General features: G+C 45.4%; 1 protein-coding gene across 6 annotated transcripts; it reads left to right on the forward strand.

The window, feature by feature from the left end:
- The first annotated feature begins 13821 nt into the window (after positions 1-13821).
- On the forward strand, positions 13822-48317 carry LOC123419616 (ankyrin-1-like). 6 transcript variants are annotated; one of them, XM_045107244.1, is made up of 11 exons: positions 13822-14064; positions 14258-14365; positions 14467-14505; positions 16486-16847; positions 25691-25910; positions 27568-28064; positions 28362-28700; positions 29206-29523; positions 30426-30693; positions 46739-47301; positions 47548-48317. In XM_045107244.1, exons 4-11 carry the CDS (start codon positions 16527-16529, stop codon positions 48127-48129), a joined length of 3108 nt encoding a protein of 1035 aa, XP_044963179.1. In that variant the 5' UTR covers positions 13822-14064; positions 14258-14365; positions 14467-14505; positions 16486-16526; the 3' UTR covers positions 48130-48317. The 6 variants fall into 6 exon arrangements, with proteins under 6 accessions (XP_044963179.1, XP_044963202.1, XP_044963167.1 ...); XM_045107267.1 differs by having other exon boundaries at positions 13822-14051; XM_045107232.1 differs by having other exon boundaries at positions 13822-14365.
- The last annotated feature ends 23772 nt before the right edge of the window (positions 48318-72089 follow it).

Genomic DNA, 72089 nt, shown 5'->3' on the forward strand with positions numbered 1-72089 from the left:
TAGCATGTGATTAAAAATCTTCATCGGTTTTAGCATTTTCAAGTTCTCTATCTTTAGCAAGATGAGCATCAAGTAATTCATTTAGTGGGACAGATTCAGTTTCATCAAATATAGCAGTAGTATCATCATTAATTTCAGAAGTAGCATCATAAAGTTTATGTGACATATTAGGACGGGCAACACGTGGTGGTGTTAAAAGTTGATTCAAAATAGTAAGTGGATCAAAAGCAGAGCTAGATGGTAGTTCCTTACCTCCTCTCGTGCGAGAGGGGATGATCTTAGTTTGACTATCTTTCATGATTCATAGTAGCAGTTGGATATCCACAAGTTAAACAATAAATATAGCTATGCTCCCCTACAACGGCGCCACAAAAAGGTCTTGATAACTCACAACTATAGGGGATCATGACAGTCTTCACGGGTAGTATTTCACCCTAATTTTTTAATTTGACATAAGGGGAGCCCAAGAGTATTTATAGGCCTTGACAGTTGAGTTGTCAATTCAATCACATCTGGGATATCTCTCTGCAACAAAGGATTTAGTAGCATGGAAAATGATAGTATTAGCAATAACGGTGATAGCAGCAAATTTGGTAAGAGCACTAACAGTATCAATTGAGTAGGAGGTGTGAGAGTAACATCACAAGTAGTAACTTAGCAAGATTGAGTATTTGTAAAGCATAGCAAATGGATAAGCGATGGAAAGATATGGATGACATCAATCATGTAACATTTACACAATAGAGTGACACAGAACTACCTCCAATTCATCAATATAATGTGGGCATGTATTCCGTATATAGTCATACTTGCTTGTGATAAGGACTTGCATGAAATATTTTGTCCTACTAATGACCCACAAGTATAGGGGATCAATCGTAGTTCTTTCGATAAGTAAGAGTGTTGAATCCAACGAGAAGCAGAAGGAAATGACAAACGGTTTTCATCAAGGTAATTTCTGCAAGCACTAAAATAGCGGTAACAAGTTGTTTGATAGCAAGATAATTGTAACAAGTCACGAGTAGAAATAGTAACAATAGGTGCAGCAAGGTAGCCCAATCCTTTTGTGTCCAGGGACAAGACGAAACAGTTTCTTATAATAGGCAAAGTGTTCTTGAGGGCACACGGGAATTTCATCTAGTCACTTTCGTCATGTCGAGTTAATTTGCGTCCGGTACTTTGATAATTTGATATGTGGGTGGACCAGTGCTCGGGTGTTGTTCTTACTTGAACAAGCCTCCCACTTATGTTTAACCACCCTGCAAGCATCCGCAACTATGATAAAAGTATTAAGAATAAATTCTAACCATAATATTAAACATAGGGATCCAAATTAACCCCTTACGGAATAGCGCATAAACTAGGGTTTAAGTTTCTGTCACTCTCGCAACCCACCATCTAATTACTACTCCACAATGCATTCCCTTAGGCCCAAAGACGGTGAAGTATTATGTAGTCGACGTTCACATAACACCACTAAGGGAATCACAACATTCACATCATCGAAATATTGAATGAGTATCAACTTCACATGACTACTTGCAACATGATTGCTCTCGTGGCCTCAAGAACAAAAGTAACTACTCACAAGTGATAAACATGCTCATGATCAAAGAGGTATTAAATAGCATATTGGATCTGAACATATGATCTTAATAAACCATGAAGCATCAACTACAAGATGTAATCAACACATCACACCCCAGGTACCAACCTAAGGTTCCGATACAAGATTGAGCACAAGAGATGAACTAGGGTTTTGAGAGGAGATGGTGCTGATGAAGATGTTGATGAATATTGGCCTCCCCAAGATGAGAGGTTTTTTGGTGATGACAATGGCTTCGATTTCCCCCTCTGGGTGGTAAGCTCTTCCAGCGGAATCGCTCCGCCGAAGGGCAAAAGTGCTCCTACATGGGAATTTACAACATGGTTGGAGCTCTCTCCACAACTCAATTGGAGGCTCCCAACAAAACCACGGAGCTTCACCACAATGGAATGTGGCTCCAAGGTGATCTCTTCCGTCTAGGGTGCTCAAACACTCAAGAGTAATAAAATCCACACAAGAACTTGGGGGAATCAATTTTTCCTTTGGTGGAAGTGTAGATCTAGGTCTGTCCTTCAATCCCTAGGAAGACAACAAGTTTGGGTGGCTAGGGACAGAGATCGGGAAGAAAGATTGAGTGCATCAATGGTGGAGAGAGAGAGGTAAGAGATAAGAGGGAGGAGGAAGAAACCCCTCCTTATATAGGCCCTCAATTTCTAACCGTTACAACCACTTTTTACACTGTGCGGTAGAACCGGTTGCGAGGGCGGTACAACCGGTCTTCCTAAACTAGCGGAACAACCGGCCAGCCACCGCCCGACAACCGGGCCAAAGTAGAGACTTGGCCTTAAGGTTCCACCAGCCACGGCCGTTGGGCATGGCTAAGTCCCAAGCGGTACAATCGCTTGGAACACCGGTAGTACCGGCTATATTTAATATAGCGGTACAACCGTGCCACCACCGCCCAACAACAGTAGTGAAACAAAGCCATGATCGGTTGTGGACCGGTGTCGGGACGGTACAACCGCCAGGTGTTGAGAGGTACAACTGCCCATGGCAGCGGTACAACTGGTCGGTTAGAAAACAAGGGCCTCTCTCTCAATGATGCGATGGAACGAGATGGGTGCAGAAGTGTGTGAGAAGAATTGATTCACCCACATAGACTTCCAATGTGGATTCCTAGTACGGGATCCCTACGACCAAAGAGAATAAACACGTAGGGAACACGTCTTTGATCTTTTCTACTTGGAGGGAATACCTAACCGTCTTGTGTTTTGCATATGATACTTGCATACTTGACATCCGGTTAGATAACATAGTGAGTTGTCATCATCACCAAAACACTTAAGCTGGAGAATGCCCTTACACCTACCGTCCCGTGGCAGGGGTCCTTTTGAAAACATAGGGATGTTAATGCCTATTTTAAATAGAGAACTAGAACAAAGTATTAACACATAGTGAATACATGAACTCCTCAAACTACGTCAATCACCCAAAAGAATCCCAATTATTGTCACCTTGGGTTATGCGAATCAAGACACGTAATAGGTGACTACAACTTGCAAGACATGATCCAAATCACTCTTATATTCATGAAAACATAATAGCTTCAAATCTGAAATCATGGCACTCTGGCCCTAGTGACAAGCATTAATCATAGAAAAGTCATAGCAACATCAATCTCAGAACATAGTGGATACTAGGGATCAAGGCCTATCAAAGTTAACTCAATTGCATGATCAATCTCATCCAAACCTCATCATCATCCAGCGAGCCTACTAAGGAATTACTCACATCGGGTGGTGAGCATCATGGAATTGTTGACGGATGAGGGTTGATGATGACGACGACGAATCCCCCTCTCTAGAGCCCCAAACAGACTCTGGATCAACCCTCCCAAGGAAGAACAAGAGGTGGAAGCAGCCCCATCTCGTAAAACATGATGAAATCTTCTCTATATTTTTTTCTCCAGAGATATGAATTTATAGGGCTCGAATTAGGATTGGAGGAGCCACATGGGCCCCACAAGCCATCAGGGAGCGCCCAAGGGGTTGAGCACGCCCTATTGGCTTGTGGCCCACAAGCAGCCCCGTCCGGTGATTCTTCGCTCAAAAATTCATTATATATTCCAGAAATAATTCATAATTTTTTTCATCCAATTCCGAGAACTTCTATTTATGCACAAAAATAACACCAAGGTAGTTCCGCTGAAAATAGCATTAGTCCATGTTAGTTCCATTCAAATCATGTAAATTAGAGTCCAACACCAGAGCAAAAGTGTTTGGAAAAGTAGATACGTTCAAGACGTATCATCAAGAAATCCAACAAGTTCTACAAGAGTAGAGGTAAAGAGAGAAGCTCCAGCTCAAGATATGAAGAGAAACACTCATCTAGTCATGACCGGAATTGTTACAATTGTGGAAGGCCCGGACACTACTTCAATGAGTGCACGACCCCCACAAAAGAAGAGAAGAGTCACCGAGAAGATGAAGCTGAAGAGATGAGTCACCTCGAAGAGAGAGGAGTAGATAAGATTGTTATGAAGACCCTCCCAGAGAAGCAAGGACTCGGAGAAGAAGGGACAAGTACACCAAGATCCATTCAAGAAGAAGACATCAAGCTCATGGTGGGAATGGGTATTCGGCCCCGAATCCGATAACCAATTCGAGAGAAGCTACCACTCCAACTCCGACTATAGTCAAGATGAAGGTGTTGCTGGGCTAGCACTCATGTCCCCCAACTCCTATAACATATTTGATTCACCAAATGAAGGATTTGGAAATTGCTTCATGGCTAAAGGCCCCAAGGTATCACACCCCGAATACGTTGACTTTAATAGTGGTGAGGAGGACTTACTTGGAGATGATGACTTGCTCTTTGATAAAACTAGTGATGTCAATGAAAATGAACTTGATGATAATCATGCTAGTCAAGATAAGTAGTGTGATGATTATAAGAATGAGACTGAGCGTCTAACTAAAGAATTAAACACTCTTAAGTTAGCCCATGAATATACACTAGAAGATCATAGAGAGCTTGTAAGAACTCATGAGAAGCTATGCTTCGAGAAGCTAAATTTAGATCAAGAGCATGAGTTTCTTAAAGCTATCGATGACAATCTTATAAACAAGATTTCTTCTTATCTAGCCAAACTATTACTCTTGTCTAGTTTTGTTCCACAAGTTAAATCTAAGCAAACTAGTAAAAAAGGTAAGAAAGGTTCTTCATCTAGTAACAAAAACACTAATGCTAAATCAAATGATGTTGTTTCTAGTAGCTCTATTGATTCCACTAATGATTCTCTTAGCCAAGCTACACTTGAGCAAGAAAACAATTTATTGAAGAGAATTATAGTGAAAGGTGTCTACAAGAGTCTTGCCGGAAGTAAGCAATTTTAGGAGATTATACGCAAGCAAGGAGGACAACGGAAGAAACAAGGCATTGGCTACTTTAATGCCAATGGAGTTGAATGGGAAGAAGGTCAATACCCCACCCAAAGTTTGTTCCCCAAAAGGAGAAGTATGCTCCTACTCTCCCCAAGGGAGAAAATGCTCATGAGGACCTTCCACTACAAGATGACAAACTCTAGGGCAAGGAGAATCTTCAAGCGAAGATTGACACATTCGAAGAAGAATCCCAAGCCATGGTCAAGTGGGTTCCCAAGGCCACCACTAGCTCTACTTCATCAAGTGCCAACTCAACTCCAAGGATCCTCATCAAGTTGATGTGGGTCCCCAAGAAGAAGAACTAGATAAGTTCTTGAGGGGTGACCCCCTTCAACAAAATTCACACTCATTCATTTTGGCAAGAACTATTTGCAATCAACTCCAACGTTGTCCATTAGTTCAAGGAGTCACATATTCCCTCAAAGGTAAGAAAGGGACAAGGTAATTAATGTATCAATGGACATCATCTCATATGTACTTCACTCCATGTACATAGATATCCTTGTAATTGTTCCTTGTGTGGGACTAACCCATGTAGGTGAGAAGAGTATGGAACAACAAGGATAACTCCCAACTCAAGATGACCTTCATCAACAATGAGCATCCACCACTACTACACCTACATGAAGTCTTCTACGACAAAGCCGAAGGTTAGTTTGTCCCTCTAGGGGGATGTTACATCAAGGGGTAGCTTTACTCTAAGACTTGATTCATAGCATCTCACAAGATGTGAAACACATTAAAAGCTTTCTGTAAAAGTGTTAACACCACTTGTGCTTAAACAATGAGTATGACCTATGATCGAGTATTCTTACTTGGTTCCTAAGTCAATACACTCATATATATATGACTTTGTCATCACTAAAGTGCTTGGTAGATACTAGAGTGGTTGTTCATGTTTGCCATGTTTTTTATCCAACATCTTATTGTGTGAGCATGTTGGTATGCATATTTTTATACATTCAAGGACATCCAGTTTTTGTTATTTGGCTTTCATTTTTTTTGGCCAATTGGATGTACAAGAATGCCTAAGTACCCCTCTCTAGCTATATATGCTTTCTCGTCCCGAATTCTATTCATACTTCATCACAAAATTTGAGCAAGCACTTTTCGGACCCTTTGTGTGAGGAGCACTCAGAGTTCTGCATCGACAAGGGCTGACTTCCAAAACTTCCCATGTGCAACTCAGTGTCACCAACTTCACAAACTCAGTTTCTCAAAAGCATTAGGGTTGATCTAGTTTTTCCCCTCGGTACCACCGATTTCAAAATCTCGGCTTCATCGAGTTTAACTGTCCTTTCACAGTTAGGAAACTCGGTGGCACCGATATGGTGAACTCGATCGATGATACGGACAGTACAAGGGTATATATACCCGTGGACCTGAGATTGAAAAATACTTCAAACCCTCGGCTTCACGCAACCCTCTACTGTCGCTGCTCGTGTCTACGGACATCTTCCTCGTCTCCAGCGCGCTCTCTCCGCTAGAGTCCACCGCCTTCAACAACAATCTGCCCCGCCGTCGCCACCGTAGCGAGTTTTTTTGCCAAGTTAGGGTAATAACTCAACCCCTTTTGTGCTCCCCACTCTAATTCTTGCACAATAGGATTTGTTCATCTTCATGCCATGGTTTGCAAAGCTTCTATCCACAAGAAAGATCCAATAGATTAGGAGAATGAAAAATTTTAGGTTTAGGGTTCTATTATTTGCGTTTTGGTAGAACCGAGTGCAAACGAATCAGTACCACCGTTTCTAGTTTTAGGGCTCTGAGAACTATCTCGATGAGACCGAGTCATAATTTTTGGTGACTCTGAAAATGATGGCCAAGTCTGTGATAAAGAGAAAGTCAGTCTTGATGGCTTCGAAAATCAAATCTCGGTGGAACCAAAACCCACATAGCTGAATTATAAGACTAAAGAGTTCAAATTTTGCAAAATCAACTGTGTTTTGTGATGCTCATCTTTTCCACTCTTCTATATTTATTCACACGATTAGCTTGTCAGTATGTCAGGTTCTAAGGATAGCCAGAATGCATACAAAGAGCAGAGTGTTGAGCTTGATTAACTCACTAGCCCTAAGAGAAGTTAGTCAGACCCAAGCACCCCGAGCTCCCATGATCTTCCCAAGGCAGCCACTAGGGAAAGGAAGAAGATCAACTCAAATGAGGAAGATGCAGATTTTATCCCTCATGAGAGCACTTCCGAAAAGCAAAAGAGAGGACAACTACCAGAAACATTCCTGAATCTATTGCAGCCAAGAGAGGGTAGTCTCTATCTTCACAACAACCCAGTGGAACCGGAAGGACAAAAGTCTTGGCCAAGAAGTCAGGACAGAAGAGGCAAATGACTAGGTTTGTCAAAGTTGTTGTGCAACCATCAACACCTGAGTATCCAGATAGTGAGGAGAAAGAGGAGGAACTGGCTAACCCACCTCCTTCCAAGCAGAGGAAATTAATGGAATGTGTTATACCAAGCAAGCCAACATCCAAGGCCAAGCCATTTGTTCCCAAGGCCAAGAAGCTTGTATCCTCTAAGACAAATAGGACTACTAGAGATATACCTGCACCTGAGAAGAACAAGGGTTCTGCTTCAAGAGATGTTGATGCAAAGGAAGAAGAAAAAATTGTTGTGCTGAGGAAGCTGAGACCACATTTGCCAGAGCATAACAATGAACACCCTATAGCTTAAAATATGAAGGAGAGGAAAGATCAAGGGCTCAGGAAGTGGAGAGCAGCTGATCCATATGCTATCAGGAGGAGAACTGTAATTGATGCACACTTCCACAGAAAAGAGCAACAAGATTTCTATGAGACTGTCTTATTAGACAAGAGTCCCGCTGTCAGTGACATGAGGTATGTAGATTGGAACTACATCAAGGAGCATGAAGACTACTTCCCTCATGTGCAAGAAAATTTCAGGGCCATTGACATTGATAACTTTGTTGGCAGCGAAATGACAACATGGAACGATGAGATGATCATGCAATTCTACTATACAACTCACTTCTATCTCGATGGTAGAATTGTATGGATGACAGAAGGCACTAGGTATCAATCTATAGTTGATGAGTGGGCTACCATCTTAGGATCCCCAGGGGTGCAAGATGGAGATCTGGACGTTTATACTGAGGCCAAGATGAACCACAACTACATGGCCAACAGAATTATGAGGTACACCTTGATGCCCAAATCAGACGATGACAAGATGATCAGGGGGTACTCCATTACCATGCTGCATCATGTAGATACTCACACCAGGATTAGGGTGATGGACTTGATTGTTGATACAATTAAAAGGACAACTACTGACCACAAGAAGTCTTGTGGATACGCTCCCTATATTCAGATGTTGATCAATTGCAAGATTGGAAAGAGCACGCATCTACTTGTCCGTCAACACCTGCCACTCAAGCCAGAGTACAAAGACAATGTTGTGGTGATGGATCTAAGTCACCCCACTTCACCTATTGCACATGCCGAGTTAGAGATCGAGGCCTAGACAGAGGCAGCCAGAGCCACTAGTGCTCCAGTGTTAAGGTCCAAAGGTGATCAAATGGCATTTCTTATCAGCACCGTCCAAGGGATGGATAAGAACATCAAAGACATTCTACTGAATCAGAAGAGCCTTGAGAGGATTGTGGAAATGAAGTTTCATGACCTGGACATCAAGGTGACTGAGCTGACTACTACAGTCAACGAGTTGAAGCATGAGGTAGATGTAATGCCCACTCCAAGCTCCAATGATGATGATGACAGTACTTCTCTCTAGACTTCCACTCAGTTCATAACTCAAGCTAGATCTGTTGTCGTGCCAGTTCCAGAGATGAGACCATCTTCATCAGCTCCATCAGCTCCTACACCTCAAGTGTCTACACCACCACCTCACAGGACATCAGTTGAAGCCTTTGTCGATGCTCTCTTGTCAACTCCTCCAACAGCTACCGGAGGAGACTGTGCCCAGAGCGATGCTTAGCTCTATTCCCATGTACTTTTTGGTAACTTGTTGCCAAAAGGAGAGAAGTGTATAGATCATAAGGCTTCTAGAGATAGAGTGTGACTTTTTGTTGCTCTTCTCGTTTTGAAAACAATTGGTTTATCTTTTGGATGTCTTAAACCTAGTTGTGATTGTTCATACACTCTATGTTTGGTGCTACTATTTCCTATCTTTGAGATATCTATGTGATGATCATTCACTCATTACTAGTGTTATATGTGCTCTGCAATTCATTCATATCATTTATGCGCACCACCAAGATGTATGTGACATGGAAGAGTGACCCATGACCCTAATTGATTGTGCATTTGCATTCAAACACAAATTTAAAATAATGCACTAATTTAGGGGGATCTATTGTTTATCATATACTTCTCAAAGCGACGATGCTATTCATTAATTATATTTTATATCAAAGCTTTGATCTATATGTTGTCATCAATAACCAAAAAAGGGGGAGATTGAAAGCACAACTTCCCCCTAGGAGGTTTTGGTAATTAATAACAACATGTATATCTTTGGACTAATGGTTCTATCTAGTATATTTCATGAAAAGTTCAATGATGGATTGGCTAAGGATTGTGAGGAGATCCCCTAGACGCAAGGAACATCTATTGGCAACAAGCTTCAAGACTCTACATTTTACATTTTGTGAGAAATCACATTTGAGTCCTTAGGAAAGTCAATACTATTAAAAGGGGATGAGGTGTCTATGATGATCTAGTTGCTGAAGTGCTTAGAGATTGATGTCTACTACGCAACCTTCTCCTTGTAGACGTTGTTGGGCCTCCAAGTGAAGAGGTTTGTAGGACAGTAGCAATTTTCCCTCAAGTGGGTGACCTAAGGTTTATCAATCCGCGGGAGGCGTAGGATGAAGATGGTCTCTCTCAAGCAACCCTGCAACCAAATAACAAAGAGTCTCTTGTGTCCCCAACACATCCAATACAATGGTAAGTTGTATAGGTGCACTAGTTCGGCGAAGAGATGGTGATACAAGTGCAATATGGATGGTAGATATAGGTTTTTGTAATCTGAAATTACAAAAACAGCAAGGTAACAAATGGTAAAAGTGAGCACGAACGGTATTGCAAAGCGTGGAAACAAGGCCTAGGGTTCATACTTTCACTAGTGAAGTTCTCTCAACAATGATAACATAATTGGATCATATAACTAGCCCTCTACATGCAACAAAGAGTCACTCCAAAGTTACTAATAGCGGGGAACAAACGAAGAGATTATTGTCGGGTACGAAACCACCACAAAGTTATTCTTTCTGATCGATCTATCATAGAGTTCGTACTAGAATAACACCTTAAGATACATATCAACCAAGACCCTAATGTCACCTAGATACTCCATTGTCACCTCAAGTATCCGTGGGTATGATTATACGATATGCATCACACAATCTCAGAATCATCTATTCAACCAACACATAGAACTTCAAAGAGTGCCCCAAAGTTTCTACCAGAGAGTCAAAACGTGTGCCAACCCCTGTGCATAGGTTCCCAATGTCACGAACCCACAAGTTGATCACCAAAACATACATCAAGTACTCACATGAATCCACGTGTGCCAACCCATATGCATAGGTTCCCAATTGTCACAAACCCACAAGTTGATCACAGCAGATAGACACGTGCAAGACATACATCAAGTGTTCTCAAAGACTCAATCCGATAAGATAACTCCAAAGGGGAAACTCAATTCATTACAAGAAGGAGAGGGGGAAGAACATCATAAGATCCAACTATAGTAGCAAAGCCCATGGTACATCGAGATCAAGACATCTCAAGAACACGAGAGAGAGAGATCAAACACATAGCTACTGGTACATACCCTCAGCCCCGAGGGAGAACTACTCCCTCCTCGTCATGGAGATCGCCGGGATGATGAAGATGGCCATCGGAGATGGATTCCCCCTCCGGCAGGGTGCCAGAACGGGCTCCAGATTGGTTTTTGGTGGCTACAGAGGCTTGCGGCGGCGGAACTCCCGATCTAGGTTTCTTTCTGGGGGTTTCTGAATTTATAGGAATTTATGGCGGTGGAATTGCGACAGTTGGGCCCACGAGGAGGTCACAAGCCTTCTCGCCACCACCGGGGGGGGGGGTGGTGGCGGCGTGAGGGCTTGTGACTCCCTCGTGGCCCATCTGGCCTTCTTCCAAAGCTTCGGGGGTCTCTTTTGGTCCAAAAAAATCATCGTAAAGTTTCATTCCATTTGGACTCCGTCTGAAAATGGGCCAAAAACATGGAAAAAACAGAAACTGGCACTTGGCACTGAGTTAATAGGTTAGTCCCAAAAAAGATATAAAGTAGCATATTCATGCATATAAAACATCCAAAGTTGACAAGATAATAGCATGGAACCATCAAAGATTATAGATACGTTGGAGACGTATCAGAGATTAACCACCAAAAATACTCATGAAATTCTCCCACAAATATTCTGTCCAAACCCCAAAGTCAAATTTGGTGCCAGCAATATTTCCAAATCATCCCTACTAAGTTTTACCCTAGAAGAACCTATGCCAAACCCTAAAATCTTGATACCACCAAGTTTGGTTTCGGTCTGACCGAAAACACAATGACCAACTCCCTGGATAGCCATTTGCTAAAATCAGAATCTCTGAGTTTTGCAAATCGGTGTTACCGAGTTTGGTAAGTGCCCAGGCCAGCCAAAATCGGACCCTCCGAGATTTCTATATCGGTCTCACCGAAAAGGCTAAAGTTGCCACATTTTGCACTAGTCGATGCAACCGAGTTTTTACTTTGGTTTCACCGTGTTGGACAGTAATGTTGTAACAGTTGGATTTTTGGAGATGCCTATATATACGCCTCCACCTACCTTTCATTCGGAGAGGAAACACTCAAAACGAACCAACACTTGCCCCATCCATTTTCTGAGAGAGAGCCACCTACTCATGTGTTGAGATCAAGATATTCCAATCCTACCATATGAATCTTGATTTCCAGCCTCTCCAAGTTGCTTTCCACCCAATCAATCTCTTCAACCCAAGCCAAATCTGTGAGAGAGTGATTGGGTGTTGAAGAGACTATCTTTTGAAGCACAAGAGCAAGGAGTTCATCATACTACCACATCTGCTACGTTTTGGAGAGTGGTGTCTCCTAGATTGGTTAGGTGTTGCTTGGGAGCCTCTGACTTCATGTGGAGTTGAACCAAGAAGTTTGTAAGGGCAATGAGATCGACTAATTCATGAAGATCTACCTCGGATGAGGCTAGTCCTTTGTAGATGTAAGTCATGGTGGAATAGTCAAGGTTGCTTCGTCGTGGACCCTTCGTGGGTTGAGCCCTCCGTGGACTCTCGCGACTGTTACCCTCCGTGGGTTGAAGTCTCCATCAACATAGACGTACAATAGCACCACCTGTCGGAACCACACCAAAAATCTCCGTGTCAACCTTTGCGTTTGATCTTCCCATCTCTGCCCTTTATTTACATGTGCATGTCTTTACTTTCCGCTGCTATACTCTTAGACTTGCATGTGTAGGGTGCTCTTGACTTGATATAATTGCTAGAACTTGTCCACAACTAAATTTGGGAAAATGATAAGTTTTATTTGGTCAAGTAGTCTAATCACTCCTCTCTATACATACTTCGGATCCTACATTTTCTCAGATACTCTGCTCCAAACACCTCAACCATACACATGGAGAAACTTGAGAGTAGTCTTCAGGCATGTGCTCTCCCCCATCCTAACCATCTCACCAACAGCATATGCTGCAGTACCAAGTACAAGCATTCTCACACTAGTCGTACACTTCTGTTTGGCATAGGAAGAGAGTTGACCGCAACAATCCCTTGTGAGTTTGAAGCAGTCGTCGTGTGCCTCCACTCCGTTCACAATGCACAAAAGCAATGATTTTCGCATGCAAAAATGGCAATGAAACCATGGATCATCCGGGAAAGTTGGGTTCAGAGCAAAGTAGTCCTTCTGCAGTAGATTTTCTTCGAATACCCTATCCCGATTGATCACTCTTCTCCCTTTGATTGAGCTCTTGAAATTGAGAATATGCTCCAATTGCCGGTCCATTTCCTCTTGCATGGTCATAAGCATTATCATGTCCACTTCTTCGCCCAAATCCAAGTAATCAAAGAGCTCATCTTGAATCATTTGATCAAGCTCCATCCATTTATACTCCTCTCCGAACGAAACATCCGAATCCATCGTTTTCCCTAAAAAAATGACAAAAAATCTGGTCATACATTGTGTCGAACACATCCAACGCAAGTCGGAGACACAGAGTTGCTGGATGTACCGTGGTGTCTTTTGGGACGGCGATGACGCCCACCGCGGCAAGGACATGACAAAAAGACTGCCCTGGGGCAGAGGCTAGGAACGACGTCGGAGCCGCGAGACGGACGACGCGAAGGAGGAAGAAGGGAGCAAAGAGCAAATGGATCCGACGGTTCTGTCGGGTTGATTTAGTGTAATTTACGGTGTGATCATGCTCTCGGGTCCGATGTGGCCGGCGTGCTTGGGCGCGCCCGGGCGCGTGTGTATCCGCTCTATATTTGTGCTGGATATGAGGGTACCGGTTAGTCCGGACGTTTGAGGCGCTCGGTTGGGTCGAAATTTTGTGACCTTTCAGTGACCGGACGGCCTGCATGGACATTTGGGACGGGTATGAGAAATCCTGCTATAGATGCTCTTAGGTTGAGGTCAGATTCTTAACATTTCGGAAAGAAAAGTATAGAAAAAAAGTAAAAGGAAAAAAATTAAACAGCGTTGTAGGGCCCGGCCCAGGGGCGCTGCAGGCGGGCGAGGGCTTCCGAGTTCCGACACTCATGGCCGCGCGTATCATCCACGGTCCACCCCGCCGCTTCGCTGTCTCTCGCTCAGAGTACTCGCTCTCGAGCACACCACAAAAAAAAAAAGAGTTCAGAATGGCGAAGGGACAGGAAAACCCTAGCGCTGGCCGCCGGCGTCTCCACCCCGCTGCAGGTAATGTGGAGGGACGCGTGAGACGACGGTGGCCGGCGGCTCCGTCACCTTGCGCTCTTCATCGATCCACGCACCATGTGAGAAATCTCATGACAGACATCAGGCACAGGTGTAGTAATTTGGTCAGTAACTCGAACCAGAACATGAATAGATTGCAGCTATTTACCTCTTGGTATTTGCCAAACATAGAGTTTCAACCTTATATATTCCTCTGTTCCTAAATACTTGTTGTTGGGGAGAACTAGACTAGTTCTCTCCAACAACAAATATTATGGTACAGAGGGAGTACATGCTTATCTCCTTCTCCATTGCCAGGGAGATGTCAAAATAGACACCTCACAGCTTATATGTGGGTGAGTTCAGACTGAATATATAGGGAATGGATGAACACATGATTCAGTTGTTGCGTCGGCGTAAATACCTGTATGCTCTCTGAACACATGATTCCCCGTCAGAATTGAAGAGATTTTGGGCAGAGTTGCAGCGAAATTATATCTGACACTGTTTGTCCCGCTTCTTTTCAGGTTATATCTGTCTGCTTCTAAGAAGACATGGGTAGGCCGGTAAGCTAAAAAGCCATTAGCAGCAGGCTTCGTTTTGTTCAATATGGTCCAAAAAACATATACTCCGTATTTATTACTCATTTGCTTAGGTTTGGTTATCTTTGTCTCAAGTGAGACAGGAACATTGATATATTAGCTTCTGTCGTTTCTTGAGGTTATATAACAATGTAGATCGCAGTGTCCATGGTTCTCAACCTTGTTGCTCATGTGTATACCCGTGCTCACGGTTCACAAATTTATAACCCTGTGTTGATAGCTGCCCATTGAGCATAGATACACTGGCGTGTGCAGGCTTAATTATTTTCATAGCTCCACCAATAGGCATTCAATTTTCAAATACAAAAAGGATGTTTTGTTTGTGTGCTGAGTTTGGGATTTCTTTGTCCCCTTTTATAAATAGTTTAAATACTTATAAATATTTCAATACCTGCTTGCGAGCTACCCAAGTAGTCAAGTGCAGTAACTTTAAGATGCCACAGTTGGGCAGTGTTATCATATTAAGACCAACACAATAGTGATGGATCATGAGTTTAATTCCTGGAAATAACTAATAATAATCGCAAAAGCGCGAGTCCTGGTTGGTGGGAATCAAACCTGGTCATCGACCGAGAGAGACCCACGGCTAGGCCATACTACCATTGGCGAGTGCATTTTGTTTCATAGTGTTTAAGAAATATGCTTTGGTGAATGGTGATCGGTAATGAAGGACCACGGGCCTGGAGGTATACCCTTATTTCATAAACAAAACGAAAAGGCATGAGCCTATAGTAGAACATCAAAAACTTTAGGTCATCTAAACAGAACAAAAAATATTAGTCTTAAAAATGTACAAGCATCAGTCTACAAAAAAGTAAAAGCGTCAGCCCATTTAATAAGAAGTATACTAAAGCACTACCAGGGCTAGCACACAAGTAAAGCATAAGCATCAACTTGCTCTCAACACAAGAAAGGAATAGATCATAAGGGCTCTGCTACATATTTATGCACACGTACTGCTTTTGTTCTTCATGTCCATCATGAATAAAAGCCTGTTTCCACCACCACCTACTTATGTTCCTTCCAAGCTTGTTAATTATCTGATACAAGGTTGAATTAAGCAGCCACGCTTTATTGTGTCAATGGAAGGTTGGTGTGCTTCTGTGTCCTTTCCTCTTTTTTGTCTTTAATGTTACCAGTAGCTTCTACCTTTTTTTTGTACCATACTGGGAGCATATATAATTTGTTACAATTTTATTCGTTTCATGTTAGGTTTGGAATCATTTGCATAAGTTACATGGGTAGTCGGATCAGGAACTTTGACTTAATCATACTGGGTTCAGGACATATTAATGCATAGGGTGCCAGTGCCATACCAATTTTCATCACAGTCGATGATATTTGCCATTTTTTGACCTCACTGCCTTGATAATAGTGGTTGGTCCTTTTCATTAGCTACATCATTTGAGTTACATTTCTGAGGCCGTTTACATCTACAGAGGTAACAAATGGAAATTTGTAGCCAACACGTACATGCCTTGGTAGATAATAAGATATGCTGTTTTAGTCTTAGCCGTTGTTCTGATTTGCAGATATCTGGTGCTTTGGTTTTGTTTAGACAATTCCTTGCCAAGCAACATTATTGACTGCTGACCGTTATTTTGTGGTGGATATTTTGATCTTACTGACGTCTTTTTACGAGATAATTACTTAACTATATTAATAGTACCAATGAGCGGCTACTTCCTATCCGACAGGGAACCTATCCTTGATATTTTTGTAGTTGGTCATGATCCAGTTAAGTTGCTAGGTTTAAGTTAGATGGTGGTTCTGACTTTTGAGGCATGTTCTTGCTCTTGGTTTATCATTTTTGGTAAGATGGATCTGCTAGAGTGTCTTTTTTTTTTCTGTTAATACAAAAATGGAGCAGGATTTCACTAAGTACAGAAGAAAGAAAAGAAGAAGGAACGAGTAATTTGATTCTGATCGTCTTCTCCAATGCAGTTTTCATTCGTCAGGTGCTGAACACAGGAGCAGACAATCTCATGGATCCGGCGTTTAGGGAAGTGACGGAAAAAGGAAATATAATTAGCCTACAAGAGCTCGTCGCTGCCCAACCCAACATAATTTACTCGACGACAAAGGCTGAGAAAAATACAGCACTTCACATCGCGGCGTCAGAAGGACACACTTTGTTTGTCCACCATTTGCTCCTCCATGCAGGCATGAATATGGAGCTCATGATCAGTCAAAACAATGATGGCGATACGCCACTGCAGCTGGCGGTGAGAGCTGGCCATCTAGAAGTGGTCAAGCACCTGATACAATACTCAGGGTGGGCAAGGAAAATCAATGCCAACTTAAAGGTGCTCAACTCACTAGCAATATGCATTCTATTTGAGTTAAGTACATTTTATTTTGCAAACCAGAGGGACAGTTTGCCTCATTCTGTTAATTAAGCTGAAAAAAGTGCACAACTAGTTTGAGAACATTTATGCAAAAATCAAGATTAGAAAATACACCCACAATCTAGCTATGCTAGGCCTAGGCTCCTCACCAGCAGACATATCTACGAGAGTACAAGAAAAAAAAGCACTGCTGAGAACTTTGGAAAAAAGAAACCACGCACAAACGTCATCATCATCACCATGCAACTTGGTAACTGACTTCTTGCTGAAACCACCGATGCACTGATGAACACAACCATTGCACCACACATGCCAGTGTTTTTGGCAAACAACACATGCTAGTTTTAGACATCGTACCGGCCATCGAAAGCACCGAGCAACCCTAGTTGGGATGGAGAGTTCGCCGCAGCAACAACGGCTGCTCTTGCTAGAGGTAGAAGACGCAAGCATCCAGTCAATACTAACCTGCCTTCCTTTTGGCATGGCAGCCGGGCGGAATAACATGAGGCGACATTGAGGGCCAGGATGGTCAGCAGACGCTAGAGCTCCGGATGGCTGCCTTTCAACCAGAAGAACCATCAACAGCACAACGGAGGCTGAATCAACCATCAAGACCAAGACCTCTCTGAAGAGAGGCTAGCATCGGAGGCGACGCTGATGGTGAGCTTGGAGATGAGCAGTTGTACGCGCCCCGTAGCCCTTGCCGGAAGCTCGGATATGAGGAGGAAGGACACCATCCTAACAAGCCCAGACGAGATCTAACTTCGTTACCCCCTCCGCGATCTCGATGACAGGGAAGGAGTGCGTAGATCGCCGCCTCCACACTCCTTGGTGCCACCACGAGCTTAGTTAAGGTGTTTTCACCAGATGCATTACCCCCCCTTTGCCTCCATCATGGAGGATGAGCGGAGGATAACACCGACGACCATCAAGCACTGCTTGCAAATGTAGTGGATAGCAACCAATGACATAACGCTAGTCACAGCCAAGGTAGCCACAACACAAACCCTACTATATGCGGGCGATGGCCGAGCTCCTTCCTCCCCTAATCTGAGTGGCGGAGTCGCTAGAGGAGGAAGAGAGGGGAGTCGTGTAGCCCTTACTGACACCATGGGAGAAGAAGAGAGAAAGAAGGGGGCAACAATCAGAAGTAATGCCATCCCTCTACCGTGTTCGTGTGATGTAGCTTTGACTTCACCATGCAAAGTTCATCACCACAACCACTGCCATTGCCCTCGCGTTGGCCTCTCATGACCCTGCCACGCCCTTATATATCCTTCCCACCTAATCCTATAGGCCATTGCTCTCTGTGCCCCTTGCCCTCATATCCCCTGACCACATAGTCGGAGTGCATGCATGTAGGGCCACATCGCCAGCCAAAATACAGGGGCAACACCCCATTGTTACCATCGCCCGAACGAACATCGCCGGAAGGCCTGAAATAAATCCAGTAAAATGCGACGACCAGTCCGAACATCGTCGGAAGGCGTGAAATAAATTCAGTAAAATGCGATCACCAGTCCCAAGTCTAGGACTTGAACCCTGTTCCACCACAAGGAACCTAACCATCTGAGCTACGCTCAGTCTGCAAACAGGTTGATTACTTGTAGACATAGTACATTTATTCAAACTTTGTACCAAAACATAAAGCATTCTGGATATAGACACGGAGTTCATTGACACACCACCATTTAATCTACTACTGAACCAAGCTTAATCATGTGTTCAGTACAATTTGTCCTTTGAATTTAAGTGTTTCCATCGTATACAGATGTGATGGAAGCATATACACAATTAATCAACATATTCAAATCACTATTGAATGAAGCATAATCTTTCAATTGGAATATTTCTGATAGGAGCAACTTGTATCCCGACGGGGCCATAGGCTAGTATATATACATGTACATGTGCAGGAAATATGCAGAAAGCCCCTTATACAGTGGGGTAAATATATAGTACTCTAACACGCCCCCTCAAACTCAGGGTGGATGAACAACACCGAGTTTGAAGAGATAGAAGCCATGTCGTGCTCTAGTCTGGGCCTTCGTAAAGAAATACGCCAACTGTAACTCGGAAGACACATACTGAAGAGCAATAACCTGATCCTGCACACAAGCACGCACATAGAAAGCATCAACACCAATATACTTGGTAAGCTCATGCTTCACAGGGTCGCGCGCAATGCTAATAGCACCTGTACTATCAGACAAGAGCATGGTACGGGTAGTTACAGAAACACCAAAGTCCTGAAGCAACCACCGTAACCAAGTCACCTCCGCTGTCAAAAGAGCCATAGCTCGCAACTCAGCCTCCGCACTCGAACGTGAAACTGCAATTTGCTTCTTCGTCTTCCAAGCAATGAGAGAACCACCAAGAAAAACACAATAAGCAGATAGTGAACGATGATCTGAGGGATCACTAGCCCACGTAGCATCCGAATAGGCCTGAAGTTGTAAGGAACCGGAGCGAGGAAAAAACAGGCGGTGAGAGATCGTGCCCCGAAGATATCGAAGAACACGAAGGAGGTGACTATAGTGAACCGAAGTGGGAGCGAAGACAAACTGACTCAGAATATGAACCGGATAGGAGATATCCGGGCGAGTGACAGCTAGATAGACAAGACTGCCAACAAGATGACGATAACACGTCGGATCAGGCAAGGGTTCACCATCGGTATCACGGAGGTGAACATTGAGCTCCATGGGAGTCCCAACAGTGCGCTCATCAGTAAGAGCTGCACGAGCAAGAAGATCTTGGATATACTTTTCCTGGGAAATAGAAAAGCCATCGGTGGTAGAAGAGACCTCAATCCCAAGAAAGTAGCGAAGAGGGCCGAGATCAGACATAAGAAACTGTTCATTAAGACGAGCCTTCACAAAGGCAATATACTCGGGGTCGTCGCTAGTGATAATCATGTCATCAACGTATAGAAGAAGAAGAGTTCGACCACGAGCAGAAAAGTGGACAAATAGCGCTGGATCGTGAGCACTCGTTGTAAAACCAGCGACAGTCACCACAGAGGAAAAACGCTCAAACCAGGCACGAGGGGCTTGCTTAAGGCCATATAGAGAGCGACGAAGACGACATACCATGCCACCTGGAACAGAATACCCAGGTGGGGGCTGCATGTAGACCTCCTCACGCAACTCACCATTAAGAAAGGCATTCTTAACATCAAGCTGAGACACAGACCAGTGGCGAACAAAGGCCACAACAAGAAGGGTACGACTAATGGTCATATGGGCGACAGGAGCAAAAGTCTCATCGTAATCACGACCATGCTCCTCCTGAAAACCACAAGCCACAAGATGAGCCTTATAACGCTCAAGAGAACCATCAGAGCGAGTCTTAATCTTGTAGACCCACTTATAAGTGATGGGACGAACACGTGGAGGAAGAGAAACAGGATCCCATGTACCGGTGCGCTCAAGAGCAGCAAGCTCCTCTGCCATCGCAAACTGCCATTTGGGATGAACAACAGCTTGACGATAAGAAGTTGGCTCAAGAACAGCAGCACCGGCTGTTGGAAAACCAAGGCGATCAACAGGTGGAAGCGGACGAGGACGCAAGCCATAAGTAGGCTGAGATGAGGAGGACGACACATCAGTAGACACGTGCACATTACATAGACGACGAGTATAATACCGAGGAAAAGATGGAAGAATACGAGGAGGAATCTCTGAGGTAGACTCGGGGAGGGAGATGAAGATGTCATTGGAGATGAAGGTGCAGAATCCGAGGACACGCGGGGTGAGGAAACGTGGGAGATAGTGATGGCGGATCGGTGGGAGAAGTAGACATAGCAGGACGGATAGACAAGGGCTCAACTAGAGTGATAGGTCTGTCGGGAAAAGTGAGGAAATAGATATCCTCCACTAAAAAAGTCGAGGAAGATGGATGCGGGTAGAATGGACGAGACTCACCAAAAGTCAATCCCAAGAAATACGCATCCGACCACCGATAGGATCCCAACAATGATAGCCCTTATGCTCGTCACTATAGCCTAAGAAAACACACTCAACGGACTGAGTAGTTAGTTTGGTGCGTTCACGAGGGGCAAGAAGAACATAGCAAACACAACCAAACAAGCGAAGCGCTGAATAATCAGGAAAACGATCAAAGAGACGCTCGAAAGGAACACCACCCTGGAGAGCAGCTGATGTCTGAAGGTTGATGAGATAGGTGGAGGTGAAGATAGCCTCGGCCCAAATATGAGGTGGAAGAGAGGCGACAATCATCAACGCACGAGCCGTCTCAAGAAGGTGTCGATGCTTTCACTTAGCAACGCCATTCTGAGCATGAGCACCAGGACAAGAGAACCGAGGAAGAGTCCCCTGCTCAGCAAGAACACCACGCAACATCTTGGAAATATACTTGCGAGCGGAGTCAGGATGGAACACACGAATAGGCGAAGAGAACTGAGTGTGAACCATGGCAACAAAATGCTTATAGATGGAAAGAACCTCACTGCGAGAAGTCATAAAATAAAGCCAAGTGTAACGAGAAAAATCATCTATGAAAATAATGTAGTATCGATGGCCCCCTTTCGAAGCGAAGGAGCCGAACCCCATACATCAGAATGGACTAAATCAAAAGGACGGTGAGACACTGACTCACTAGTAGGATAAGGTAACTGAATCTGTTTTCCAAGTCTACAACCCTGACACTCTAAAGAGATATCTCCTGAGACAGACCCCAGAAGACCTCGACGAACTAATGACGACAAACGAGACCCACAAAGATGACCAAGTCGATGATGCCACTGCTGGAAGGAGCCGGTAGCTGAAGCAACAAAAGTAGATGGATTGGCGATAGTGGTGGCAGCGGAAGGAACATGAAGCCAGTCTAACTCCCAAAGACCCTGAGAGTCATGACGGCGAGGGCCAGCCCCAACCAAAGTGTGCGTGCGACGATCCTGAACAGAACAAGAGTCAACATCAAGTATGACGCGGCAACCAGAATCAGTAAGTCGACCAACAGAAAACAGATTCATGGCAAGTCGAGGAACATGAGCGACATCAGGAATAGAATAAGGAGCGGTAAGATTGCCTCGACTAGCAACAGAAAGAGGAGTACCATCAGAAGTGAGGACATGAGCAGGAAAATCAAGCGATCTGAGAGAGGACAAACTAGAAGAATGTGAAGACATATGAAAATAAGCTCCGGAGTCCAGAACCCATGGGGATGTACATGACTGTGTAGAGGGTGGTTGCTCAGTGCCGGAAGCATCAGTCACAGAACCTGCAGTACCCAGCGAGGAAGAACCTGAAGCAGCAAGCAGACGCTTAAGTCTCAGAATATCCTGCTTAGTCAAGGCGGTGGCTGAAGATGTCGAAGTCGAAGTCCCTGAAGATGTGGTCCGCGCCTTACGCATGTGTCGCTTCTTGTGGTAGCACCGAGACTCGACATGACCATCCTGGTTGCAGTAGCCACAATGAGGACGAGAGCGGCCCTGCCCACTAGGTGGAGTGGGCAAGAGCGGCGGAGCACTGGAGCGAGAAGGAGTCGGTGCAACAGATGGCATAGCAGGAACTCAAGCAACAAGCACAGAGGGAACCTCAAGTAAACTAGCACCACACAAGCGAGTCTCCTCAACACGAATCTCAGATAACGCCTCCATGAAAGAAATACAACCACGAGCAAACAACTGAGCGCGTCGGGGCTCAAACTCCTTACGGAGCCGAGACAAGAACTCGTAGACACGATGAAACTCCAAGTCAGCCCACACAGCCTGGCAACACTGACAAGTACGACAACCAGCAGTGCGAAGAGAATCAAGCTGGCGTCAGATAGCAGAACTCTGTGCGTAGAAATCATCAACAGTGGAGTCATCCTGCTGAAGAGCATGCTCCTGACGGACCACAGACAGATATAAGGCATCACCAGAGGGCTGATAGCATTGACGAAGACGAGTCCACATCTCAAATACAGTAGGCAGGCCTAGGAACTCAGAGGCAAATTGTGGTAGAACACTAGCAGTAAGAACGGCTGCGGAACGAGCATCATCGTCAAGCAACTGAGTGTAGGCAGACAAAGCATCATAATAAGTGGGAATAGCCTCCTCATAAGTCAAAACAATTAGGAAGTATTAGTATTGGTCTTGGAGTCCTATTAGTCTATGTTTACTTTCCTTTGCACCTAAAGTCTTGTGTAATATGTATATGCCCCTTGGGCCTTCAATAAAGACAAGTTGCTTTCCTAACATGGTATCAGAGTTTAGGTTATATTTTTTGGGCGCCGCAACTCGCCCTCCCGATCCAATCTCGCGCGTCGCCGATGCTTTTCTTGCTGGCTGCCGCTGTCTTTCTCCCTCCTCTGTGCGCTGCCAACTCCCAGCCGCGTTGACTGGTGAACACCATATCCAGGCGCTCGTATCTCTTCAGATCGGGCCTTGCAGCCACCACCGGCTCACATCCAATCCATATGGATGGGGCCTCTGTTGTCCTTTGGTTCAGATCAGGCCGCGTCCTCGTCTCCAGATCATCCTCCAGAGATCGGACCGACTTGGTCAATACCGTCGCGCCGGATCCCATCGTCCTCCGTCCAGACGAGCGCCTCTTCAAATCGCGCCGCACACATCCGTCGGCGCCTAGTGCTTGTGCCCACCGCTGTTTCGGCCCAGCGTCTCTCTGGCTGCTGCCCACATGCGATTCTTGCTGCACCTACTGCTCGTTGTTGTTCTAGCTGGGCCTAATTACGTGGTGCCGCTAGCTATGCTTCCTCCTTTTACGTGGTGTTGTTTCCTGCTGCTACTCCACGACACCACCACCCTCGCGATCCGCCTCGCGCGTGGGCGCGTGACTGCTCGCCCATCTGCTTCGGCTTGGTCAGCCGTTCTTGCTGCTACGTGGTGCTGCTCCTGCTGCTACATAGTGCTCCTATTGACCACTGCTGCCTCTGCTCCACATGTGCTGCTTGCTGCTGCATGCTACCTTGTCGTGGCGTGTACTGCTTAGCTCCCGATTGCATGCTCTGCTCGCGCACGTCCATCTGGCGTGCTACTGCTATTCCCGTCGCCATGATATTATTTTTTCTCTTCCGCTTCCATCATCCCTAATCTAGTGTGTTTTCTAGTTTTCTTTGTTTCCCGATGCGTCCATCAAATCCGTTGATATTGTGTTTCTCACGTCATGCGAGTCCACCATACCTTTGTCCGTCGGCCTTTCTCTGGTCCTGATCCTTTCTATACAACTTTTGTGGCCTACTTGCCCTTGTTGTTTTCTATAGGATTCTCTGGACTCTTTTTGCATTGTCGATCTAAGTCCATCGTGCCTTAACTCCGAACTTCTTTCGCTGTCGGTTGTCGTGGACTATGATTTTCTACGCGATGCTTTATTCTCTTGATGTGCCATCTTCTTTTGACAACCTATCTTCTCTTGATACTTATGTTTTATCTTCAAGTGATGTGGTGTCTTCCTTTGATGTGCCATCTCTTTGTTATCCCTTTGGATTGACTCAGACAAGTTTTGAAGACTCTTCATGCTACGACGACACTCTCAAGACACGGATTTGGATCATCATTTTTTTAGTATTACACTTCTTCAAATGCAATGGTACTGCATACGCTTTGCATTTGAGGGGGGGGGGGGGGGGGGGTGTTAGGAAGTATTAGTATTGGTCTAGGAGTCCTATTAGTCTATGTTTACTTCCCTTGTACCTCAAGTCTTGTGTAATATATATATTCCCCTTGGGCCTCCAATAAAGATAAGTTGCTTTCCTAACAAAAACCTGCTCTTCATAAGCATGAACGGCAGCGTCATCAGGAAGCTTAGCCGCATCCTTTGCAGCCTGATTAGCATCTGCAGCAAGAACCAATGGCGTCGGCGGTATAGGTGTCGCAAGAGGAACCGGACGCGGCGGACAGGGTACCTCTCCAGAAAGAACACCCCAAAGACGAATGCCACGCATATGAATGCACATAAATCCAACAAACTCGGTGTAGTTAGTACCATCAAAGATCACCGGACAACGAGGAACTGCAACATAGCCGGACGCTGTAGACATAGTGACCTTTTTCTTTGGTCAACAGAAAGCAGACAAAACACCGAACTGCTAACGCACAGGCTGACGCGTCCAGCAGAAGCAGTCCAACAGCACGGGCAGCACCAGGTGGATCGAGCGCACCAGCGGCTAGCAGAAGCAGTCAAAATACTAGGAAACTACCACTAGCGGGCGGATCGGGGGTCGGGCAGCAGAAGCAGATCGAGCTTGGCGGCCGGCTGCTCGATCAGGAGACCCACGCGGGCACAACTATCCAGAGGAGGCCAGATCGATCCGAAGTAGAGCAGCAATTCCAGACGGGAGATTTCTAGCAACGCGGGCGCAGATGGACGGGAGATTTCTGGCGACGCGGGTGCAGACGGACGGGAGCGACGCCAGGCGGTGCAGACGACTTAGAGCAGTCCAGGCGATGCGGACGGACAACCCGCGACAGATGTTGGTGAGGCGCGGGGTAGACAGAGACGGCTGGATCAAGGACCAGCAGGAGATCAAGACGGTGAGGTGGGGGCGCCCGAGAGCAGCGCCGTCGAAAAGAAAAAGCAGCGGCTGCGGTGGAGGGAAGATTGGATCGAGGGCACGAGTTGCATGTGTGAAAAAAAACCCTAGGGCTCTAATACCATGATAGGAATATTCAACTTGTATTCCCATGGGGCCATAGGCCAATATATATACATGTACATGTGCAGGAAATATGCAGAAAGCCCCTTATACAATGGCGTAAATATATAGTACTCTAACACTTTCCTTTTGGATTAATTTTTCTTGATATAAGTAGGTAATGTACTACGTGTGTGCAGGAGCCTGCCATAATGGTAAACACAAAAGGGAATACACCATTGCATGATGCACTGTTTCACCGTCAGTTCAAAATTGCAATAAAACTTTTGGAGGGCAACCCAAGATGCGCACAAGCATTGAACACGGAGATCACGAACCAGGTGTTGACAGGCTCTGTCTCAACAATTCGCACCTGTATGATTGCTCTGGTGCACCGGATTGTGTTGGATGATAACATAGGTAAGCATATTTGTAAATATGCATCTGTTCCCAGTTAATATTGTTTGTTTTACCCAGAAATTAAAAATTAAACCCCAATTCATATAAAATTGCCATATTTCGCACTTGCCACTTGAGCATGGATGACAAAATCATAGAGATTCTCAAATAGACAAATACCAACAAGTTGGCTTTCGTTTTCGTCATTAATTCACATAGTATGTGTTTCTATGTCTCTTACCGTTAAAACCATCCCTGTCCGGTCTTTCTTCCTACGATGTCCATAAAGCTTATCAAATAATAACTACAATAGCTTTACATGATGAAAAAGTTATAGATGGTACATAAAAACAAAACTACACAAGAGCAAGTATAATAACGTGACATAAGCGGGCTATAAGTATTGCACATGAAATTATGATGAGGTGGAGGAGAGAGAAGATGAGAGAGAAGAGGAGTGGGTTATAGATTTGTAGCCAGCCGCAGCACGGGCTCCAACAAACTTTGTGAGAATGAGGTGGGCTAGGCATTAATGACACAGTATTTATCTATGGATAACAATTAAGGGTGGGCTATCAGATTGACTATCGATGATGTGGCAATGAGATAGACCCAGCAGCTAGCTCTATTATTAACCATGATCTAAAAGAGTCGAAAAGCGGATGGGGGCACGATCCCCATATGGTGGTTCCTTCCCCAAGACCTTAGCTTCCTTGTTGGTGATGGCCGCAGTGGTGGACAATGGCCTCAATATTTCAAGGTCCAAGCTGCACTTCTTTTTGGTTTCTTTTGTTTGTTTTCTGTAAGCACTTTGTATCATCCGTTTCTGGCTATTAATTTAAAGCCGGGCCTAATGCTTTTGATCTAAGAAAACAAAACTGCATACACTTCTTGTTCAAAAGTATCGTTGAAACCAATACTTTTTTGCATCTTTTCATTACATAATTTTATAATCTTGCTTAGATGCATGTCAAATGTTGATGTGAAAATTTCCAGACTGTTTTCTGCGGCCATCCAACGATTAATCTTTCTGGGAAATAAAGTTGGACACTCTTAAGGTTTCCTGTTATCACCAAGTAACCAATTTTTTTGAAGTTTATTTTGGATATGGTTTTTCTGGTGTCCATTGTTTAGTGAAAATTCAGATATTTTTTTTGATACCACGCCATGAGGCGTGCTTCCTTTACCACCAGGGCAAGAATGTATCTGTGATGTGGTAGCACTTTTGAATTACTTTATTCTTACATTTGAAATCTTATTTATGCAATCTGGCTAGGTTCAGCAATAATCCCTTAACCGGGATCACCGAATTGCTGTTACTAGCAGTTTGTCTGATTATTGTTTTTTTTTTGGTTTTCATTTCTGTTCCCATAGAAGCTCTTTCTTTTGAATGAATGTGTTACTATCTGATGTTCTCCTACAACTTTTTCTAATCAAAGATGATGGAATGCTAGACAAATTAATGAGTGAGTATAATTTATTGAAGAAATAATTGTTCTCCTGTAGACTTCCAAATTTAATAATAGAAGTTTGTGCATCCACGTACCACATTTTACCTATTTCTTGTAGCTTTGGTACAAAAATTACTAGTTAATTCACTACCATTAACTGTTATATATAGTGGTAATCTGCGCCCATCATATACTATCTACTTAATTCAGGACATATTTCTAATCAGGGACTTTGGAGATCTTACTGAACAATATTTTGGGGCTTGTGGAGTTAACAGACTCATCAGGGAACAATGCCCTGCACTATGCCACGTCGAACAACAGGGTTAGCATGGTATCCATGTTGCTCAACAAGAACCCCGCTCTGGCATGCAAGAAGAACACTAAGGAGCATACCCCTCTCCACATTGTTGCCAAGTATGGCTTCACAGAGTCTGCCAATGAGCTCTTGAAGCAGTGTCCTGATGCCATTAAGGTGGTGGATTTAGATGGGAGAAACGCTTTGCACATCGCAATCGTCAACAAAAAGCTGAGCATACTCAAGTTTCTTCTCAAGTATAAGCTGCCAAAGGAGATCTTGAACAAACAGGATAATGATGGCAACACACTGCTGCATCATGCTGCTAGGCTTCAACAGGGGCCGTCAATACTGTGGTTACTCAATGATCCGAGAATCAACTCATTCATGATTAACAAAGAAGGACATACTGCATGGGCCTACCAGGTGAATTGAATAACCCCGCTCTGTAATTCCTACAAAAGAATTTGTACTCCTAGGGACTGGTTGTCCTATAGTGATGCCATGCAAAATCATTTAACTATCTATTGTATAAAATTATTTATGGAGGTCTCAGTGTCTCATGCCTTCTTACAGTTATGGTTCCTTTCATCCTGATTCAGTATCCTAAAGGTTTCTGCCCCTTCACCAAGTTTTATTACCATTCGTTGTTCTCACATTCTGGTCTGTATCTATCACTTATTGAAATGAATTATCGGATTAAAATCATCTTCTCCATTGCAGATCCCAATAGAAATCATGGACCAAGCATTGAGTAATGCAATAGACAGAGAGGACATGCCAGGGCTGCTAATTTTTCTTGCTGAATGTCCTGAAGGGGTTTATTCAGTGACACCCATAAGACACACGACCCTCCACCTCGCAGCATCAAAAGGAAATGATTGGTTTGTTCATCATGTGCTTCTCTATACGAACCGGAATGTGGGGTTCATCATCAGTAAGAATATTAATGGGGATACACCATTGCACCTGGCGGTGAGAGCAGGCCATGTGAAAGTGGTAGATCATTTGATACGCTACCTGGCATGGGCCAGGGAAATCGAGCCCAACTTAAAGTTAAAGGTTTTTATCATACCAACATGCATCCTATTATAATTTCAGTGGTACAACTTATAGTTGCTAATATTTCCACTTGTGTACACAATAATGTTTGTTGTTAGTAGATTATTAAGCAGTGGTAGGGCTGGCAATGCCAATGGCAACTTAGTCATTTTTTACCTGAATGGCGACGTAGTGAGTGAGTGTGAGCGTGAAATAGTGGCGGATCGGGAGTTGGGACAAGTGAGTGTGTGCACGTGCACAGGCTGGGTATTGGATGGGTTGCTTTCCATTTATCGTGTTGGATTGGCAGCACAATGTTGCGCCAGCGGTTTGTATTCGTCCACAATTAGAGGCAGCATATCAAAAGCACAAATTATTTGAGATGCTAGAAACCAAAAGAAATACAACTCAACTCTTTGCTAGCACCTTTTCAAAAAAGTCTTTGCTAGCCAGATACATTGCTGACAAATGGCAATCAGATTTTAGTTACTGGGAATCAGTACTTGTATTCCACTTCTATTTGCAGGAGCCTCTGATAATGCAGGGCAGGGAAGGGAACACGCTGCTGCATGAGGCAGTGATACATGGTTGGCATGATCTGGTGGTCAGCCTGCTAGATCATGGCAAGGAGGTTACATGGACGGCTACTGAAGAATTCATCAAGGAGTACCACGAGTATGCTGGGGATGTTGTCAGTACACATGATGTACTCCTTGTCATTAGTAATGATGACGGGGACACACCGTTGCACCTTGCAGTTAAGTCTGGCAATTCCGTCCTTGTCAATATGCTTATCGGACGTACTAAAGTGATGAACCTGGAACTTACGCCACAATATGCAAAGGTACTTACTCTGATATTTGGTGAGATTTTATACACCATGTAAATAATTTTTTCTAGAACCTTACTACCTTCGACCATGGCTGCGTGACTGCGTCCCAAAAACAACCTCAAACTATGAAACACTTCAATTCACAACCTAAAGTAAAAAAAAGAAGACTACAACCATTCCATTTTGGACCGATGATGCTATCACAACAGCTAGCATGTCATCACAAACTAAAATATCATTGTGTTAAGTATTTTCTTTTGGGTTTAACAATTGTTCATGTGAGTGGGTCCTACATCACTGGAGAGGAGTCTTTCTATCCCTCAGTTTTGTCAGAAACTAGTGGGGAATGAGGTAGTATCTAGTGCCTACCGATACAAGATTGGACCACTACAAAGTCATAAAGTTTACATAATAAAGTGACAATATCAGAAATTCGAAATGAAATCCGAAACCCTGTCGCATGCAACCTGCAGAGTTCAGCACACTGTGATGGATCGAGCAAACCAACAACCAGATCGAGCAAACCAACAACCAGATCGAGCCTGATTTGAGGAAGGAAGCAAAATCTTCACCAGTTTTTGGGGATAAGTTTGGAGCTATTTCTTACCATGGAGATGGATAATAGTGAGTTCGGAAAGAAATTTGGGGCCATGGAGGAAAAGACCTTAGAAAAAAAGAAAGGAGGGAGAGAGAGGACCCAATAAAGTTAGTGGCTTCAGTACATGCATGGAACAGGAGATGGCTTAGACGAGTGGCCTCAATTATTTTTCATCGGTGGCTACACAGGGCTAACGCGTGGTGATGCTTAACATTCTATCATTATCTTTTTCAATATGGCAAACAGTATACAAATTGTATTTCACGTTCATCAATGAATCAAATTTGTTGTAGTGAGTCTTGGTTCTTGTCTGCAGGGTCCTATAATAATGGCAAATAAATTAGGTAACACCCCATTGCACAACGCAGTGTTGCAGCGAAAGTCGGATATTGCACTAAAGCTGCTGGAGGCCAACCCAGGATGCGCGCACATGTCGAACGCAGCAAGGCAGTCACCATTCTACATTGCTGTCAGGGATGGCCTTACATATGTTGTCAAGAAGATTGCTGACCAGAAGATGGTTGTGGCCTTTATGTCCACTCAGGCCAATCCTCTGCACGAATCCGTGTTGGGGGATAACATCCGTAAGCAAGTTTACCGACTTCCATAGTTCCATTCAATCTCATTTATTTTCCGTCCAAAATTAACATCACTTGCTCGTGAAAAATTGTCGTATACAACACACATGGCACATAAATATGCAGCAGAAAGCCATGGGGGTGATCACAATGTTATCTCCATTTTTTTATTAAGCTACTCACACTCCACCTATTTGTGTATTGTGTCTTGCACATAGACAAAGGTAATATTGTAAGTCAATATATTAACCCTAATTATTGTTTCTAAAGTACTATATATGTTCAATGCATGCTCGTAGAGAACATACAGAAAGCTAGATATTCAATAGGGTCATAAAGGGAGTAACACCCTTAATTTTGCTTGGGTTTATGAAATACACTATATTATTTCATGGAGAGGGTAATATTTTAGTATTATGATGAGCACCTTTATTTGTTACCTTTTCTTATTATATATTAATAACAACTATCAAAACAATTTAAGGATATCGAACTATTTGTTTATAGACAACGGGCCTCCCCTATCGATTCCCATTAAAGAAACCGCTAAGTTTTACAAAGTTAAGATAATAAAAGCCGAATAACAAAAACATAAAAGCTACCATTACCAGCCAAGCTTAGGGGCTTTGCCACAGCAGCCCCCATGGCACCACAACCTAGTAAAACATCACATTACGCCTCCTGCTTGCCTCAGGAAAACTAACAGGAAGGAAGCCCCTGCAAAGCAATTATCCTGCTCCAAACGAAGGCTCAAGCTGTCAAGCACAATATTACAGGAACCAACAAAAGCACCATCATCATCCTCCAATTCTTCTTGATAAAGGCGTTCATCCAAACTTTCTTGCATATGCTTCCTGAACCACTATCTTGATCACCTGAGCCTCTTCTTCAAAGCCTTTTTGACCTTGCCCCTTCTGTAGACATGCCCAGGAGTTAATGAAATTACACAGGTGATACACCACACCAACAGACTCATCAGGGAACTTATCTCTAAAGCATGCATTATTTCTAGTCTTCCAGATGGTCCAGCACACAGCTGCAGCCCCACTGAGCATCAAGCTTCTTTGTTTGTAAGGGAAGAGAGCCAGCCATCCTCCAAACGGATGAGATGTTCAATGGAGCTCTGCTCAGCTTCAATGCGCAACAGACCACCTGCCAAACAAATCTATCAAGTGAACATGAAAACAGAAGACAATCCAGTCCCCTTGTCAGATCAAAAGTGGCATTGCTCATTTCCTGTCCAACCACTCTTGATCAAATTGTCTTTAGCCAGCATGCTGTTCTTCAAAAGAAGCCACAGAAAAATCATGATCTTTAATGGAACTTTGGTTTCCACAAATGCTTGTACTTTACCACTCCAGTTGCTCTTGTTAGGAATAAGCAACTTGTATTACCATGAGGCCATAGGCCGATATATATACATGTACAGGTGATGGACTATATGCAGGAAAGCCCCTTATATATTGGGATAAATACAAAAGGGTACATGACTTGTATTATAACTCTAACACCCCCCCTCAAACTCATGGTGGATGAACAACACTGAGTTTGGAGAGATAAAAACCATGTTGTGCTCTAGTCTGGGCCTTCGTCAGGAAATCCGCCAACTGTAACTCGGAAGGCACATACTGAAGAGCAACAACCTGATCCTGCACAGCAGCGCGCACATAGAAAGCATCAACACCAATATGCTTGGTGAGCTCATGCTTCACAGGATCGCGCGCAATGCTAATAGCACCTGTACTATCAGATAAGAGCAGAGTCGTGTAGTGACAGAAACACCAAAATCCTGAAGTAACCACCGTAACCAAGTCACCTCTGTCGTCAAAAGAGCCATCGCTCGCAACTCAGCCTCTGCACTCGAACGGGAAACTGCAATCTGTTTCTTCGTCTTCCAGGCAATGAGAGAACCACCAAGAAAAACACAGTAAGCAGAAAGTGAACGGCGATCTGAAGGATCACTAGCCCACGTAGCATCCGAATAGGCCTGTAGCTGTAAAGAACCGGAGCGAGGAAAGAGTAAACGGTGAGAGATTGTGCCCCGAAGATATCGGAGAACACGGAGGAGATGACTATAGTGAACCGATGTGGGAGTAGAGACAAACTGACTCAGAATATGAACCGGATAAGAAATATCCGGACGAGTGACAGCTAGATAAACAAGACTGCCAACAAGATGACGATAGCGCGTCGGGTCAGGCAGGGGATCACCATCAGTAGCAGAGAGATGAACATTGAGCTCCATAGGAGTCTCAACAATGCGCTCATCAGTAAGAGCAGCATGAGCAAGAAGATCCTGGATATACTTTTCCTGGGATATAAAAAAGCCATCAGAGGTAGAAGAGACTTCAATCCCAAGAAAATAGCGAAGAGGTCCAAGATCAGACATAAGGAACTGCTCACTAAGACGAGCCTTGACAAAGGCAATATACTCAGGGTCATCCCCAGTGATGACCATGTCATCAACATAAAGAAGAAGAAGAGTCCGACCACGAGGAGAAAGGTGAATAAACAATGCTGGATCATGAACACTGGGCGAAAAACCAGCGGCAGTCACCACAGATGCAAAACGCTCAAACCAGGCTCGGGGGGCTTGCTTAAGGCCATAGAGAGAGCGACGAAGACGGCATACCATGCCATCAGGAACAGAATACCCAGGTGGAGGCTGCATGTACACCTCCTCACGCAGCTCACCATTAAGAAAAGCATTCTTAACATCAAGCTGAGAGATAGACCAGAGGGCGTGTAGAGGCCACGGCGAGAAGTGTACGTACAGTGGTCATATGAGCCACAGGAGCAAAAGTCTCGTCATAATCACGACCATGCTCCTGCTGAAAACCACGAGCCACAAGACGAGCTTTGTGACGCTCAAGAGAACCATCGGAGCGAGTCTTTACCTTGTAGACCCACTTACAAGTGATGGGACGGACTCCAGGAGGAAGGGAAACAAGATCCCACGTACCTGTGCATTCAAGAGCAGCAATCTCCTCAGCCATCGCAAACTGCCATTCAGGATGAACAACAGCCTGATGATAAGTAGTCGGCTCAAGAACAGCAGCTCCAGCGGTGGAAAATCCTAAGCGATCAACAGACGGATGAGGACGAGAACGCAAGCCATAAGTAGGCTGAGACGAGGATGACGACACATCCAGAGAGGCATCCACAGAACGTGAACGTCGAGTGTAACACTGAGGAAAAGATGGAACAATGGAAGGAGGAATCGCTAAAGTAGAATCGGAGGGTGGCGACGAAGAAGTCACCGGAGATGAAGGTGTAGAATCCGGTGACATGCTAGACAAGGAGACCGTGGAAGATGGTGGCGACAAATCACTGGAGGTGGAGAAGCAGAGGGAGCGGAATGAGTAGGCAAAGGCTCGACGAGTGTGATAGGCGTGTCAGGAAAAGTGAGAAAAGAGATATCCTCCACTGAAAAAGTCGAGGAAGATGGGCGTGGGTAGAAGGGACGAGACTCATCAAAAGTCACATCCCGAGAGATACGTATCCGACGACCGATAGGATCCCAACAACGATAGCCCTTATGCTCATCACTATAGCCTAAGAAGACACACTCAACAGACTGAGCGGTCAGTTTGGTGCGTTCGCGGGGGGCAAGAAGAACATAGCAAACACAACCAAACAAGCGAAGCGTCGAATAATCGGGAGACCGATCAAAAAGACGCTCGAAAGGAACACCACCCTGTAGAGCAGCGGAAGGCTGGAAATTGATGAGATAGGTGGAGGTGGAGACGGCCTCAGCCCAAAAATGAGGCGGGAGAGAGGCAGCAATCATCAATGCACGAGCCGTCTCAAGAAGATGACGATGCTTGCGCTCAGCCACGCCATTCTGAGCATGAGCACCAGGACAAGAGAATTGAGAGAGAGTCCCTTGCTCAGCAAGAACACCACGCAACATCTTAGAGATATACTCGCCAGCGGAGTCAGCACGAAACACACGAATGGGAGAAGAGAACTGAGTATGAACCATGGCAGCAAAACGCTTATAAATGGACAACACCTCACTACGAGAAGTCATGAAATAAAGCCATGTGTAACTAGAGAAGTCATCGATGAAAATAATATAGTATTTATGACCCCCTTTCGAAGCGAAGGGAGCCGGACCCCATACATCGGAATGGACTAAATCAAAAGGACGCTTAGACACTGACTCACTATGTGGATATGGTAACTGAATCTGCTTGCCAAGACGACAACCCTGACACTCTAAGGAGGCATCTCCTGAGACAGACCCCAGAAGACCTCGACGAACTAACGATGACAAACGAGAACCACACAGATGACCAAGTCGATGATGCCACTGCTGGAAAGAACCAGTAGCCGAGGCGACCAAAGCGGAAGAACTGGCGAGAGAATGGGCAGCGGAAGGAACATGAAGCCAGTCCAAATCCCAAAGACCCTCAGAATCACGGCGGCGAGGACCAGCCCCAACCAGAGTGTGCGTGCGACGGTCCTGGACAGAACAAGAGTCAAGATCAAGGATGACACGACAACCAGAATCAACAAGTTGACCAGCGGAAAACAAATTCATGGTAAGTCGAGGAACATGAGCAACATCAGGAACATAATAAGAAGGAGTGGTAAGAGTGCCTCTACTAACGACAGGAATGGGAGTACCATCAGCGGTGAGGACATGAACAGGAGAATCAAGCGAACGAAGAGAGGACAGAGTGGAAGAATTAGAAGTCATATGAAAGGAAGCTCCAGAGTCCAGAACCCATGAGGATGTACCTGACTGTGTAGAAGGTGGTTGCTCAGTGCGGGAAGCCTCAGTCACAGAACCAGCAGTACCCGTTGAGGAAGAACCTGAAGCAGCGAGCAGACGCTTAAGTCTCAGAATATCCTGCTCAGTCAAAGCGATGGCTGAAGCTGTCGAGGTAGATGACGAAGTCGCTGTAGATGATGACCGCGCCTTGCGCAAGTGTTTCTTCTTCGTGTAGAAGTGGGGCTCAATATGACCATCATTGTTGCAGTAGTTACAATGTGGACGGGGGCGACCTGAGCCGCCAGAAGGAGTGGGCAAGAGCGGCGGAGCACTCGAGCGAGAAGGGGTCGGTGCAGCAGGTGGCGTAGAAAAAGTCCGAGCAGCGAGCACCGAGGGAACCTCCAGCAAACCAGCACCACGTAAGCGAGTCTCCTCAGCACGAATCTCAGAAAGCGCCTCCATGAGAGAAATACGGCCACGAGCAAACAACTGAGCACGCCGGGGCTCAAACTCCTTACGGAGCCGAGACAGGAACTCGTAGACGCGATGAAACTCCAAGTCGGCCTGGACAGCCTGGCAACAGGGGCAAGTACGACAACCAGCACTGCGGAGAGAATCAAGCTGGCGCCAGATAGCAGAACTCTGTGCATAGAAGTCATCAACAGTAGAGTCACCCTGCTGAAGAGCATGCTCCTGACGGACCACAGAGAGGTATAAGGCATCACCAGAGGGCTCATAGCGCTGACGAAGACGGGTCCACATCTCAAATACAATAGGAAGGCCCATAAACTCAGAAGCAAACTGAGGCAGAACACTAGCAGTGAGAACAGCGGCAGCACGAGCATCATCATCAAGCCACTGGGTGTAAACGGACAGAGCATCATGATACACCTGAAGAGCCTCCTCATAAGCCAAGACCTTCTCATCATAAGCACTCACAGCGGCCTCATCAGCAAGCTTAGTCGCATCCTTTGCGGCCTGAGAAGCATCCGCAGGGAGAGCCGGTGGGATCGGCGGAGTGGGAGCCACGGGAGGAACCGGACATGGCGGACAACAGACCTCGCCGGAAAGAAAACCCCATAGGAGGATGCCACGCATGTGAATGCGCATGAAGCCAATGAACTTGGTGTAGTTAGTGCCATCAAAGATCACTGGACAACGAGGAACATCAACGTAGCCGGATGCAACAGACAATTTTTTTTTTTACTCAGTCAACGAACCGCGTCAGACAGCAGGACCCGATCTGGCGATGGGGGAGCCGCCTCGATCTGGGAGAGCCTCAGATGCGATCTGGTGCGGATGGAGTCGAGGGCCAGGGGCGGCGCGATCTGAGGAGCCGCGTCCGCTGGTGGGAACCGCCTGGGCTGAGGCGGGCGCCTCTGCTGATGGAAACAGCGTCCGCGGGCTCGAGGGAACCGCCTCTGCTGATGGGACGCGATCTGATGGAGCCGCGTCCGCTGGTGGGAACCGCCTGGGCTGGTGGAAACCGCTTCTGCCGCTGGTGGAAAAGATGGGAACGCTGCGCGGGAGGGCCTCGATCTGACGGGAACCAGCAGCCTACAGATGACGGGGACGGAACCAGCAGCCTCCAGATGACGGGGACGGAACCAGCAGCCTCCAGATGACGGGAACCAGCAGCCTCCAGATGACGGGGACGGAACCAGCAGCCTCCAGATGACGGGACCAGCAGGCGCTTTGATCGCGATGGGACCAGGAGCCCGGCGTTGACTTGAGCGACGGGAACCAGGAGCCTCCAGATGCGCACGAGACGGAAGGCGACTGCGGGGAGACGAGATTGGATCGGAGCACGAGTTGCGCGTGCGAGAAAAAAATACCTAAGGCTCTAATACCATGTTAGGAATAAGCAACTTGTATTACCATGAGGCTATAGGCCGATATATATACATGTACAGGTGATGGACTATATGCAGGAAAACCCCTTATATATTGGGATAAATACAAAAGGGTACATGACTTGTATTATAACTCTAACAGCTCTGAGTTGATATTTTGCAATGTTCTCCAAGCTCTCCTATCAAAGTTCTTCTAAGCTGGACATTTTCCAGAGCCATTTTCAAAGCAAGCTCTGATTCATAGTTTGAAGATCCAAAATGCCCAAGCCTCCACATTTTCAAAGCATTGTAGATTTCTTTTATCCCACCTCTTAACAACTCCTTTTGGAACTTCCCAAAAAGACAACATAAAAAGTGGAATGGTGCTCAAACAAGCATTGAATAGTCTAGCTCTGTCTCCAATAGACAAATACCACCCTTCCAGCCATGCTTTTTTTTTTCTTTTTTTTCATCCACTGGGCTCCATTGAGAGTTACTTAACCTCTTACTGTCAATGGGCATGCCCAGAAATTGGAAAGGAAGTTTCCCCACATTACACGTGAAGATCTCACTACAAGCCTTCTTTTTATCCTCGGCCTCTCCAGGGCAATAAATCTCACTCTCATTAAAGTTTATTTTCAGCCATGATACTTGCTCAAAAGTGCAAAGTACAAATTTCAGATTTTTTGCACTCTCAGAATCATCCTCAATCAGCAAGATAGTTTTTTTTCGAGAAAGCGCAAATGACATTTGCGTTTTTATCATTGAAAAGGCAGAGTTTGGGTTACATGTCCTCCTAGGAGGTTCAAATTACAAAGTAAAACGAGAGAAATTAGTGGACATCCCAGGTCTGTGGTAGCACTACTCTAAGGCCGCGAGCGCCGACTTTGACCTAGGCAGTGGCCTCCTCCTTGATGTTGTTGAGCAGCTGGAGCGAAGAAGGCCGGGCCCCTTCAAAGGCGCAAGCATTGCGGTGCTTCCAAATCATCCATGGCACGAGGAGGGTGGCGGACGCGAGGCCCTTGTGCAGCGGCTTTGGCGTGTTCTGCCTGGCCTGCAGCCACCAGTCCATTAGTGAGGCCTCATGGTCCGATGGGGTGGCTGTCATCCTGAGCCAGGCGAGGATCTCATGCCAAGTTTGGTGGGCAAAGGGACATTCAAGCCTTAGGTGGCGCATCGTTTCTGGGGCTTGATCGCAGAGCAGGCATCGGGGGTGGTGCTGCATTCCGTGGCGCGCGAGACGCTCAGCAGTCCAGCATCGGTCCTGGCAGGCAAGCCAATGGAAGAATTTGACCTTTGGGGGAGCCCCATTCTTCCATATGAGCTTTCATGAGAAGCACGTCGTGGAGCCCTGGAATGTTGCTAGGTAGGCAGATTGTGCGGTGTAGACGCCGCTCGTCGTCCACCTCCAAGTTAACTTGTCCGACTCGGTTGAGAGCATGACTTGCTGGGCAAGCTGCCATAGCTGCAAGTATTGGCCTATCTCGTGGACGCCTAGAACTCCAAGAATGTCTCTGGCCCAAGAGTTGCCAAGGAGGCCCTCAGCCACTGTCCTGATCTTGCGCCGTCTTTTGGGTATGCATGCGTACAACTGGGGCATGAGTTCACAGACGGACTTGCCATTTAGCCACCGGTCCTCCCAGAAGCGGGCAGAGTTGCCATTGCCGACGGTCATGAAGGTGGAGACAAAGAAGAGCGCGCGTTCCTCAGAGGAGGACTGCAAGTCCAGGCCATGCCAGGCACGCTCCGGATCTGTGCGGGAGAATCAAAGCCATCGAAGGCGAAGGGCAAGCTCGACGCGTTCTAGGTCCTGTACCCCAAGACCACCGTGCTGTATGGGCCGGCAGACGCGGCGCCAGTTAACATGGCATTGGCCGCCATTGGCCGCACGCCGACCAGCCCACAGGAAGCCGCGCTCGATTTTTTCAATCTGACGAAGCGTCTTTCTCGGCGGCGCGTACGCTAGGAGCTGGTGCACGGGGATGGCTCCCAGGACGGCTTTGACCAGAGCAAGACGCCCCGGCTTGTTCATCGGCCCTGCCTTCCAAGTTGGCAGGCGACCGGCGATCCTATCCACAAGGGGTTGAAGCTGGGCGGCCGTGGGGTGCCTAATTGCGAGGGGGATCCCGAGGTAGGTGATCGGAAGCTGGGTGATGGGGCATCCCAGGTTGGCAATGGCGACGGTAGCTGTGTCGTAGTCGCAGTGCAACAGCGTTGCCGTGCTTTTGGTGTAATTCACCATCAAACCAGAGGCCGTGCCGAACAGCTTCAGGATCTCCCGCACGGCCATGGTGTCGCTTGTCGAACAATGGCAGAAGAGCACTACGTCGTCAGCGTATAGCGACACCGTGGAGATTGAGCTCGCAGGGTGCAGCCTTGCCAGAACACCAACTTCAATTGCCCTCCGAATTAGCCGTGCAAGTGTGTCGACGGCGAGCACGAATAACTGCGGTGAGAGGGGATCCCCTTGACGGAGTCCTCGACGGTGCCATATAGGGCGTCCGGGCTCGCCGTTCATCAGGACTCGCGTGCTCGCTGATGAAAGGAGGATAGCTATCCACTCCAAGAATCTGCTGCCAAATCCATATCCCCGCAGGACCTCGAACAAAAAAGGCCAGGACAGAGAATCGAATGCGCGTGCCAGGTCCAACTTGAGCAGGATCCTCGGGGCACCGGGCTGGTGTAACAGCCTCGCAGAATGCTTGACAAGGACGAAATTGTCGTGGAGGCTTCGACCAGTGATAAAAGCATTCTGACTCTTACTGACCAGTCCATCAAGTTTAGGAGCGAGGCGTAGCGAGAGGACCTTGGCGAAGATTTTGGCCACAAGATGAATCAGGCTAATAGGCCGATAATCATTGAGTGCACTGGCATCAGCTCGCTTGGGCAACAGGGAGAGCAGCGCTTGGTTCAGGCTAGCAAAGCCCCTGCCTCGCATCTCAAATAACTGTTGGAATACGTCGACGAGGTCTTGCCGAACCGTGCTCCAACAGGCCCGCAGAAACTCTGCGGTGAAGCTATCCGGCCCCGGCGCCTTACGCGCAGGCAGGCGCTTAATCGCTGCCCAGATCTCGTCGATGCTGAAAGGCAAGTCTAGGTCATCCAGGTCCGTGGGCACGATCAGCTCCGACAGCTCAAGAGTGTGCTCGCGGTCGATGGCGGTGCCCAGGAGGGCGAGTGCTCGTAAGCTGCCCAGGAGGGCGGTCGATGGCGGTGCCCAGGAGGGCGAGTGCTCGTAAGTCTAGGTCATCGTAGTGCTCGTAAGCTGCCTGGGCGAGTCCTCCTTGCTCGGTGACCAATTGGCCCTCCACGGCGAGCCCGAAGATCCTAGTCTTCTGCCGGCGATAAGAGCACTGTCGATGGAAGAAGGCGGTATTGGCATCGCCGTCTTTCAGGTAGGCCAAACGAGCACGCTGGCGGGCCAGCGTGCGCTCCATTGAAGCGAGCCCCAGATATGAGACTTTGAGCTGCTTACGGAGCCACTCCTCATGGGGTGACAATAGCCTGTCCTCTTGCGCCTTGTCGAATCGTGAGATAAGCTCACGAGAGATGGCGAGCTTGCTTCTAATGTTCCCGACAGATCAGGAGCTCCAACTGGTCAGCATCCGCGCCGTGGCCTGGAGCCGAAGCATCAAACGACGGAATGGGTCAGCATGGGTGACCGAATTCCAGGCTAAGGCGACCGTCTCGTGGAAACCGTCGAGCCGCAACCAAAGATCCTCGAAGCGGAAGCGGTGTTGGGCGGCAGGTACAGGGGAACAGTCCAGCAGCAGCGGGCTATGATCAGAAACGACCGAAGCCAGGCAACGAAGGTGGCAGGCAGCATGCGCTTCCTCCCAGTCCGAGGTGCATAAGACTCTGTCGAGGTGCACGAGGGTAGGGGAGACTGCTCGTTTGACCAAGTGTAGCGGCGCCCGTTTAGATATACTTCCTTCAGTGCGAGCTCATTGATCACCCGTCGAAACCTGCCCATCATGCGCCGATGGAGATTGCCGTTATTTTTGTCCCCGTCGCGGTAGATCAGATTAAAGTCTCCGCAAAGCATCCATGGCCCAAGGCAACCGGCGCGGATGTCGCGGAGCTCCTGGAGGAACGCAACCTTGGCCGCCTCATCCTGCGGACCATATACCACCGTCATCCACCATGGCGTAGCCGTGCCTAGTGTCACCTTAGCGGTGAGCGCGTTCGTAGAGAACGTTGGGTCTGTGATGCTCACATACCGGCTCTTCCAAGCGAGGAGGATGCCTCCGCGCGTACCTAATGCTGGTAGGTAGACATAATCGTCAAACTCAGAACCCAGCGTGTCGAGAAGCACCGACGAGCAGATCAAATCCATTTTTGTTTCCTGGAAGCAAACAATGGCCGCATCCGTGGTCTCGATCAGCGATCTAACAGCGTAACGTCGAACACGAGAGTTTAAGCCGCGGACGTTCCAAATTACAATCTTTAGGCCGTGATCCATAAACAACGGATTCGACGGTCGAAGATTGCAGCGCGAGAGCTAAGTCTCGCCGGCGATGGCAGTGGTCGCGGGAGCGCTCGTCAGGTGGCAAATTCCCTCAGGTAGCTTTCGATCGATCAGCGCGGCCATAGCCGCGAGCACGTCGAGCGGGATGGGCGCGGCGAAGATGCCGTCATATGCGCGCATCTCCGCGGCAGTGATCCTTTGGTCGATGCCAATGATCCCGAGTGTGCGCAGGACCTGCACCTGCGCCCTCCGTTCTGCAGTGGGCGGCGCCGCTCCGGGGGATTTAGCAGTGGAGGCAGAGCGGCCACGGCGAGGGACGGAGAAGCTTAGGGGACGGCGGGGATGCCTCTTCCCCGGCGCAGGGAGAGAGGCAGCAATTTGCTTCGTGGCAGCAGCAAGGAAATCCCCGAGCGTCCAGTGCACGTCGGCGGTAGTACGTTCCCTGGGGCGACGAAAGGTAACCAGCGGCGAGGCGAAGCGGTTGGGGGCCGAGCGTATAGCAGCACGATCGTCGATGGGCCCCCTAGCACTAAGCTGAGGAGGGGGCGACAAGGGCGATGGCAAAATCGGGTCCTGCACCGGCCCAACAGCTTGCTTGGGCCTTGGCGGTGATGTGGCGGGCTGCTGGGCCAACGTGTGAGGAGTAGCATCTTGCAGGGCTGGAGGAGGCGGCAAAATAATGGCGGGAGAATCGCTTCGCGCGCCCTCCCCCTCCTTGGTCCTCGCGGTCCCCAGAGACCGGCCCTCAGAAGGCTCCAAATCGGTAGCAGACGGTGACACGGCCAAAGCTTCTCTTTGTCCCGACCGGACTGTGCCGTTGGCCGGTGAGGACGGACCCGCCAGCTGCGAGTCTGTCACCTCGCTGTCAGACCGACAGGGGCCAGATCCCGACGAGGCCTGGGGCTGCACAGGCTAGAGTTGGGCCCCCCAACGTCGTCATCACGAGCAGAAGGCGACACCGGATTCAAATTCGGGGTGGCATCTGGGCTGATCGCAGCCAATGCCGAGCTGCCAGCTGGCGCGCATCGCTGCGAATCTGATCTTGCTGGCCCTACGTCCCCGTCTGCAGCAGTCATGGGGGGAGGACCGTTTACAGGAGTTTGCTTTTCCTTCCTTTTTGCCTTTCCTCTTTTGGCATGCCAAGGGAAGTGGCGGGCCCCATCCCGGCCAGGCCATGGCAGCATGCCCACGAGGGGACGACGAGCGGCCGGCGGCGCGGCCTCCGTGCAAGAGCCCCAGGGAGCCATGGCGACACCATCCGCCCGCGGAGGTCGATCCTTGGCCTGCCATCCTAGGGAATCAATGGCAGTGCCATCAGCGCGGCCCGAGGGTGGCGCGTCGGCGCGGTGGCGCTTGCGGCCACGGCGGCGAGAGCGGCCATGGTCTTGGTCGGCGTCCGGAGCGCTGCCATTGCCAACGCCTGCGTTGCCATCCTTGTCGTGGCCGGCGGCGCTCGCAACACGGGCATGGGTGCGGTCTATCTCAAAGCGCGTGAGGGAGATGGCGATGGGGTACGTCAGGATGCGGACCGTCGGGGCGGAGGAGCCAACGCCGGGGAGTAGCTCGACGACCTCCAATGCAGCGGCGCGTCGGATGGCATCAGGATCATGCGTGCGCCCAGCAAGCCGGAACACGTCGAGGTCGGCGCGGGATCGAGTACGAGGATGAAGGCGCTCGATCCAAACCGTCGTGCCGAGGATATGCTCTGCCGTGGCCACATTCCAGGCATGGGTAGGGATGCCGCGGAGCTCGAGCTCGACACGGTATTCGAACCCACCCGAGCCGGCATGTGCGAGCTTGCACCACGGGCACAACGACAGGGTAAATCTTGGGCCATAGACGAGATGATCGCCGTTCATGCGATCCTTGCAGGCTCTAGAGCCGAAGATGACGATGAAGTCCTCGGGCTGGTGCGCGTGGATGGTGAAGTCCCCGACCTCGAAGTTGAAGGTGCGGTGGAGCAGGTCAGCGACCTCGTCGGCGGACACTTTCGGCCTAGTGCCCGTGATGGTGACCACCATCACCCGGGCCAGCACTTCCTCCGCTTCTTCCATCTCAACGGTGCGCGCGAGGATGACCCGCGCTGGTACAACGGCAGGCACCTGGGCAGCCGGAGCTGGGAGCAGAGGTGGTGGCGGGGGGACGGTGAGAGCAGGGCCGGCCGCAGAGTAGTCCTGGCTGCGGGCGTTTGGGGGAGCGCGACCCTTTAGCCGGTGGTAGTTCTCGCAGCCGTTGGAGTCGTGGTCGGAGATGAGGCATTTCCGGCAGCGGATGTCGCTCTTGCAGTCCCGGACCCGGTGGCGATGATCCAGGCAGCGGAAGCAGAGCCCAGCGATTGCCTCAGGGGAGGGGCTGCGCGGGCGCTGCAGCGCGGGCTCCGGCTCGGGCGCACGGCGGGGGCGGAGGCGGTTCTTGCGACGGGGCTGCTGGAAGCCGTCAGCATCCACCACGTCGCCGCCTGCAACGCGGTGCACCTCGGAGCGAGGGCCGATGCGGGCCTTGGCCGGCAGCCGCGGCGCCGCCACCACAGGGCCGGAGGCAGGGGGCGCGGGGGCGGCGCTCCGGGAGGCAGACGCGGGGACGGCGCACCGGGCGGCCGGCGGCGTGCGAGCTACCTTGCTGTAGGAGCGCGCCGAGGATTCGCTGTCGGAGCCGGACCAGCGGCCGTCGCCGAAGGAGACGCGGTCACCTGACATGGCGCACAACGGAGGGTGGGGGAGGGGCTGGGGAGGAGGGCCACCGGCGTGGATTCGACGGCGGCGAGGCTGGTGGAAGGTTGGGTACTGCTAGGGAAGCGGGAGGGAGAGGGAGAGCGGAGCGGAGCCATCATCATAATCAGCAAGATAGTGTCATCAGCATACTGAAGTATATCCACACCATCATCAACCAAATGACAAGCCAGCCCTTTGATCTGACCATTGGCAATAACTTTTTAACTAATAATGCAAGCCCATCAGCAATTATGTCAAAATAACAAAGGTGACAAGGGATCCCCTTGTCTAACTCCTTTGTAAGTTGGAAAATAACTGCCTATCATGCCATTAAGTTCAACTGCAACCCTGTCACCTCTGACAATTCTCATCATCCAGTCACACTAAACATCTCCAAAACCCTTAGCTTGCATCATTTGATATAGAAAAGGTCATTTGACTTTGTCATAGGCCTTCTCAAAATCAAATTTTCGCAAAACTCTACTTTCCTTTTTGCTACACACCTCATGTATAATTTCATGAAGCACCACAACACCTTCTAGGCTTCTACTGTGTATCTTCCACTAATAAAACCAGTTCGAGATTCAGAAATTACTTTGTGAACAATCAGGCCCAGTCTTTTTGCTAATACTTTGGTGAGTATTTTTTAACTCACATTCAACAAACATATAGGTCTAAATTTCTGAATAACAGTTGCATTAGCACTTTAGGAATCAAAGCAATGATTCCATGGTTAAACCTTTCAACATCCATAACCTTGTGGAATTTGTCAAAGTTCCTTCAGATCATTCTTAATAATTTACCAAAACTCTTGATAAAACTCCATATGGAACCCATCAGCCCCTGCAGCTTTACTATGGGCCAGTTCTTTTCACGCAAGATTCTGCAGAATCCAGATTCTGGAAAATTCTCCCAGAATCTGCTTCTCCCAGAATCTGTCGCCGTGTTCTTTTTGGAGATTGTAGTTTCAGATTCTGGAAAGAGTTCTATGTTGAAATGTCTGTATTACCCTCTTCTCCCTTGCACTCTCCTCTGCATCCCGATTCATCCATGGAGGACTGGAGGACGGGATGAGAGGATGCCTCGCCGTGGAGGACTGGAGGACGGGATTATGCTGCAGCTAGCTTCAGGGTGGACGTGCTGTGGGCAGCCGGTGCAGAGGGTTGCGACGGCGGCAGCTCCCCGTTGTATCGGCGGCTGTAGAGGGCGGACGTGGCAAACGGGCCGTGGAGGAGCAAGCTAGGCTGCAGCGGGATAGGTACCAGCGGCGGAGAAGACCAGGACGACGGTGGGGAGGACCGGGCCGGCGGCGGCGAGGTCTGAGACGGCGAGGCGGGGCGGGCGGCGGCGCTAGAACCCTAGCGATGGCTCTGCCCGTGCGAGCTAAGCGAACAGATCGCATCGAGGGAGAGGAGGGCTCGATTTTCTCTGTACAGGCCGTGCGGGGCTCGGTGGAATTTTGACCATAATAACCAGCTACGATAGGGGTACTCATTTAACTCCAACCGTTTTCTTTTGACGGACTAACCAAAATCTCAGATTCTGGGAAAAACCAGGTATTTGAAGATTCTGAGATTGCACTAGGATTCTCTAGAATCCTGTCAAGATTTTGGAAGTCTGGTCGAGTTCTTTTGGCTCAAGATTCTGGAGACTGAAATTCTCCATAATCTGGTGAAAAGAACTGGGCTTCATCTAAAAAATTGCCTCTCTAATTCCTTCCAAAGTGAACTCTTCAATCAAGCTCTCCCATATCTTCATGTGTAAGCTGAGTTATTCAACACAATCCTATTTGGAACTGAGAGGGAAGGAAGGAGGGAAGAATTTATCTTGAAGGGTAATTATAGTGGAATCCTCACTGCAATTTAATAAATATTGTTTGATATGTAACTTAATTTTTGAAGATTAACAAATACTGGTTCCCGTTTTAACTAAAAAATGTGATGTGTTGTTGATTTGCTGAAAGGAAAAAAGAACCTGCAATTGAAATTTAGGCAAAATAGGATTGCTGTTCATGATCATACACATCAGCTCATTCTGCATTCTGTGAATAATTTGGAGTTGGCCCTTATCGAACTATTACATGTATCGAACTATTACCAGTGAGGGAGGGCACTACTAGTATTTACACTTAATTTTTCGGAGCATTGTGTGCAGTGTTGATCATACTGACACGTCCAATGTACAACATTGACTACACCATAAAAAGGAAGAAATGGTTCAAGTGGCATGTTTAGCTACATCGATAATGTGCTATCTACAATTTTTTGATAGCATAGTCATTAGTTCGACAATGAAGGTGTACATAACTTTTCCTGATCAGGAGCGCTGGAGATCGTGCTGAACAGATATGAGGAGCTTGTAGAGTTGTCAGACTTATTAGGGAACAATGCCCTGCATTACGCGGCGGAGAAGAATAATGCACGCATTGTATCCATATTACTCAACAAGAATCACACTCTAGCCTACAAACAGAATAATGAGAAGCATACTCCTCTCCACATAGCTGCTTATTATGGCTCCACAGAGGCTGCCAAAGAACTCTTGAAGCAGTTCCCTGATGTTATTGAGATGGTGGATAACATGGGACGAAACGCACTCCACATCGCGGCCATAAATGATAAGGTGAGTGTACTTGAATTGCTTCTCAAGTATGTGCTGCCGAAGGAGATTGTGAACCAACAGGATAGGGATGGCAACACGCCGCTGCATCATGCTGGCAAACTCCTCAGGAAACAAGCCGCATTGCTGCTACTCAACGATCGGAGAGTCAAACCATGCCTGGTTAACCATGACGAAGATGCCGCGTTTTCCCTTTCTAAATCATGCCTGGTTAACCAAGATGAAGATGCCGTGGTTTCCCTTTCTCAGAGAATAGGAATAGAGGTAAATAAACCAACACCAGCAATTTTGCCCTACCAAATAGTGTTACTTGTTCTATAAAATTATGTTTGTAATAAGAAAACCAACGAAGAAGATTTCCATTTTGTCCGTTTGAAAAACAAAGTTAGTTTTATACGGTGAAATAAAAAACTAAATATAGTATATCCATGCAAAGAATTTATATGTTGTTTCTTTAACCAAATTTCAAAGTTTGGTGTTAAGTTGTGTCTTCCGGAATCATGTTTACAGCGAACTTACAGCAAAAGCAAGCAGCTGATACTGACAAAGCAACAGCCTCGACCTCTGCAGAACCGGCGAACAAGTCCACGCATGGAGCGCAAAATAGTTTACAGTGTACTTGTGGTTGTGGCCACCCTGATAAGCATGGCCACCTTTGCAGTCACACTCACCTTGCCTGGCGGTTATAACCAACAGTCAGGCGCTGCCATTGTTGGGCACCATCAGGCGTTCAATATACTCGTCATCTGCAACACCATTTCAATGTGTAGCTCAACTGTTGTTGCCCTGTGCGCTTTTTTGTGGAAGGATCGTGCGGAGGCAAGGATCAGTTACGGCGTTATGCTGTTTGGGGCCAAGTTGTTGATCGTCTTCTCTGGCCTCACGATGATCATGTCAATGTTGACTGCCATATACCTCACCATCGCACCAGTGTTGGTTGCCTATGTGGGGGTTGCCATTGGTGCCGGCGTTCCTCTCTTGGTGTGCCTGGTAGTGGTATTGCGGAAGAATCTGTCTATAAGGTCCGTGTTCAGTATCTTTGAACGGCGTAGAACTGAGACCTCAGGGGTAGAGAGGCGAAATGGCCGCTAGGAGCACATATATTCCCGGGATAATTTTTAGTTCTTCTTTGGTTGCTGGACGTTCGAATATTAGATCTTTTAAATTTAAATGTGGAAGAAGGGGATGTGATTGATTTCTACATGCAAGCTCTTTGTTGTAAATTCTCGTAGATGCTCGTATAAATGCACATGCATTCATCTCTTGAGATTGTTGATGAAGTCACATCGTCTTCTTACTTGATGGAAACGTCATCTTTTACTGAACTCACATCGTCAAAAGATCTAAAATATATCCAGAAAAATGCGATCATCAATGCTAGTCTGGAACTTTGAACTTGAAGAACCTTTGATGGGTTGGTTTCATCATAAAGTATCTAACCATTTAAGCTATGTTTAGTTTGCACAGTAAAAGATAGGAAAACGCTTCCCAACAGAATATATGAAACATTCTTGAGACCAGCTGGACGTTGTTGATTCCCTGTTTTGATCTCACGACTGAGAGCCTCAAGTCACTGTTTTGATCTCACGACTGAGAGCCTCAAGTCACGCGCGCTAGAAGTCCACTAATAACCATGGCCCATATTTGTAATCAATCTCTCACCGAATTAATTGCCCCGAATCAGCTCTTCCCATCTCCCTTGCCCGTCTGCACTCAGGGCCGAGCTCGCCATGCCCATTGCCACCCCTGCTCTCTCAAACAACACATGTTCATGACCTGTCCATCTTTCACATCCCAGCCCACAGTCGCGCAGGGAGGGAGGGACTGTCAGGTACTGTTTTTTTACCCGCGAGGTTGCAATGTCTCTCATAGTCGTGCTTAACTCCACCAGGATCGCCATGCCCATTGCCGCCCCTGCTCTCTCAAACAACACATGTTCATGACCTGTCCATCTTCCACATCCCAGCCGACAGTCGCGCAGGGAGGGAGGGACTGTCAGGTACTGTTTTTTTACCCGCGAGGTTGCAATGTCTCTCATAGTCGTGCTTAACTCCACCAGGATCGCCATGCCCATTGCCGCCCCTGCTTTCTCAAAGAACACATGTTCATGACCTGTCCATCTTCCACATCCCAGCCGACAGTCGCGCAGGGAGGGAGGGACTGTCAGGTACTGTTTTTTTACCCGTGAGGTTGCAATGTCTCTCATAGTCGTGCTTAACTCCACCAGGATCGGACAGTGTCCACCTGCAGATTTGGCCTCTGATCTACATCGCGGAAGCGCCTTGGAACGAGGCCGGCACGAGTGGAATACCATGGGATTCCCCACCCCATCCTCGTCTGATCTAGGGTTTTTGGATCATCCCCTTTTGATGATTTTAATTTCTGCATTGCTAGTTGATTCCTAGTGTAACTTTTTTCTAAGATTTGTGTTATATCTCCTCTTTGTTAATATCTTAATTTACTCCCTGTTTTAATCACTAAATCACTAGTCTAATTTCGTTGAAATATGTATGTACATCACTCAAATATGCCTACCTAGTTGGTGGCAATTTTAGCTTCTTCCTTCTAAATTTTTTCAAGGTTCCAAGTAACAATAGTTATGATTCGAGTGTACTCTTTTTGTGCTTCTTAACGAATGCATCTATATATAAATATTTTTGCTTCTCCTGAGATAGAAGATTGCTTCCACCGGGAAACAAAAAATTAGTTAAAGTTGTATGTACGAGACACAAAACATGCACCTCTTGCTGGCCTCTAATATGTTTTCCATTATCAATGTTTAGTCTTCCAACCAAGAATAGTAATCTTGAGCAGTCATATTTTCATGCTTCCTGCAAAATGTCATACTTTGTTTAACATATAAGCTTCCTATTGTCGATGACTTGCTTCCGTACAATTGAAATATTCAATTATTCATGAAGCACAACTTTGTGCACCTGATCACGATAGCAATCAAAATTTTATGCTTTTAGCGTGTATTTTATGTATGTCGTGAGAAAACAAAGCTATTACTTCCTATCAATTGTCCTTCATCTAATTTTCTTCATATGATCCTATGGTAATGAGTTTTTGGTCCAACCATTGTAAGTGTGTGCTACGTCTATTGAATAGACATTTTCTCCAATCATGATCAAATGCTAGTGTATGCTTCAATCACTATTAGTGTGTGCTTCAACCGTTGCGAGTGTTGCTTCTGTTTGTATATTTTATTATACAACTATTTTGCTTCTTCTAGTGATTTATTTTGTTTCAGTCACTAAATTGTGTGATCCTCTTTCTCGTTCAATGTCTCAATTGTACAGATTCACAATGATGATGTAATGCTTTGAGGGCAAGATCAACAAGGCACTGTCCTAAGTTGTTGGTCGTAGTACAACTCATGGCACACACGGATTTTGTCATGTCCCACGCCTACCGTTATGTCGATCACGACGGAATGAAAATAGTTTTGTAATAGTATTTTACTTTATTGGAAAATAGGTTTGTAAATTTGTGTTCACATTCGATTAATATGTTCAATGCTTCATCATGCATGTTGTGTTTCCACGTGATTTCTTTACGAAGCAAAATTTTGCATTGTATGAGAAGATCATTCCGTTTGCACAGAAAATTAGTGTTTTGTTGGAACAAATTTTATAGCTGATGGAAGCAAGCAATTGCTCCTTACGAAACAAGTGCTTTTTTTTTCCATTTTGATGAAGAAAAAGTATAGTTTGATTGGATGCAATTTTCTAGCCAATGAAAGAAAAATGATGCCACTACTTCTGATTTTTCTTTCATTGGCTAGAAAAATGATGCCAAACGAAACAACTACTCCCTTTAGTGTTCCCCTAAAAGATATTGAGGAATAGGAATATGGCGCAGCCCTAAGATTTTAGGGACCCGGGATGAAAGTGTGAAATTAAAGACATGGAACCCTAGCATTTCCAGACGAAATGAAAAGTCGATCCATTGCGAGCGGTCTCATCTCAACGACTCACCTCTAGCCTGCCCCAAGGGGGCATGAGCCCATGACACACAAAAAATCAAGCATCGCTAAATTGCATTTACCATCAAGCAAGCAAAACTACGTTCACACTCTTTGCCGGATGATGCTAATTTTTAATATAGCAAAACTGATAGCATGCAAAAAAAAAAATATATAAAAGGAGGTGTCGAAGTCACATCTAAATGTGACATAGTTATTATACATCTAAATGACTAAGTCAAGCATAAAAAAATACCCACACGATTCTTCAGGTAAGATCAATGATATAGGACTTGTTGAATATACGGACAAATTACAATGAGATTTAATCCTAATAAGCAATAAATAAATCATGACGATAGACGTAGAGATTAAACTAATCATGCGAACTAGCATAGTAGACGAACAGATGAAGTCTAAGCAGAGACTAGAAACAAGAATTCTAGAATGATCTCAAGTAGAGGAGACAGAATTGCATACGGTGCAGCGGGGGTCGATCCGCCGGTGTTGATGTTGTTGCCCATGTCGTTGAGGAAGAGGTTGCCGAGATAGGGGAAGAAGTCATCGTTGAGGAAATCATCGGTGCCAACAGCCGCGCGAGTGCGCTCCCCAAAAACTTGATCCTCCTCTCCCGTACAGGATCACGAGAGGCGGGGTTCCGGAGGCCTCCTGTCCCTTCTCGCCGTGCACGTTGGAAGGAGGGATGCAGAAGACTCGGATGGCGGTGCAATGATCTGGAACGGTGCGAAACCATATGTTGTGACAACGGCTAGGGTTGAGAGGAATCTCGCGTATATATATGCACGGTAGGATGGAGAGACGTGGGCTCGACCCATGTCCGAGTCGGTTACAGCCCATGATCCGACGTCTCAGATCGTGGCGTGTCTGTTGCGGACTCTCTGTTCATGACCAGAAAAAATAAGCGCGTAGGTATGAGATCGTCTAGGCTCAATCCCGTAACCCGCGTCGCATCGCGTCGCGTCGTGGCAAGGCGTGGCAAGCGAGGAGGAGGAGGAGTGCGTGAGGGCCTCTTCTCTTGTCACTCTCTTACAAGTGCTAGAAGAGCTCATCTTATAAGGAGGTGTAGCTCTCTCCCAACTAGCGGTATTGGACTAAACTTTAATCCCACTCTCACCACACAAACATCCAACTCAAAATGGGACACAAACATCCAACTTTATATACAGGTTCTTGATGGAGACTCTTAAGTTGAACTTCAGTTTGCCATTTCATGCTACACTAGATCACAACTTGAATAGTGGACTATGCCTTAAACTACAAGCTTTCTATGAGACTAGTTTCACACAAATCCTTGACCGATACTGGGTTGCTGCAAGGCTTCCCCGCAGGTGAAGCGTATACGTCACCTTTCATGAATTTATTAGAGAACACCCAATTCTCATAGACTGCAACCTTTAACAGTCAAATTCATATAGGCATGTTCCTCACAAGATGCTCTGCAGGACAACATCTGTGCTTACCCGAATAAGCCAGTTGGAACACATTAATATAAGCATCAACATGCCATGCAGATTTGAGAGTATTGCATCTTCACGGAGTGGGATAGCAAATATAGGGATACTCGCCTTCCAGCTGCCCAACAACTTGTCTCCCACTTCTAATTCACGGGATCTCTGAGCACATAGAGTGGTTTACCACTATGAATGATAACCCACAAGTATATGGGATCACAATAGTTTTCAAGGATACATTATTCAACCCAAATTTATAGATTAGACACAAGGGGAGCCAAAGAATATTTGCACATATTAGCAGCTGAGTTGTCAATTCAACCACACTTGGAGATTTAGTATGTGCAGCACAGTGATCAGTAGCACAGTAATATGATAGTTTTGATAGAAGTGGTAACAGTGGTAGCAACAGTAGTAACTTAGCAAGAGCGATATGTGGAAAATTCGTAGGCACTAGATCAGTAATATTGCTGGATGATATTCATCATGTATTAGTCATAACATAGGGCGACACAGAACTAGCTCGTTCATCGATATATTGTAGGCATGTATTCCATAAATAGTCATACGTGCTTATGAAAAAGAACTTGCATGACATCTTTTGTCCGACCCTCCCGTGGCAGCGGGGTCCATAAAGAAACTAGGGGATATCAAGTCCTCCTTTCAATTGAGAACCGGAACAAAGCATTAACACATAGTGAATACATGAACTCTTCATACTACGGTAATCACGAGAAAGAATCCCAATTATTGTCACCTTGGGGTATGTGGATCCTAACACATAGTAGGTGCATATAACTTGCAAGATCGGATCAAGAACCTAGATATAATGATGAAAAAATAAATGGTTCATATCTGAAATCATGGCACTCGGGCCCTAGTGACAAGCATTAAGCATAGCAAACTCATAGCAACATCAATCTCCGAACATAGTGGATACTAGGGATCAAGCCCTAACAAAACTAACTCGATTACATGATGAATCTCATCCAGGTCTTCACTGACCAGCAAGCCTACGAAGGGATTACTCACTCCAGTGGAGAGCATCATGGAATAGGCGATCAAGGAGGGTTGGTGATGACGAAGACCGAAGATTCCCCTCCCCGAAGCCCCAAAAGGACTCTAGATTTGGCCTCCCAATGAAGAACAGGAGGTGACATCGTCTCCGTATTGTGAAATGCGATGAAACTTCCTCTCTCATTTTTCTCCAAAAATAGGATTTTATAGCGCTGGAATTAGGGTTAGAGGAGCCCCGTGTGCCCCACTAGCCACCAGGCTGCGCTAGGGGGGCCTAGCGCGCCTTGGTGCCTAGTGGTCGCCTGGGGCTTCCCCTCCGGTGGGTCGTGGTTCCAGTATTTTTACTTTATTCCATAAAAAATCTCCAAAAACTTCTGTTCCATTTCGAGAACTTTTATTTCTGCACAAAAACAACACCATGGTAGTTCTGCTGAAAACAACGTCAGTCCTGGTTAGTTTCATTCAAATCATGCAAATTAGAGTCCAAAACAAGAGCAAAAGCGTTAGGAAAAGTAGATACGCTGGAGATTATCAATGGACAATTCATACAGTGGGTCTCAAACCCATCTCCGTCCATGTATTTTTATCACATTATGTGATAAACCCTTTGTGAAGGGATCTGCCAAGTTTTTAGACGTTTGGATATAATCCAACACAATAACTCCATACATCTTCAATTTTCTGAGAGATTACAATCTTCTCTTTACATGCCTTGAGGACTTCATGGATGTTGTTTGTTCATAATACACTAAATCATTATCCAGTCCTTGCTACTTAAGCATGGCATAAATAACTATAATCTCTAATTGTCATTGCAAACATGTTTGGTCATAATACGCTAAATAATGTATACTGGTCTAAACATATTTACAAAAACAAAAAGAAGTTGATTTCATACCCTCTTCTCACTGTCATGGTCACTTCATCTGGTGTCGTCATTATTGCCTTTCACTTGCATGACCCAATGATATGAAAATAGTAATAGTGCAAAAGTGCCATGGACTAAGGTGGAATGTACAACATGTTATTCAAAATGAAAAGACAAAGTAATATGGGCTCTTTATTAGATCAATAACAATGCATATGATAGCCACTCAACATTTTCATCGTGGTCTCCCCCTTGGGTATAACTCAATGAAGGGAAAATAGATTCAGAGAAATACACTAAAATATTTTTGGAGTTTTTAGTATTTTCTAGAAGAAAGAAAATTAAAGAAGGAAAACTAAAACGAGAAAACTATTTACACAGGAAAGCTCCCAACAAGTAAAAGGAGAAAAGAGAAATCTTTTTGAGTTTTCTGCAAGTTTTTAAACACACAAGAGGAAAGCAAGAAGATAAATCTAACATGGATAATACAATGCAAGAGTGTGAACGCCGACAACTAGAATATGTGAACATGAATTTAAAGTCGGTGGAAACACGTACTCCCCAATCTTAGGCTTTTAGACTAGCTTGGTAATCACCACCCATAGTAGCCTGGATAATAGTCAGTATGGTAACTCATGGAAGCCCTTGATGCAACCTCCGCGGCCTAACGGGCAGCCTCCACAGCCGCGTTGTACTCATGTGCCTCCCTCTCATAGATATAATATCTTCCTTTTCCCTCGTAATCAAAGAGGGAAGGTGCATGCAAAATAATAGGCACAATAGATTTCTTATTAAACATTAGTTTGTAGTTATAACCAGTAGCAGTATCCTTTATGAACTTGTGGCGCTTCATGGCCTCAAAATATAAGTACTGAGTAGGGAGAATGGGGTCACTAGACCGCGGTGACATGCTACACTTCTTAGCTAAATGGGAGGCATAAATCCTGCCATAAAAATGGCCACCGTCAGAGTTGCGTTGCAATATGCGTGCTATGATTGCTCCAAGATTATAGCATTTAATTTTAGTTAGTGCAGTATGTAGGAGACTCAAGTCTGGGGCACATAAGGTAGTACAATCCCGCTTGCCCACTATGCATTTTCCATTAAAGAGTGCTAGTTAACGAATTGAAGGAAAGTGTATGCTATTTATTCTACCTTGAGTCACTCCCCTATCTCCACCAAAGCAAAGACTAGTTAAAAATGCTTCACACTTAGATTTTGGTGGTTCGTCTAGCGAGCCCCAGTGTGGAATTTTGCATGCATGAGAGAAATCATCTAGAGACATGGTGAAGGAATTTTCATAGAGGTTAAAGGAGACTCTGAATTCTCAAGGATAAAATTTAAACCCCTTAGTGAAAGTCTCAGTAAGATGATAATGTTGCGTGCACTTATCTACGATGAAGGGTGAGAGTTCAGTATTATGAATGTATTGCTCAAACTTTTCCTTAATGCCTGCACCCAACATGAAGTCATCACTTGGCCAAAGGCATGATTTGGTGTGGGATTCTTGTATCGAGATTTTACTTGGCTCAGCATAAGACCATCGTATCGGAGTCTCACTCGATGATGCCTCCGAGGATTTCCTCCTTGAAGAACTCCTCTTGAACCAACTCATTATCCCTACGTACAAACTTGTAATTTTTTTTGTTCACAACATAAAGTTAACAAGACTACAGAAGAATGATAGCAACTACTCATAAGGATGCCTAGACCCTAAAACAAGCATTCAAACTACTTGGGACTTCAAGAATTCAAAATGCAAGCTCATCTATAGCATCACCTAGAGTAGCTTATTACTTCTAAGATAAACCAATAAAGCAAAAGCTATTTGGAGGAGTGGGGGAGTTATATACCAAGGAGCAATCCCCAAAAATAGTTTTAGAAATGGAGTTTCGAGCAAAGAGATCGAAATCCGCGGGTTTAAGAGCAAGAACACGAGAAATAAGGCAATGCTGATTTTTTTGTGGAGGTAGGTGATGACATGGGCTGAAGAGATAAGTGAGTGGATCCCCGAGGGGCCCACTACCCACCGGGGCGCGCCTCGTGGGGGTGGCGTGCCCTGGTGTCTAGTAGACACCTGGGACACCCCCTATAGTGTTTTTAGTGCCAGATATTCTCACATATTCAGAAAAAACCATGTGAAAATTTTAGGTTATTTTGGGAACTTTTATTTTTGGGCACTTTTTTATTGCACGAAGAATTCAGAAAATATTATAAACATGGCATTTATTGTATTCAACTAAAAATAACATGAGAGATAAAGTGGGTACAAAGAGTTGTGCCCACTGAATTCATTGACCTCATGCCTATTGAAAATGATTCATTAACAAGGTTGATCAAGTCTTATTAACAACCACTTCCAGTTAACATGAATCCGAAGAATTTTTGTAAAAAAATAAGTTACCTCAATGGGGATGTGCATATCCCCAACAATAAGTATGTCATATTTATGTTTGGCAGTAGGTAGAGGTAGTTGAAAGCTTCCATTGGTGATAGTCGGAGATTTTTCAATAACATTAACACCATTCACTTGGAATTGCTTCCTCGGAAAATGCACCGTATGTTCTTTACCATTGACATGAAAAGTGAATTTTCTTTTGTTGTAATCAATAACAACCCTTGCAATATTTAAGAAAGGTCTACCAAGGATAATTGACATGTTGTTGTCCTCGGGCATATCAAGTATAACAAAGTCTGTCAATATATTAACATTAGCTACAACAATAGGTACATCCTCACAGATACAGATAGGTATGACAGTTGATTTTTCAGCCATTTGCAATGAAATTTCAGTAGGTGTGAGTTTATTCAAGTCAAGTCTTTTGTATAAAGAGAAAGGCATAATACTAACACGAGTTCCTAGATCACACAAAGCAGTTTTCATATAGTTACTTTTGATGGAACATGGTATAGTTGGTATTCCTAGATCTCCTAGTTTTTTAGGTACTCCATCCTTCAAATAATAATTGGCAAGCATGGCGGAGATTTAATATTTAGGTATTTTTCTTTTATTAGTGATGATGTCTTTCATGTACTTAGCATAAGGGGCCATCTTTAAAAGATCGGTTAAACGAGTACACAAAAAGACTGGCCTAAGCATTTCAACAAAGCGTTCAAATTCTTCATCCTCTTTTTTATTAGTAGGTTTGGGTGGATAAGGCATGGGTTTTTGAACCCATGGCTCTCTTTCTTTTCCATGCTTTCTGGCAACAAAATCTCTTTTATCATAATGTTTATTCTTAGGTTGTGGGTTATCAAGATCAACAACAGGTTCTATCTCAACATCATTATCTGGTTCTTTATCATTGTCAGGTTGAGCATCTACATGAGCATCATTATTACCATTTTCATTATCATTAGGTGAATGCTCACTACCAGAGTGAATTTCAACATCAGAGATAGAGATATCATTAGCATTAGCAAAAGGTTTTTCTACTTCAGGTTAACTAGAAGTATGCAAGGTCCTATCATTTTTCTTTTTCTTTTTCTTCCAAGAAGGACTAGGTGCATCAACATTAATTCTTTGTGAATTTTGTTTAGTTCTTTTAGGATGACCTTCTGGATATAGTGGGTCTTGAGTCATTGTTTCTCCTCTATTCATTACTCTAACATCATGATCTATCATATTATTACTAATTTCATGAATTAATTCACTTTGAGATTTAGCAACTTGTTCTAGCTGAGTTTGAACCATAAAAGCATGTTTTCCTACACCTCTTACATCATTGGTGATTCTAAATAACAAGTCACTTAAGGGAGCAATCATATCATAGTTTTGTTTCAATTGTTTCATAACATAGGAGTTGAAATGATATTGCTTTCAAATATAATTATCAAACTCCTATAAGCATTAACTAGGATGTTTCTTGTAAGGGATGTGACCTTCATCAAACTTTAAAAGATAATTTATCTCCACCACCTATGGTGGTGTTTTGAGACAATGTATTTCTTTGATAGGTGGTAAATTCTTAACATATCCAGCTTTAATGCCTTTTTTCCTTCATACATATTTGCCTCTTGCATAGTTTCAGGACTAAGGAATAAGATACCCCTCTTCTTTGGAGTGGGTTTAGGTGGAGGTTCAGGAAATGTGCATTCATCATGATTCTTTAGTATATTAGTCAATAATTCCTCAACTTGTTCGATAGTTCGTTCCCTGAAAACAAAACCAACACAACTATCTAGGTGGTCCCTAGAAGCATTAGTTAGTAGGTTATAAAATATATCAAGTATTTCATTTTTCTTAAGAGGATGATAAGGCAAAGCATTAAGCAATTGGAGAAGCCTCCCCAAGCTTCTGAGAGACTCTCTTCTTCAATTTGCACAAAGTTAAATATCTCCTGTAAGGCAGCTTGTGACTAGGAAAATATTTTTCGGAGAAGTAATAAATCATATCCTAGGGACTACGCACACAACCAAGAGTAAGAGTATTGTACCAAATCTTAGCATCACCCTTTAATTAAAACATAAATAATTTGAGAATATAGTAGTAGCAAATTTTCTCATCAGGAGTAAATAGGGTGCCTATATCATTGAACTTAGTGAGATGTGCCACAACAGTTTCATTTTCATAGCCATGAAAAGGATCAGATTCAACGAAAGTAATTATCGGTGGGTCGACAGAGAATTCATAATCCTTATGGGTATTAAGATAGGTGAAGTAGAAAACTTAGGATCATATTTCATTCTAGCATTCAAGGATTTATTTTTCAACTTGCATAGTATTTTCTTAAGATATTCTCTATCCTCACAAGCAAGAAAGTATCTAGCTATTTATTCATCCATAACATAACCTTCGGGTATTTCAGGCATTTCAGTTCTAGGATAGTCATGTCTAAAATGTATTTCAATATTTTCAGTTGCAAAAACCTCATCAGTTTCAATAGTATCATGAGTTTCAGCATGCTCAACTTCTTTTGCTCTAGGAAGTTGTTCATCAAGAAATTCACACAGTGGCACAATATCATCAAGCAAGGTACTAGCATCATCATAAGCATCATTCATACACTAGTAGAAAATGGCCCATTTGTCCCGGTTCCAGAGGCCCATTAGCCCCGGTTCTGGAACCGGGACTAAAGGGTCGGGACTAAAAACCATAACCTTTAGTCCCGGTTCTCTTACTAACCGGGACCGAAGGGTCTCCACGTGGCCTCTGCGGGTAGCCCGGGCAGGATATTCTTTAGTCCCGGTTGGTCACACCAAACGGGACAGCATGGCATCCACGCGTCAGCATCTGGCCGGAGCTGGGGTTTTTGTTTTTTTTGAATGGGGGGGGGGGGTTGGAGCGTTAATTTAGTGGTTTCATATTGTGTTAGCTAGCTAATAGAGAGAAGTGTCCTCTCTTTCTCCATGCTTGGTCGAACAACAAGTTTTCTAATATCTATCCAACACTATTACATATATACAATATAACATCTTTTACAATTAATCAAAAACATCATCTAATTAAGATCCAATGACAAATCCACATGGCATTCTCCGTCTTTAGGTATGATGTGGTCAACAAAGAATCCCGCCAATTCCTCTTGAATTGCTCGTATGCGATCATATGGTAGGAGTTGATCCCGCATCTCGCATATCTAATTTAAAGAAGGGGGGGGGTCAATACATGCATATATATGAATAAAACTCAACACAATTGTGAATAATATTTACGTACTTGAAATTGTTTCTCACGGAAGACCCGCTCAGAGGTCGAGTGGCGAATGAACTCGCATATGTAGTATGCACATAAAATAGTGGCTTCTTTCTGGTACATACACTTTACGAGAATAGAGTTCAATCAAACTGATAAGCAAGCATGATAATGATATATTGATGAAAATTTGAATCAATTAGAGATGCGCGGAACTAGCTAGTACTACTTACTTTGGGGTGCGTAAAACGCAACTCTTTGTTTAGACCGGGAACCTTATTGGCGAACTTCGTCCAAATCCTGTCAGGCAAAGAAAATGATTACTTGATATCAGGAAATTAATGAAATTTGCATGCCGATATGGTCTCGGTATATTGATTGAACTTACTTCTTGAGCATTGCAGTAATGAACTCATAATCCTCTTAGGCTTTACGTCTTGAGTCTAATACATTTACTAGTGCCCTGCCAACGTCAATGTATAGCAGAATAAAGTGGTCTCTGTGCACGCATATATAACTCATCAATTACATTACTTAATTAACATCGAGTAAGCGAAATCGAGTTTACAGAGAATACAACAACACTCACTTGAAGTTGTAAGGAAAGATTATTTGCCCTTTTTTGATGTATAAGGAATGAGTTTAGCAAGTTCTCCTCGGTCTCTTTGATTGAGTTTCGTACCGTCAATTCATTTACGACATCTGGGCTAATGAACCCAACGTCGACGATTCCTGCTTTTTTTAATTCGACGATCTTCAATCTACATAATATATATAGTGAGGATAATTATATATACATGCAATGAACGAGCTGAGCTAGAGACTTAACTATAGAAGTAATACTTACAGACAATAGGAAGCCATGAGTTGTTTGTCAAGGGCCAGTTGATTGTATAATTGAAACAACTCCTCAAATTGAATAGTAATCATGGGAAGTCCAATTAATTCATGCTCTGGTTTCACTGCCACATACATAGCGTTTTTCCCAGACTCCCTGCAGGTTTTCATGTACCACTCATGCAATCTGTGCATCATCGTTGTTAGAGCAGGATGACCAGGTTTGGCGAGAGGCTTCCCGTGCACGTATTTATATTGTTCTTTTGTTACATCATCCCCCAAGTAATTATCAGGATTGGTACCGGGCACCATCTCCGGATGATTAGCAACGACGATATCGAGCTCGGGAATTTTTTTCCCACTTGTTCGTTCTGCTAACCTTGCATCACTAGAAGTAGTTCCCGACTGCACCACTTGTGCATATGTCTTTTTAAGAATGCGGTCATAGTTGGAATCCGGCGGAGGCGCTGGTGGACGCTGCAGTTGATTGATAGTGCGCTCCACTTTCACCGGATCTAGCTTCTCCTTCGGAGGTGGAGTTTTCTTTGCAAAATGGGCCCTCAATTCGACACGACATATCTCCTCGTTTTCATCCTTGGTTCTCTCATATGGTAACTTTTCCAGAGGCTTGAGAGATGGACCGTATCTGAATTGCCTCCCGCCTGTGCTTGTACTGCTAGCCGCCAGAGAGAAGGAGGCGTCTCTCTTCCGCTTGAGAGAAGGAGGCGGATTGCTCTGACGCGCTAGACGAGCCGGAGCGATGAAGTTTGTCTTCCGATGTTGCCGACGAGGCGGAGGAGGAGGCGGACTGCTCTGACGCGCCGGAGTAGGTGAAGGAGGAGGCGAAGTGCCCTCACACGTCGGAGGAGCTGGAGATCAGGAGGCGGAGTGTCCTGATCACTCGCCGGAGGAGGAGGAGGAGGAGGGGGAGGAGGCGGAGTGCCGTGACTCGTCGTCGTCGTTGCAGGAGTGCCCTGATCACTCGCCGGAGGAGGAGGAGGGGGAGGAGGCGGAGTGCCTTGACTCGTTGTCGCCGTCGGAGGAGGCGGAGGCATCCAGTTTGGAAGCTTGATGAACTCCTTCTTCCATAGACATGTACTCCCCACAGCACGAACCAACTGAATCTCCCCTTCACCTGTAGGGTGGTCAAGCTCGAGCTGCTCAAATTCCTCCATTACTTGATCCACCATCACAACAACATAGCCATGTGGAATCGGAAGGCAGCGAAAAGTTCCGTTGGGTTGAGGAGGCTCAACAGAGCAGACAACCACCTTGAAAGTGAGGTTCCGACATTTCATCATAATCTCGCAACATTGAGCCTCCGTGATAGTATCCACGGGGTAGCTAGGAGCCATGAAGTCATGCTGAATGGGCTCCGTGGAAGGCACGCTGCTTCTCCACTGAGATGCTGGGGTACGTTTTAGGGTAGCTTCGTGCCGCTGAGATGGTTGGTTGGCAGCTCGCTAGCTCTCAAGTTCCTTTAGCTTTTGCAGTCGCTCAGCTCCACTTTCCTCTTTCTCTCCCGGCTTCTGTAACCACTTGCGTCCAGTTTAGAAGCTTGATGTACCCCTTCAGCCATAGACATGTACTCCTCAAAGCATGAACCAACTTATTCTCATCTTCACCTGTAGGTGTTGGGGAACGTCGCATGGGAAACAAAAATTTTCCTACGCGCACGAAGACCTATCATGGTGATGTCCATCTACGAGAGGGGATGAGTGATCTACGTACCCTTGTAGATCGTACAACAGAAGCGTTAGTGAACGCGGTTGATGTAGTGGAACGTCCTCACGTCCCTTGATCCGCCCCGCGAACAATCCCGCGATCAGTCCCACGATCTAGTACCGAACGGACGGCACCTCCGCGTTCAGCACACGTACAGCTCGACGATGATCTCGGCCTTCTTGATCCAGCAAGAGAGACGGAGAGGTAGAAGAGTTCTCCGGCAGCGTGACGGCGCTCCGGAGGTTGGTGATGACCTTGTCTCAGCAGGGCTCCGCCCGAGCTCCGCATAAACGCGATCTAGAGGAAAAACCGTGGAGGTATGTGGTCGGACTGCCGTGGAAAAGTCGTCTCAAATCAGCCCTAAAACCTCCGTATATATAGGTGGGAGGGAGGGGACCTTGCCTTGGGGCTCAAGGAGCCCCAAGGGGGTCGGCCGAGTCCAAGGGGGGAGGACTCCCCCCCCAAACCGAGTTGGACTTGGTTTGGTGGGAGGGAGTCCCCCTTCCTTCCCACCTCGTCCCTTTTTTTTTTCTTTTCTCTTGATTTTCTCTTCTTGGCGCATAGAGCCCTTTTGGGCTGTCCCACCAGCCCACTAAGGGCTGGTGTGCCACCCTCAAGGCCTATGGGCTTCCCCGGGGTGGGTTGCCCCCCCGGTGAACTCCCGGAACCCATTCGTCATTCCCGGTACATTCCCGGTAACTCCGAAAACCTTCCGGTAATCAAATGAGGTCATCCTATATATCAATCTTCGTTTCCGGACTATTCCGGAAACCCTCGTGACGTCCGTGATCTCATCCGGGACTCCGAACAACATTCGGTAACCAACCATATAACTCAAATACGCATAAAACAACGTCGAACCTTAAGTGTGCAGACCCTGCGGGTTCGAGAACTATGTAGACATGACCCGAGAGACTCCTCGGTCAATATCCAATAGCGGGACCTGGATGCCCATATTGGATCCTACATATTCTACGAAGATCTTATCGTTTGAACCTCAGTGCCAAGGATTCATATAATCCCGTATGTCATTCCCTTTGTCCTTCGGTATGTTACTTGCCCGAGATTCAATCGTTAGTATCCGTATACCTATTTCAATCTCGTTTACCAGCAAGTCTCTTTACTCGTTCCGTAATACAAGATCCCGCAACTTACACTAAGTTACATTGCTTGCAAGGCTTGTGTGTGATGTTGTATTACCGAGTGGGCCCCGAGATACCTCTCCGTTCACACGGAGTGACAAATCCTAGTCTTGATCCATACTAACTCAACTAACACCTTCGGAGATACCTGTAGAGCATCTTTATAGTCACCCAGTTACGTTGCGACGTTTGATACACACAAAGCATTCCTCCGGTGTCAGTGAGTTATATGGTCTCATGGTCATAGGAATAAATACTTGACACGCAGAAAACAGTAGCAACAAAATGACACGATCAACATGCTACGTCTATTAGTTTGGGTCTAGTCCATCACGTGATTCTCCTAATGACGTGATCCAGTTATCAAGCAACAACACCTTGTTCATAATCAGAAGACACTGACTATCTTTGATCAACTGGCTAGCCAACTAGAGGCTTGCTAGGGACGGTGTTTTGTCTATGTATCCACACATGTAAATGAGTCTTCATTCAATACAATTATAGCATGGATAATAAACGATTATCTTGATATAGGAATTATAATAATAACTATATTTATTATTGCCTCTAGGGCATAATTCCAAGAGTAGGGTGTTCAAGCTCGAGCTTCTCAAAATCCTCCTTTACTTCATCCACCATCAGAACAGCATAGCCACGTGGAATCGGACGGCAGTGAAAAGTTCCCTTGGATTGAGGAGGTGCAACAACACCGATAGCAGCCTTGGAAGTGAGGTTCCGGCATTTCGTCAAAAGCTCGCAAGGTTGAGACTCCGTGATAGTATCCATGGGGTCGCTAGGAGCCGTGAACTCAGGCTGAACGAGCTCCGTGGAAGCCACGCTGCTTCTCCGCTGAGATGGCAGGGTAAATTCTGGGGTAGTTTCATGCTGATGAGATGGTTCGTCGACAGCTAGCTGGCTCTGAAGTTCCTCTAGAATTTGTAGTCTTGCATTGATCTTCTGCATGTCGCTCAGCTCTGCTTTCCTCTTTCTTGCTCGGCTTCTGTAACCGGCTGCGTCGGGAAACCCAACCTTCCACAGAACGGAGCCTGGTGTGCCTCGTGTTCGTCCAGGGTGCTCAGCATTCCCTAGGGCCTCAGTCAGCTCGTCATTCTCTCTGTCTGGAATGAACGTCCCTTCCTGCGTTGCGGCAATACACTTCTGAAACTTGATCATGGGTATTGCAAGTTGCTCGTCCGTCCAACGACACTTCCCTGTTTCAGGGTCCAAAGTTCCCCCAACCCTGAAGAACCAGGTCCTTGAACGCTCTGGCCAGTTCAATGTATGTGGTTGGACCCCTTTAGCAATCAGGTCATTCTTAGCTTTGTCCTAGAATGACCGGGCTTTGAGGTAGCCACCTGACCCCGTGTGATGGTGATACTGCTTCTTTGCGGCATTGTTCTTGTTTGTCTCTGGCATTTTCTTACTCTTCTCCGATGACTTGTAGGCCACAAATGCGGGCCAGTGATCTCTTATCTTCTCAAATCGGCCGACGAATTCTAGAGTCTCCCCTTTGTCGACAAACATTGATTTCAAATCATTCTTCCACTTCCCGAATAGATTTGCCATCTTATTAAGAGCACACGCCTTGACAAGTGGCTCTATAACTGGCTTATTCGGATCTTCCTCTGGAGGTAGGGTGAAAGTTTCCTTCAGCGCGGTGCAAAGATCATCTTTGTGCCTATCGGTGACATAATCACCTTCAGGGACGTCGTCGCCCTAGGATTTTTCCATTGCTTGACGCTGATCGGCATGTTGTCCCTAACAATAGCTCCACACTCAGCAGAAAATGCGTCCTTGGTCAGCTTGGGTTCAATCGGTAGGCCATCGGCCGCGATTGCTGTGATTGTGAACTTTTCATCCATGCGCAACCTTCTCTTCGGGCCTCGTCTCTTTACCGAAGTTTGGCTCGATCCGGAGGGACATAAAAGAAGAAAGAAGTGTTAATATATGTACATATCTTCAGGCTTAATTAATATATATACCTCACCGGACTTTGCAACATCTCCCTCCTCCGTTCGGTCACCAGAGCCATCATCATAGTCTCCTTCTTCCTCCGGCCTTCGGTCACCGGAGCCATCATGATCATGTCCTTCCTCGTCCATTGTTCGACCATCCAAGTCGTCATCCTCTCCTTCCAGACCATTGGTGTCGTTGAGATACGACAAATAATCACATTGCATTATCTCCCCCAACAACTGTTCTCTTTGATCCATATAGTTTCTGCAAATATTTCAGCTCCTTGTATGAATAACCGAATTACACGAACTTCTATGTTTTAAACATGCACAAACTTTTTTATATTTCATTTCCAAATGTTGAATAGTTCATAGATGTATGTTATGATATATAATACAATAGATCTCGAATACATCTCTAGTATAATCAACTTAATACATCTCGAATTTAATCTCGAATACATCTCTAGTATAATCAACTTAATAGATCTTGAATTTAATATCGAAGACATCTCTAGTATAATCTATATATGAACAAAATTTGTATGAACAACAATATATGCAGGGGCGGCGGCGACGACAAGCAAAGCACGCAGAGGAGGAGCTCACCGGGGCCGACAGGCTCGGGGCTGCGACAACTACGGGCTCGGGGCGGCGACAACGACGGGCTCGGGGCCGCGACGACGACGGGCTCGGGGGTGGCGGCGACGGGCTCAGGGGCGACGATAACGGGCTTGGGGCGGCGGCGACGACGGGCTCGAGGCGACGACGACGGGCTTGGGGGCGGTGACGGCGACGTGCTTGGGGCGTCGACGGCGGCGAGGAGGACTGGATCGGTGGCGGCAGCGACGACGACGTGCTCGGGGCGACGGGCTCGGGGACGGCGACGACGACGAGGAGGACTGGATCGGGGGCAGCGATGACGAGGACTGGCTTGGGGGGCCGCATCGAGCAATGGAGAGTTTTGGGGAAATTTTGATAACTCCCGCTTATATGCGAAAACCTTCTGTCCCGGTTGGTGGCCCGAACCGGCACCAATACCACCCTTTCGTCCCGGTTGACCCATCAAACCGGGACTAAAGGTCAATTTTCAGCAGCCCAAATGGCAGGGAAGAAGATACATTTACTCCCGGTTTGCGAAACCAACCGGGACGAAAGGGTGCCATTTGTCCCGGTTTGTGCCACCAACCGACACTAAAGTATGTGTGTGGTCCCGGTTTGTGGCACAAACCGATACGAAAGGCCCATTCGTTGACATGTCTTTTTAAAGAATATAGTTTTTTGTTCCTACTTACTATTTCAGTGATTCTTTATATTTTTTTGTTTCGTTTGTTACTTTATTTATTTTATTTTGTTCCGACTTATTGTTTTTTAGTGATTCTTTTTGCTTTTAGGTCACAAAAATTATTATCATGGTTTCATACGAAAACTCATGTGTCACAAAGGGATTTCAGTTTTTTGGAATTATTTGAAATCCACACTTTTTTTGTGTTCAAAATGCACCATTCAAAACCACATTATCAATTTTCAACTATTTCTGACTTCATTTGGTATTTTTCATGCATTTACTGTTTTTTTGAGCTAAATGACCCAGAAATTGAAAATCACTACAAATGGTCTGTGAATAGGTTGAAAGTTGGCATGGTATCATCATTTCACCCACATAGCATGTGCTAAAAAGTTGAGAGGGTTGCGGCTAAAACTGGATGCACTTCGTGTACAAATCGGACAATCTCTTTCGAAGTATCATGGTTTTGGCCGGTCAAAAAAAGTATCATGGTTTTATACGAAAACTCATCTGTTACGAAGGGATTTCATTTTTTAACATATTTGAACTCCAGAACTTTTGTGTGTTCAAAATGCACGATTCAAGGCCACATCATCAATTTTCAACTATTTCTGACTTCATTTGGTATTTTTCAAGCATTTACTCATTTTTTGAGCTAAATGACCCTTAAATTGAAAAGCACTACAAATGAAACTGTGAATATGTTGAAAGTTGGCATGGTATCATCATTTCACCCACATAGCATGTGCTAAAAAGTTGAGAGGGTTGCGGCAAAAACTGGACGCACTTCGTGTACAAATCGGACAATCTCTTTCGAAATATCATGGTTTCATACGAAAACTCATCTGTTACAGAGGGATTTCATTTTTTGGAATTATTTGAACTCCACACTTATTGTGTGTTCAAAATGCACCATTCAAAGCCACATCATCAATTTTCAACTATTTCTGACTTCATTTGGTATTTTTCATGCATTTATTGATTTTTTGAGCTAAACGACCTAGAAATTGAAAAGCACTACAAATGAACTCTGAATAGGTTGAAAGTTTGCATGGTATCATCATTTCACTCACATAGCATGTGCTAAAAAGTTGAGAGGGTTGCAACAAAAACTGGACACACTTCGTGTACAAATCGGACAATCTCTATCGAAGTATCAGGGTTTCATACGAAAACTCATGTGTTATAAAAGAGATTTCATTTTTGGAATTATTTGAACTCCAAACCTTTTGTGTGTTCAAAATGCACCATTCAAAGCCACATCATTAATTTTCAACTATTTCTGACTTCATTTGGTATTTTTCATGCATTTATTGATTTTTTGAGCTAAATGACCCAGAAATTGAAAAGCACTACAAATGAACTCTGAATAGGTTGAAAGCTGGCATGGTATCATCATTTCACCAACATACCAATTTGTGTTTGCGCCAAGTAAGACCTTTGGGATGGTCTACGGTGTTTGCAATTTAATTTTGCTGAAAAAACAGAAATTTTCGACGTCAGTCCATGAATTTTTTAAATTCACTTGAACGTGCTTTTGATCTCAATTTTTTACGCAAGATTCATATATAATTTACCCAGATTGTCTTAATTTTTCATAATTGTTGGAGTTACATAAGTATTCGAATTATACAAATTAATTCAGACTATTCTGTTTTTGACAGATTCTGTTTTCTTTGTGTTGCTTGTTTATATCGATGTATCTATGGGTTGTATCGGGGGGTATGAACCATGGAGAAGTTTGAATACAGTAAATTTTACACCAATATGAATAAAGAATTAGTTCACAACAATACCTAAAGTGGTGATGAATAAAGAAAAGGCTAAATAACCATTCAAATTTGGAAACTATATAATGACACAAATATAAACTAGATATATATAAATTGGTCCATGCAGTACATACTAATACATGCAAGCAGTACATAATAATTAATAGGTAGCATACATATATATACAAGTGTTCACCATTGTGAATACTACTTGTCTGAATCTGAATCAGAATGTCCCAAAGCTCGTGGTGCAAGGTGACACTGGCCATAGTTCACGATACTAATCTTGCGGTACAACTCATATGCAACGTATGCATCTTTTGCTGCATACACAATGTTGATAGGGTCAAGTGGGGTCTTCCCCCACTTCTTGTGCCGAGACTTCAGGAATGAAGTCTTCATATCATGGTACCCCTCATCGATCAAGGCGACTGCCATATCAACCATCGAAGTCCTCAAATATTGAAGCTGGAATAGGCCTTGGAGATCAATGTGGCACTGAGATGGTATCTGAATACCAAAGCTACGCCTCATATTCGTCGTGTCATTCGCTATGTCAACGCTAGCGAAACGTATGCCGCTGCGAAGGAAGTCCATGAGTTCTGGACAATGCTTGTCACGACTGTAACATCAACAAATTAAAATGGAACAAATGTTACATACTGCTGCAACAAGTAAAAATGTTTCAATACAGCTAAAGAGAAATTTATCATAACGATTCAAATGGAACATATTGCTATTCTGTGTAATTTTCATATCCTATGAATTGATCTTTATAGGATTCCAGTATTGTAACATATTTCTATCCGATGCAATTTTCATATCCTATGAATTGATCAAGAAACCCTCAATTAACTATCCAATGGAACATATAAAGAAACCGCATAATGCTATCCAATGGAACCTAGAGAGATCAGTATATGCAATTTTCATAACCTTTGTATCAAAGAAAGCCTCAAAACTTACCAATGAAAAATTGTTTCACTACAACTAAAGATAAATTAATCTTTATGGGATTCCAATATTGTAACATGTAATTTTCATATACTATGAATTGATCAAGAAACCCTCAATTAACTATATATCCAATGGAACATATATAGAAACTGCACATTGCTATCCAATGGAACCTAGGAAGATCAATATATGCAATTTTCATAACCTTGGATCAAAGAAAGACTATGTTGTAATATATCCAATGGAACCTAGGGAGATCAATATATGCTATCCAATGGAACCTAGGGAGATCAATATATCCAATGTTGTAACACATATGGCTATCCTATGCAATTTTCATATCCTATGAACTGATTAAGAAACCCTCAATAGATAAAATAACATTGGAACCCAGAGAAGATCAATTAATACATGCAATTTTCATAACCTTGGATGAAAGAAAGACTCAAAACTTACCTCGCCCATTGGAAGATCAAGACATTTTGTTTGAAACACGGCTGGATGACGACAACACCTTGTTGGTCGGCCATGAACTCCAGATCAAGCCCCAAGAACGCCTCATGATCCACCGTGACGTCAACCCATGCCTGGAACCATCTAAGAAAATTTGGCACCGCCCTGCTCTCGTTCGTGTACCCGACCCTGAGATCGGTCGTGCCATGTGCGTGCACCACTCCAGTTTCATATGTCATGGTGGAAGAAGAATGGAACAAGATAGGAGAAGACGAGAGGGGAAGAAGAGAGGAAGAAGAACAAGAACAGAGGAGAAGAACAAAGAATGGCGAGACTCTGCTTCGGTTGCATTTTTCATCGGTGGAAACGAGGCAGGAGGGCAAACCGTTTGGACCTTTAGTCCCGGGTTGGACGACAAACCGACACTAAAGGAGTGATACGACAGGCTGTATGAACGCCCGCCACCACATCTTAGTCTCAGTTTGATCCACCAACTGGTACTAAAGGGGGTACGAACGGTTGCTGGCCTATTAGTCCCGGTTCTTGAATGGAACCGAGACAAAAGGGGTGAGACGAACCAGGACCAATGGCCCACGATGCCCGACCGGCGCCCTGGCCTCATGAACCGGGACCAATGTCAACATAGGTCCCGGTTCGTATGTGAACCGGGACTAATATGATTTCAGGACCTGGACCAAAGCCCTCTTTTCTATTAGTGATACCAGAGGTATCATCATCAATAACTTGTTACATATCAGGATAAGAGCATGTGCTGGTGGTGTTGCAAGTCTATTCAAAACAGAAGGTGAATTAAGTGGAGAGCTAGATGGCAGTTCCTTACCCCCTCGTCTTAGATGGAACAATCTTGGTTCTTGGATCTCTTAGATTATTCATAGTGGTTAATAAATAGATATCCCAAGTGACTCAACAATTATAGCTATGCGCCCCGGCAACGGTGCTAGAAAATTTTCTTGATAACCCACAAGTATATGGGATCACAATAGTTTTCGAGGGTAGAGTATTCAACCCAAATTTATAGATTCGACACAAGGGGAGCCAAATAATATTTGCAGGTATCAGCAGCTGAGTTGTCAATTCAACCACACTTGAAGATTTAGTATCTGCAACACAGTGATCAATAGCACAATAATATGATAGTTTTGATAGCAGTGGTAATAGTAGTAGCAACAGTAGTAACTTAGCAAGAGCAATATGTGGAAAAATCGTAGGCACTAGATCGGTAATATTGCTAGATGATATTCGTCATGTATCAGTCATAACATAGGGTGACACAGAACTAGCGCCCGTTCATTGATATACTATTGACATGTATTCTGTAAATAGTCATACATGCTTATGGAAAAGAACTTGCATGACATCTTTTGTCCTACCTCCCATGGCAGCGGGGTCCATAAGGAAACTAAGGGATATTAAGGCCTCCTTTTAGTAGAAAACCAGAACAAAGTATTAACACATAGTGTCGTGGTTTTGTCACGACAGATGTCCTCGTGAAAGGACTTAGTGATGAAGCCATCGCAACTATGTGGCGACTCAAATGGGTTGATGGGGGAACGGGAGATGAGTTTACCCAGGTTCGGCCCCTCAGGTTGAGGTAAAAGCATACATCGTGCTATGTGTATATTGTTGTGGGAATCGATTACAAGGGTGCAGAATCGCGTGACCTAGCTCTCGATTGATGTTAACTTGACCCTATCAACCCTAGAGACTTGCCTTTATATACAGGTCGAGGCTCTAGGTTTACAAGGGTTCAACTCTCATTACAATTCATAGGCCGGTCTATCTCTAACTCGCCTTGTCTCCCACGACGGGAAGCTTCTGGTGGCTCTTTCCTTAAATGGGCCGCAAGTCGCCTTCGCTAAGTCTTGGGCCAACCGCCTCATCTGGCGCCTTTCGCTTCTTACATAACGACCCATCTTGTTCATAGAGGTAGAGCCGCCATTATC

The sequence above is a fragment of the Hordeum vulgare genome, chromosome 1H, assembly GCF_904849725.1.
Source record: "Hordeum vulgare subsp. vulgare chromosome 1H, MorexV3_pseudomolecules_assembly, whole genome shotgun sequence".
NCBI classification, from domain to species: domain Eukaryota; kingdom Viridiplantae; phylum Streptophyta; class Magnoliopsida; order Poales; family Poaceae; genus Hordeum; species Hordeum vulgare.

Coding starts and splice junctions, on each gene's coding strand:
- LOC123419616 (XM_045107206.1), top strand. Junction 16,848..25,690: donor AAATCAATGCCAACTTAAAG/GTGCTCAACTCA, acceptor ACGTGTGTGCAG/GAGCCTGCCATAATGGTAAA. Junction 30,694..46,738: donor CGTGTTGGGGGATAACATCC/GTAAGCAAGTTT, acceptor TTTCCTGATCAG/GAGCGCTGGAGATCGTGCTG.